General features: G+C 44.3%; 3 protein-coding genes and 1 long non-coding RNA gene across 12 annotated transcripts; 3 read left to right on the forward strand and 1 right to left on the reverse strand.

Annotated features, from left to right (window-relative positions):
* The first annotated feature begins 1,558 nt into the window (after positions 1-1,558).
* Positions 1,559-15,699, forward strand: LOC139388735 (RAC-beta serine/threonine-protein kinase-like). Of its 8 annotated transcripts, none has more exons than XR_011629319.1 (15): positions 1,559-1,742; positions 3,822-3,989; positions 4,184-4,312; positions 4,598-4,709; positions 4,975-5,122; positions 5,528-5,659; positions 6,146-6,211; positions 7,993-8,061; positions 9,002-9,124; positions 9,437-9,565; positions 11,132-11,346; positions 11,973-12,060; positions 12,578-12,680; positions 12,781-13,486; positions 13,793-15,699. XR_011629319.1 is itself a non-coding variant. In XM_071135609.1 (14 exons), exons 2-14 carry the CDS (start codon positions 3,944-3,946, stop codon positions 12,858-12,860), a joined length of 1,440 nt encoding a protein of 479 aa, XP_070991710.1. In that variant the 5' UTR covers positions 1,559-1,833; positions 3,822-3,943; the 3' UTR covers positions 12,861-15,699. The 8 variants fall into 8 exon arrangements, 2 of the variants coding, with proteins under 2 accessions (XP_070991710.1, XP_070991711.1); XR_011629316.1 differs by having other exon boundaries at positions 1,575-1,833; positions 12,781-14,149; positions 14,405-15,699; XR_011629317.1 differs by having other exon boundaries at positions 1,575-1,833; positions 13,742-15,699.
* Positions 15,700-24,951: 9,252 nt separating this feature from the next.
* LOC139388048 (CLOCK-interacting pacemaker-like) lies at positions 24,952-34,550 on the forward strand. Of its 2 annotated transcripts, XM_071134546.1 has the most exons (5): positions 24,952-25,119; positions 25,224-25,297; positions 28,849-29,066; positions 30,662-30,921; positions 31,487-34,550. In XM_071134546.1, the coding sequence occupies exons 3-5, from the start codon at positions 28,856-28,858 to the stop codon at positions 32,786-32,788; spliced, it is 1,773 nt and encodes a 590-aa protein (XP_070990647.1). In that variant the 5' UTR covers positions 24,952-25,119; positions 25,224-25,297; positions 28,849-28,855; the 3' UTR covers positions 32,789-34,550. The 2 variants fall into 2 exon arrangements, with proteins under 2 accessions (XP_070990647.1, XP_070990648.1); XM_071134547.1 differs by lacking the exon at positions 25,224-25,297.
* Positions 34,551-39,197: 4,647 nt separating this feature from the next.
* Positions 39,198-40,448, reverse strand: LOC139388731 (uncharacterized). The gene is made up of 3 exons (XR_011629314.1): positions 40,257-40,448; positions 39,671-39,949; positions 39,198-39,455 (listed from the first exon to the last, which is right to left on the reverse strand). It is a non-coding gene; the product is annotated as an uncharacterized lncRNA (long non-coding RNA).
* Positions 40,449-40,968: 520 nt separating this feature from the next.
* On the forward strand, positions 40,969-50,073 carry LOC139388677 (sulfatase modifying factor 2). Its single transcript, XM_071135501.1, has 9 exons — positions 40,969-41,228; positions 41,323-41,470; positions 44,505-44,619; positions 44,769-44,813; positions 44,903-45,053; positions 45,291-45,346; positions 46,064-46,148; positions 48,795-48,936; positions 49,751-50,073. Exons 1-9 carry the CDS (start codon positions 41,174-41,176, stop codon positions 49,827-49,829), a joined length of 876 nt encoding a protein of 291 aa, XP_070991602.1. The 5' UTR covers positions 40,969-41,173; the 3' UTR covers positions 49,830-50,073.
* The last annotated feature ends 21,406 nt before the right edge of the window (positions 50,074-71,479 follow it).

Genomic DNA, 71,479 nt, shown 5'->3' on the forward strand with positions numbered 1-71,479 from the left:
TGAAGTGCTTTGAGAGACTAGTCAAGGACCATATCACCTCCACCCTACCTAACACCCTAGACCCACTCCAATTTGCTTACCACCCCAATAAGTCCACAGACGACGCAATCGCAATCACACTGCACACTGCCCTAACCCATCTGGACAAGAGGAATACCTATGTAAGAATGCTGTTCATCGACTTCAGCTCAGCATTGAACACCATAGTACCCTCCAAACTCGTCAATTAAGCTCGAGACCCTGGGTCTCGACCCCGCCCTGTGCAACTGGGTCCTGGACTTCCTGACGGGCCGCCCCCAGGTGGTGAGGGTAGGAAACAACATCTCCACCTCGCTGATCCTCACCACTGGGGCCCCACAAGGGTGCGTTCTCAGCCCTCTCCTGTACTCCCTCTTCACCCATGAGTGCGTGGCCATGCACGCCTCCAACTCAATCATCAAGTTTGCAGACAACACTAAAGTGGTAGGCTTGATTACCAACAACGACGAGACGACCTACAGGAAGGAGGTGAAGGCCCTCAGAGTGTGGTGTCAGGAAAATAACCTCACACTCAATGTCAACTAAACAAAGGAGATGATCGTGGACTTCAGGAAACAGTAGAGGGAGCAGCCCCCTATCCACATCGATGGGACAGTGGTGGAGAAGGTGGAAAGTTAAGTCCCTCGGTGTACACATCACGGACAAACTGAAATGGTCCACCCACACAGACGGTGTGGTGAAGAAGGCGCAGCAGCGTCTCTTCAACCTCAGGAGGCTGAAGATATTTGGCTTGTCACCAAAAACACTCACAAACTTTTACAAATGCACAATCGAGAGCATCCTGTCGTGCAGTATCACCGCCTGGTACGGCAACTGCTCCGCCCACAACCGTAAGGCTCTCCAGAGGGTAGTGAGGTCTGCACAACGCATCACCGGGGGCAAACTACCTGCCCTCCATGACACCTACACCACCCGATGTCACAGGAAGGCCAAAAAGATCATCAAGGACAACAACCACCCGAGCCACTTCCTGTTCACCCTGCTATCATCCAGAAGGCGAGGTCAGTACAGGTGCATCAAAGTGGGGAACGAGAGACTGAAAAACAGCTTCTATCTCAAGGCCATCAGACTGTTAAACAGCCATCACTAACATTGAGTGGCTGCTGCCAACACACTGACTCATCTGTAGCCCCATTAATAATGAAAAATGTAATGTAATAAATGTATCACTAGCCACTTTATATAATTTTTACATACCCTACATTACTCATCTCATATGTATATACTGTACTCTATACCATCTACTGCATCTTGCCTATGCCGTTCGACCATCGCTCATTCATATATTTTTATGTACATATTCTTATTCATTCCTTTACACTTGTGTGTATAAGATAGTTGTTAAATTGTTAGATATTACTGCATGGTCGGAACTAGAAGCACAAGCATTTCGCTACACTCGCATTAACATCTACTAAATATGTGTATGTGACAAATAAGATTTGATTTTATAACCATTTTAAATTTAAATTTAAATGGGGGGGGTAGGGACGTCCCAAGGATCCCGTATAGCAAGGCCGTTTCGCCACGGGCCCAGACACAGGGGGACATCTGCTCGGGCTGACGCACAACGTGTCCCAACTACGTATTTTTTTGTTTTGTTGTTGTTGCCTGTTTGGGATTCCTTCTTGGATGGCCTGTAACAAAGATTGTATCTGTACTGGGTTGAGTCTATCAAATAAACAAGAACAACGTGGGGCTAAGTGAGAAAACAGCGTATAAATACGCATGTATATATTTTTTACGGCTCATACTAGTGCACCCACACCACTGCAGCAAGCAGGCGAAACTCAGGTAACGTAACTAGCTAACGTTAGCTACACAGGGATAAAAGGTGCAGGATCGATAACTTGCTGAAAACAACCATCCTGAGACGTCCTTGTTGCACAGAGATAGTTGGTCGGTGGGCCATTCCCATATCGTACTCGAGGAACAGACGAGGTTCATCGGTGTCTACTTATTCTCAAGAGGCCATGGCGGGGAGCAAATGGAACCTAGCGTAGCTAGCTAGCTAACGTCAAAGGTTATAGTAGAGGTTTCTTATGTTTGTTTACAATATAGGCTAACTAGGTCCTTGATAAAGAGTAAATGGGGAAGTGAAGTTTTAAGACGTTACACGTGTACGTTCAAGTTTCAGTTGCTGGTAGAAAAGTGACAGGTGTTGTTGTCGGTCCCTGTTCAGAGTTGAAGCTGGACTTGCCAGCTAACAGATTGCCAACTAGCTAACGTTAGCTAGCTGCTATGATGATGATACTAAAGTTAGTGTCGTGTGAGCTGTTTACCAAAAACGTGATTAGCTGATCTAGCTAGGTCGAGATAGAAGCGGCTATCCAACATTGACCGTTTGTGCCTTGCTATTTTAATTTAACCCTATCTATTTAAGTGAATTTAATTTGCTATTCTTATTATAGCTTGCTACAGTCAGATGCACCATCGTCGATCCATTACACATCGATTGTCAACAAAATAGCAGTTATTGATTAGTCATTGCGCTCCAGATATCTGTATGTGTATATATAACGTCATATATATATAATATCATATCAAGTTTCAGCCTGTCCTGAGTAGCTAGCTAGCTCTCAAGCAAAACAGGTTTTAGTTAGCTATAGTTTTGACAGTTGATTTGCGTGTCTGCCAGGCGCCTACCTAGCTGGCCAAATCGATGTCGTTTGCGCCCCTGGACACCCGTTGCATTGCAACACTTGATCCCGCTGTGCTGGTGTGCTTGCTGGTACCCAGTGGCACGTTTCTCTGATCCATTGGTGCTTTCAAGACAACTGGGAACTCGGAAAAATACGAGGTCAAGTCATGAAGTCATTGATCTTCAGGTCGGAAAGTCAGAGCTATAGAAAGAGGCCCTAGTTCCCGAGTTGGATGACCGTTAGAAAAATATTTTTCCCAGTCGGGGCTTGTTTTTCCGAGTTCCCTGTTGTCTTGAATGCACTGAAGTCGGAGATTAACGAGTTCCCAGTTGTCTTGAACGCACTGAGGTCGGAGATTAACGAGTTCCCAGTTGTTTTTAAAGGAGAATTATGTGTTCTTGCAGCACAAGTCTTGCCCAGTGGTATAGTGCTTAGTGCTTTTTTTAGGTGAGGGAGCGCGTTTAAAACATTTACGTAATATTTTCCTCTATCAAAGTTTGTACGGACAGATGTAAACAATTGAATAGCCTATCATTATAAACAATGCATCCTTCAATTGCAACGTCTGCCTATGCCCACATACATTGTCTCAAAAACATTTCAGTTTTTTAATATCCTCAAACACCAAGTTAGGCATAGGCCTCAAATATGCCATCATCACTGTCAATCTTGAATTATAATTATTCACGTTTTACCGGGAATATGCATTTAGATCTTCTTGAATGACTGTTTCGAGAGAGAATTAGAGCAGATGGTGTTAACAAACTATTAGCCTTTCTTGTATTTTGTTTCAATCAATGCATATATCCTGCCTAGTGGTGGGTTCTGCTTTGGCCCATACATTTTTTTTTGTTAACTATTCAGCTTCAACTAACCATCCTAAAAGCTCGTTATAAATTACAGTAGGTGTTTTTGGTGTAACGGTAACTTTATAGGCCTACTGTGCTATGGTTTTATATTTGGTTCTGTTATGTAAAATGCAAATTAAAAATTGTGATCTTGCAAGACATTGCTTCGGCTTTGATCTAACTTTACTCAACTTTGCTCATCTCTTCATACTCTGTGTAGGCTATGTTTTGCAAACACATCTAGGTTAGCTGTCATTTAATATTCTCTCATGTTGTTTTATTTTTTGTCTAGGTGGTGGGGCAATGTTTACACTGACATCCTCCTGACCAGTCCAACAGTTATCCAGGCCCCCCTCCCTTTACCCCTCCCATTCCCCACCTCTACCCCCTTCCACAACCTTTCCACCCTTCACTATGAATGAGGCCAGCGTAGTCAGGGAAGGATGGCTCCACAAGAGAGGTGAGGACCCTCTGTTTCTTATTATTCACCGCAAATGTAATATAATCACTTTCAAACACAATTTCAATAACATTGTCTGACAAAGCCAGAACTATGTAGCTGCCATAATAATGTGCATTGTGCCTAACCTCAGAGACTAGGCTATGAGGGTTTTCGGGTGCTGTGTACTCAAGCCCACTTGCTTCTCTATGCAGGTGAGTACATCAAGACTTGGAGGCCGCGCTACTTCATCCTGAAGAGTGACGGCTCCTTCATCGGCTACAAAGAGAAGCCTGAGCTGTCTGACCAGAGCTTGCCCCCTCTCAACAACTTCACAGTGGGAGGTGAGGGTCCCTCAAAGTGAAAACTATTGTTGATGATGTCACAGGGGACTCTGTGCAGTGTTGGTTCTGTAGCAGGGTTTACAGAGCAGGACCTGCTGTCCTCTCATCACCTCTGTACAGAACACTTAAATGGAGTGTTTTGGTGTTTGCAGGCCTGGATGTTGCTTTGGGGATCTTCACAGTTCACACTTTGTAAATTAAACAACAGAAGTAAAAACAATGGATTGAGGCATTAAAACATTTGTAACGCTTGATCCCTCTTCTCTGTCTCCTCTTTCGTCCCAGAATGCCAGCTGATGAAAACGGAGCGGCCCAAGCCGAACACGTTCGTTATCCGCTGCCTGCAGTGGACCACTGTCATCGAGAGGACCTTCCACGTAGAAAGCAATGCAGAGAGGTGAGGAGGGGATATGGGTAATTATGAGGTGTGAGAAGGGGCCAATGGAAAGGGTAGGTAGACAGTGGGGAGGAGGAATAACAGTAGTCAACAGAGGTGGAGGGAGGGATATGTTTCTGTCTGTGTCACGGACAAACTCTTCCTGGTTCAAAGGAATCCTACAAGCTCACTATGGTGTAGTAATTGCACTGTGTGTGTGTGTGTGTGTGTGTGTGTGTGTGTGTGTGTGTGTGTGTGTGTGTGTGTGTGTGTGTGTGTGTGTCAGAGAGGGGTGGATGCGTGCCATCCAGGCGGTGGCCAATGGGTTGAAGGTACGAGAGGAGGAGGAGCCCATGGACCTGTTTGGTTCTCCCAGCGACAGCAGCAGCATTGAGGAGATGGAGGTGGCCATGTCCAAGACCAACTCTAAAGTGGTGAGTGTGTGTGTGTAGCCATGTCCAAGACCAACTCTAAAGTTGTGTGTGTGTGTGTGTGTGTAGCCATGTCTAAGACCAACTCTAAAGTGGTGTGTGTGTGTGTAGCCATGTCCAAGACCAACTCTAAAGTGAGTGTGTGTGCAGTAACATATACTGTGCATATGACCGATACAAATGCTTACAAGGTAAAGGTAAGAGTCACACAAATACATGCTAATTGTTCTTCCACAATGGTTGAATCCTGGTTTGTTCCTGCGCAGGTGTGTGATTGATCTGTTTTGTAAAGTATCACACTTCGTCATCACTACCACTGTCCATCCTTCCCATTGTGAATGTGTTTGGCTGGGCTGGGTCACCCAAGATAAGAGAGTTGATTGTCCAACTCTGTCTCTGTGTTGTCAGACGATGAGTGACTTTGACTACCTGAAGCTGCTGGGGAAGGGCACGTTTGGCAAGGTGATCCTGGTCAAGGAGAAAGCCACGGGGATGCACTACGCCATGAAGATCCTGCGCAAGGAGGTCATCATCGCTAAGGTAACGAAATAGGCCTAACCTATACCACTTTACAGTGGTGACTACTGGCCATCGGTTTGTTATTGGGGAATGACGATCCGTATCCATTAGGCCTGATCTGTAGTCTTAATAGTTCTTTATTGTGCATAGTATGTGGTATATTTTGTTTTATAAACTGGGTGGTTGGAGCACTGAATTCTGATTGGCTGACAGCCGTGGTATATTTATGTTATAAGCAAAGGATATTTAAATTGTTTCTATTATGTTGTGTTTCTTAACGTTGTCTTAACACTTGCATCGCCGGGCTTCATCTCATCTCATCTCACAAGAAGCCGCCAATGCGCAAATTTGGAATGTCCTGTGTTCTCTCGTGTTTCCAGTAATACCTTCTGAACATACCCTGGCTTCGGTGACTTGTGAAGGAGGAAATCTATTTGACAATGACTGAGCTGTGATTCTTATGTATGTGTTGCTGTAAAAGGCTGACCCTCTGATCTGTGTGTCCAGGACGAGGTAGCGCACACGGTTACGGAGAGCAGAGTGTTACAGAACACCCGACATCCCTTCCTCACGGTGAGTGCTCTGTGTTCCTCTCACCTCATTACATGTGCTGGTCCAGAACGGAACCCCCACACGTGTTGTATAGTCAGGGGGAGCAGTGGTTCCCAACTCCAGTCCTCCAGTAGCCCCAACGGCACACTTTGTCGTTGTAGCCCCGGACAAACTCCCCTGATGGGGACCGGAGGACTGGAGATGGGCTGTTGGGGGACTGGAGAACTGGAGATGGGTTGTTGGGGGGACCGGAGGACTGGAGATGGGCTGTTGGGGGGACCGGAGGACTGGAGTTGGGCTGTTGGGGGGAATGGAGATGGGCTGTTGGGGGGAATGGAGTTGGGCTGTTGGGGGGACCGGAGGACTGGAGATGGGCTGTTGGGGGGACTGGAGGACTGGAGATGGGCTGTTGGGGGGACTGGAGATGGGCTGTTGGGGGGACCGGAGGACTGGAGATGGGCTGTTGGGGGGACTGGAGATGGGCTGTTGGGAGGACCGGAGGACTGGAGATGGGCTGTTGGGGGGACCGGAGGACTGGAGATGGGTTGTTGGGGGGGACCGGAGGACTGGAGATGGGCTGTTGGGGGGACCGGAGGACTGGAGATGGGCTGTTGGGGGGACCGGAGGACTGGAGATGGGTTGTTGGGGGGACTGGAGGACTGGAGATGGGCTGTTGGGGGGACCGGAGATGGGCTGTTGGGGGGACTGGAGGACTGGAGATGGGCTGTTGGGGGGACCGGAGATGGGTTGTTGAGGGGACCGGAGGACTGGAGATGGGCTGTTGGGGGGACTGGAGATGGGCTGTTGGGGGGACCGGGGGACTGGAGATGGGCTGTTGGGGGGACCGGAGGACTGGAGATGGGCTGTTGGGGGGACCGGAGGACTGGAGATGGGCTGTTGGGGGGACCGGAGGACTGGAGATGGGCTGTTGGGGGGACCGGAGGACTGGAGATGGGCTGTTGGGGGGACCGGAGGACTGGAGATGGGCTGTTGGGAGGACCGGAGGACTGGAGATGGGCTGTTGGGGGGACCGGAGGACTGGAGATGGGCTGTTGGGGGGACCGGAGGACTGGAGATGGGTTGTTGGGGGGACTGGAGGACTGGCGATGGGCTGTTGGGGGGACCGGAGATGGGCTGTTGGGGGGACTGGAGGACTGGAGATGGGCTGTTGGGGGGACCGGAGATGGGTTGTTGAGGGGACCGGAGGACTGGAGATGGGCTGTTGGGGGGACTGGAGATGGGCTGTTGGGGGGACCGGGGGACTGGAGATGGGCTGTTGGGGGGACCGGAGGACTGGAGATGGGCTGTTGAGGGGACCGGAGGACTGGAGATGGGTTGTTGGGGGGACTGGAGGACTGGAGATGGGCTGTTGGGGGGACCGGAGATGGGCTGTTGGTGGGACTGGAGGACTGGAGATGGGCTGTTGGGGGGACCGGAGATGGGTTGTTGAGGGGACCGGAGGACTGGAGATGGGCTGTTGGGGGGACTGGAGTTGGGCTGTTGGGGTGAACGGAGGACTGGAGTTGGGCTGTTGGGGGGACCGGAGGACTGGAGATGGGCTGTTGGGGGGACTGGAGTTGGGCTGTTGATAGTAAAAGCTGTCATTTTTGTCTTGCCTTTTTTCATGAATTTGTATTTGTCATGCCTAGCCTATGACATGTCTCTATATTTTTGTTGTTAATCCTTTCTTATCACAGCGCATTTTCTGGTACTTAAAGCAAATACCTGTGAACATCAGACGATAAAGAAACATCTGATCTAATAGGAGGACATTGATCAATTGTCTTCTTCCACCCTTCCAGACACTGAAATACGCTTTCCAGACTCATGACCGATTATGTTTTGTGATGGAATACGCCAACGGAGGAGAGGTGGGTGTCCCACTGGGATCCACGTGGCCGAAACAATAATTAACAGATTGTAATTTCACATTGTTTTCACACTAAATGCAAATGATAAACACTTTTTTTGCAAAACAGTAGAGACAAATCTCTATTACAAGACACTTTTTGCAAAACAGTGCTATGGCAAAAACCAAAATGTGCATCCCTTTGTGTCACCAGGATTAAGATGAGGGTGAATCTTACTCTGCACTTGTCTTTTCTTACTAGCACTGACTTTGCTGGTAGTTACTATGAATGTGATATGTGGTTGTCTCATCTAGCTATCTTAAAGGGCCAATGCAGATGTTTGTATTTCAATATCAAATCATTTCTGGGTAACAATTTAAGAATCTTACTGTGTTTTCAATTAAAATTGTCAAAAAGAAGCCATTTCTGAACCACTGTCTGGGAGTGGTCGGAGTGGGGAGGGGAAAACTAGTTGTTATTGGCAGAGAAGTTTGGAACTCTCTTTCTAATTGGTCTATTAACTAATTTATTCCCCGGTGACGTCACCATGGAAGGCCAAAACTCCATCCCACCAAAACAGGCTGAAATGTCAGGAGCTTTTTTCAAACCGCTCTCACACATAAAGGGCATTATCTTCTTTTTGATAATGTTACATTATTATTTCAACCTCGGTGTGGAAATGTATATAAAACACAGTAAAATAATGTTTTTTGCTACACTTGGCCTTTTAAGATGAACGCACTAACTGTAAGTCTCTCTGGATAAGAGCGTCTGCTAAATGACTCAAATCTAAATGGTGACATGAACCTTCTCATTCAATTAAATACTATACCGTTTGAATGGATTTGGCTAATTTTGTAAAAGGTATTTTTTAAATTGTGATGGTGTAAGTGTTATATCAAAACATCTCAAATCAATCCCTTTTTTTTTTCACTCTCTTTTGCTCTCTTCTTCCCTCTAGCTCTTCTTCCACCTGTCTCGGGATCGTGTGTTCACGGAAGACCGGGCCCGTTTCTATGGCGCTGAGATCGTATCTGCGTTGGAGTACCTCCACTCTCGTGACGTGGTATACAGGGACCTGAAGGTAGGCACTGTGAAGATTCTGTCCTGCTTTCATAGTCACCCATCCTGCTTTCATATTCATCTAAGGACTTGGGTTTTCCTGAACCGAGTGACAAACACATTCTGTCTTCATACTTCAGTCATGTGATTTTCCTAAATGGTGATAATAATGGTGCCACACGCCCAGCTTAGACACATTCCCCTCCCCACTGGAGACTGGGGTTAAATTCCCCGCTCCAACTATTCAAACTGGCTGTCGTTCTCTTTATAATGTTAGAACTGTCTCCATAATGTTTTGAAACTCTGTTTCATCCATCTCGCTGCATCTTCTCAGCTGGAGAATCTAATGCTGGACAATGATGGACATGTTAAAATCACAGACTTTGGGCTGTGTAAGGAGGGCATCACGGACGGTGCCACCATGAAGACCTTCTGCGGTACCCCGGAGTACCTGGCGCCGGAGGTGAGGGCCCGCTGCTGGGCATGGCTAGTGGCACAAGCACATGCTACACAGTTGTCATACAACCTTAACTGTGTTCATTAACTTCTTGATTCTACTTGAGACGCATATGTCTCAAGTAGGCACCTGGAAATGCAAATGCGCTACGCTAAATGCTAAATGTACTCGTTTAAACTCAAACCTTGATCAAAATTCACAAGCAGGGTATTGAATTAAAGCTACACTCGTTGTGAACCTAGCCAACAAGTCAGATTTTTAAAATGCTTTTCGGCGAAAGCATGAGAAGCTATTATCTGATAGCATGCACCACCTGAAAATGCATGAATGCGACGTAAACAAAGACTCTGCTTATCCGACGCAGCACAAAACGCAGAAATAAAATATAAAACATTCATTACCTTTGACGAGCTTCTTTCTTGGCACTCCTATATGCCCCATAAACATCACTATTGGGTCTTTTTTTCGTTTAAATCGGTCCATATATACCCAAAATAGCTTTCTATGGAAGCTGTGTCATTCAGAAAAAAACAGTTTTTAAACGCTGCGTAATTTTTTAAAATGAAAAAAGTCGACGATAAACTTTCACAAAACACTTCGAAATCCTTTTGTAATCCAACTTTAGGTATTAGTAAACGTTTATAATCTATCAAAATGATTACAGGGCGATGTATATTCAATAGCTCCTCGTTTGCAAATCAATGGCTGCCAATGTCCACATTAACAACATCCGGGTGGAGACTGGAAGAAACGGAAGCCAGATAGATGGATTTTCCAACAATAAATTCAATTGAAAATGACGGCAATGGCGACATCGTGTGGAATTTGTATGAATTGCATGCAGGTCGATATTAAATTTTGTCCTCTTTTAACAACCCATGGAAGTGACTTATGGAAATTATTTTTAGCTTTCAGAGAGCAGTTTTTCTTGCGTTTTTCAATGAAACACACGATCTGTTATAGTCACAGCCGTGATTTAACCAGTTTTAGAAACTTCAGAGTGTTTTCTATCCACACATACTAATCATATGCATATACTATATTCCTGGCATGAGTAGCAGGACGCTGAAAAGTTGCGCGATTTTTAACAGAATGTTCGAAAAAGGAGGGGGTAGAAGTAAGAGGGTATTAATAAGCACCATACGTAAGAAAACACAAACTAATAGGGAATAACTTTTTCAATTTCCCGTTGCAAAATGTCTTCTCTTTTTGTAGCAGTACAAATGCAGGAAGTAAGACAAGGAGAGAGACCATTTTAGACTCAATGTGGTGTTCCTGGAAGAACCACTTGTTTTTATTGGGGACATTTGGCTTGATAATCTGATAATCCATTGTTTTTATGTTTTATGTTAATGCAGTGAGTATTTAGGTAGAAAGATACCTCATACTGTATGATAATTTTATCAATCGATTGCCTCTGGAACATTCCTTTTGAAGACCCCATAAAGTGACTCAAATCCAATCTGGTCAACTGCAAATTGTTGTTTAGACAGACAAAAAAAACGATCTGATTTTGAGCATTAAGGCCTGCACTGTGAACAAAGCTCCTTCCCTCCCTCCCCGCCCGTCCAGGTGCTGGAGGACAATGACTACGGCCGGGCGGTGGACTGGTGGGGCCTGGGCGTGGTCATGTACGAGATGATGTGCGGTCGGCTGCCCTTCTACAACCAAGACCACGAGCGGCTTTTTGAGCTCATCCTCATGGAGGAGATCCGATTCCCCAAGAACCTGGCCCCAGAGGGCAGGGCCCTGCTCAGCGGCCTGCTCAAAAAGGATCCCAAGCAAAGGTACGTGGGTGGTGCTTGGGGGGGGGGGGGGGAGGTGTGACCGTTTGACCGGCCTGCTCCGGGAGGGGGAGGTGTGACCGTTTGACCGGCCTGCTCCGGGGAGGTGTGACCGTTTGACCGGCCTGCTCCGGGAGGGGGGGGGGGGGGGGGGGGGTGTGTGTGACTGTTTGACCGGCCTGCTCCGGGAGGACCCCATTTGTGTTTGGCTGGGTATTTGCTCAAGTCCTCACAAGGAAAAAGGCTATTTCTAGGAAGTTTTTAGAGTTAAGGTTAGGGGTTAAAGGTCAGGGTTTGGTTTTGGGGTTAGTGAAAGGGTTAGGGAATCAATTGTGTGTCCCCACAAGGTTAGTTAAAGGCTAGAAACAAGCCCTAGGTTTATGCTCAGTTTGTTTTCTTTTCCTCGGCACACTGGTGCTTCCAAATAAAAATTCCAGGTCTTACAGCAAAACATTCAGTAGCATATGCAACCAAAATGATCACTATTTGGAGCTCTCTGACAAAAAAAACGTGAGATGCTCTTCTTCAGAAAAGCAGTGCACCAAACATGAGATGCTCTTCTTCAGAAAAGCAGTGCACCAAACATGAGCGCACCATTTGAAGCAACCTCTGATTTTTGTTATTGACAGGTTAGGGGGAGGCCCGGATGATGCCAAAGAAGTGATGTCCCACAAGTTCTTCACCTCCATCGACTGGCAGGACGTGGTAGATAGAAAGGTGAGTGACTGGAGGCTGATAGCTTAGCGCTACTGATAGTCAGTCAATAAATGGTGGCATTCCAGATCTTTGATTTTTTTTTTAAGTATGACCATTATTTAACTAGGCATGTCAGTTAAGAACAAATTCTTATTTACAATGACGGCCTACCGGGGGTTAACTGCCTTGTTCAGGGGCAGAACTTTTACCTTGTCAGCTCGGGGATTCGATCCAGCAACCTTTCGGTTACTGGCCCAACGCTCTAACCACTAGGCTACCTGCCGCCGTTTTTGCAGTCAGATATCACAATGGGTTAGTTCCACGTCGACTGCCATCTGACTGATCCCTGAATGACCTTGCATCATAAATAAGTAAAGTAAGTAGTCTGTTTCTGTAGCGCGAGGCAGCTTGAAATACAAGTACGCCCCCTGGACAGGACACTAGTCTATCGCAGGGCCTTACACCCTAATCCCTCTTGATGCTGAGTGTCAAGCAGACCATTTGCCAATCAATCACTGCTTGCTCTCTCCCTCCTCAGCTGACTCCGCCCTTCAAGCCTCAGGTGACGTCAGAGACTGATACACGTTACTTCGACGACGAGTTCACGGCACAGACCATCACCGTCACGCCTCCAGACAAGTGTGAGTTCATGTGTGTGCCTGTTGGTGTGTGTGTGACACAATATGCCACCAAGCATGCTTTTAGAGGTGATGTTGACTGAGTGTTTTCTTCGTGTTCTAGATACCAACCTGGACTGTGGCATCCCCAACCAGCCAGCACACTTCCCCCAGTTCTCTTACTCTGCCAGCATACGAGAGTGACCCCGTCTTTACCATACACACTGAAGATATGCATAGAGCATCAGTTCACACTCTCATCCACACACACACACACACACACACTTTCTTGTAAAAAAAAGACTGCAAGCTTGAGACTCCACACAGGCCAATGGATCTCTGGTCACAGCGGGGATTTAAGTGCCTAGTCTTGCAGCCATCTTGTCTGCTCAAACCCCGCCTACACTACAGTCACGCACAACAGCAGCCTGTGAACTGCACAGGACCTCAGTCAATACCTCACGTCGTCAACATCGGCAGCAGTAGCATATCATCCAGGACACTACTGCTCCTCACTGGAAGGTCTAGTACAGGGCTGCCCATCCCTCTTCCTGGAGATCTACCGTCCTGTGGGTTTTCAGTTCAACCCTCTTCCTGGAGATCTACCGTCCTGTGGGTTTTCAGGTCAACCCTAATTTAACACACCTGATTCTACTAATTAGCTGCTCAACAAGACCTTAACTAGCTGAATCAGAATGGCTAAATTAGGGTTGGACTGAACCTGCAGGACAGTAGATCTCCAGGAAGAGGGTTGGGCAGCCCTGGTCTAGTACCTATAGGTGATCCTATAGGACACTACTGCTCCTCACATGGGGGACTAGTACCTATAGGTGGTCCTATAGGACACTACTGCTCCTGACAGGGAGGACTAGGACCTATAGGTGGTCCTATAGGACACTACTGCTCCTCACAGGGAGGACTAGGACCTATAGGTGGTCCTATAGGACACTACTGCTCCTCACAGGGAGGACTAGGACCTATAGGTGGTCCTATAGGACACTACTGCTCCTCACATGGGGGACTAGTACCTATAGGTGGTCCTATAGGACACTACTGCTCCTCACAGGGAGGACTAGGACCTATAGGTGGTCCTATAGGACACTACTGCTCCTCACAGGGAGGACTAGGACCTATAGGTTGTCCTATAGGACACTACTGCTCCTCACAGGGAGGACTAGGACCTATAGGTGGTCCTATAGGACACTACTGCTCCTCACAGGGAGGACTAGGACCTATAGGTGGTCCTATAGTACACTACTGCTCCTCACAGGGAGGACTAGGACCTATAGGTGGTCCTATAGGACACTACTGCTCCTCACAGGGAGGACTAGGACCTATAGGTGGTCCTATAGGACACTACTGCTCCTCACATGGGGGACTAGTACCTATAGGTGGTCCTATAGGACACTACTGCTCCTCACAGGGAGGACTAGGACCTATAGGTGGTCCTATAGGACACTACTGCTCCTCACAGGGAGGACTAGGACCTATAGGTTGTCCTATAGGACACTACTGCTCCTCACAGGGAGGACTAGGACCTATAGGTGGTCCTATAGGACACTACTGCTCCTCACAGGGAGGACTAGGACCTATAGGTGGTCCTATAGTACACTACTGCTCCTCACAGGGAGGACTAGGACCTATAGGTGGTCCTATAGGACACTACTGCTCCTCACATGGGGGACTAGTACCTATAGGTGGACCTATAGGACACTACTGCTCCTCACAGGGAGGACTAGTACCTATAGGTGGTCCTATAGGACACTACTGCTCCTCTGATTTATATGGAATTGAGACACTGATCTCTTACACTCAGTTTTCTTTCTTTCTTGTTCTCGCTCTCTCATTTTCGTTCTGTGTCTGTCGCTCCCTCTTTTCCCCTCCCCCTCGTCCTTCTCACGCTAACCCACTCACTCACACTGCTGGGTAGAAGAAAAAAAACACTGAAGTGATTCTTGTTTTCACAAATGAGAAAGAAAGGTTTTCTCTCTCTCTCATTGTTACAGTTTATAAGGAGTCATATTTCTGTGATTTATCCAAGTGCTCTTTTCTGTAACTAGCTGTTACCAATAGTGTTGAAGTGGTCCTACTGGAGGGGGGGTTGTGGTAAACTATGAAGCTGTTTCTCTGTCAATGTGTTTGTGTGCTTGGAGAAAAGGTGGGACAACCAAAACTGAATGTCTGCATTTTGTGTTTGTATGTGTGCGTATGTCAGTGAAGTCGTGTGAGCGCTCAAATGTAAGCGAGCTTGACGTGCATTGGTATCAGTAGAATAATTGGCGACATCACACAACAGAGTTTTTCCGACTCTGGATTTCCAAAAAGCGATGCAGGAGGGAGTACTACTTTAACTGTAATTCAGTGAAATGAACTAGTATTTACGCTTTCTTTTGACTGGGATCGTTGTGAACAGAACACAAAGTTGCTACAGAGAAAATGTATGAATGAATTACTGTACAATGTGTGTAGGTACGGCTTTTTAAACCCTGTTTTTAATTCAGGACCTGTCTCAACACATCTGGTCTTTGATCGAGACGCACCAGGCATGTGTTTTACAACGGTCGACTAGCACTTAGTTACTTAAGCAGACCTCTTTTTACTCGAATTATGAGATTTGGATGTTTTATTCTTGTTATTTTGTTGCTTCGTTTCCTCTTTCAAATGTCATAAACGTCTGCTGTACTATCAAAAATGTCCGCACAGGTGGTGTTGAGTGGATCAGTGACGGAGCTCCGTTCTGGCCACAACATCAGGTGTGTGTTGAATGTAGTGATCACGCCTGCTCCTCTTCGTATGCTGTCTGACTGCTGACAGTCACTGGTCAACGAGATCCAGGTTTTTCTCTGTCCTGATAGTCATGTGAGCCTTGTGTCCATTGTGCGCCGTTTGGAAATAGTTTCTAAACCTAACTATTATTGTTTTTTTGTTTTTGTCTAGTTCTGTTGTTTTCCACCTCACTGTTTCCCTGACCTCTTTTGAAGACATTACTACTCACTTAACATTCATAAATGTTTAATTCAATGAAATATTATTTCAATTTAAATTGTGTGTATTTCTGTTTTGTGAGACAGCTGTGTGCTTGTATGTCTGCGCATGCTTGCATTTGTACTGTATTGCCTATATACACATTCATGCTATAATGTAATCATGAAGTGCTTTAATAGGCTAGTCAAAGATTTTATCACCTCCCATCTTAACTGACACCCTAATCCCACTACAATTTGCATACCACCCCAACAGATCCACGGACGACAGAATCGCCATTGCGATGCATGTAGCCCTATCCCACCTGGACAAGAGAAATACCTACAGTACCAGTCAAATGTTTGGACACAACTACTCATTCAAGGGTTTTTATTTATTTCACTACTTTTAGAAAAATTGTGAAGTCATCAAAACCTATGAAATAACACAAATGAAAAAGTGTTACATCGAAATATATTTGAGATTCTTCAAAGTAGCCACCCTTTGCCTTGATGACAGCTTTGCACGCTTGGCATTCTCTCAACCAGCTTCACCTGGAATGCTTTTCCAACAGTCTTGAAGGAGTTCCCACATATGCTGAGCACTTGTTGGCTGCTTTTCCTACACTCGGCAGTCCAACTCATCCCAAACCATCTCAATTGGGTTGGGGTTGGGTGATTGTGGAAGCCAGGTCATCTGATGCAGCCCTCCATCACTCTTCTTCTAGGTCAAATAGCCCTTACACAACCTGGAGTTGTGTTGGGTCATTGTCCTCTTGAAAAACAAATGATAGGATGGCGTATCGCTGCAGAATGCTGTGATAGCCATGCTGGTTAAGTGTGCCTTGAATTCTAAATAAATCACTGACAGTGTCACCAGCAAAGCACCCCCACAACATCACACCTCCTCCATGCTTCACGGTGGGAACCACACATGCAGAGATCATCTGTTCACCTACTCTGTGGCTCACAAAGACATGGCGTTGGAACCAAAAATCTAAAATTTGGACTCATCAGACCATCATCTTATATCATCAGATGTAATCGTCTAATGTCCATTGCTCGTGTTTCTTAGCCAAAGCAAGTCTTTTCTTCTTATTGGTGTCCTTTAGTCATGTTTTCGTTGTAGCAAATCGACCATGAAGGTCTGATTTCCCGCAGTCTCCTCTGAACAGTTGATGTTGAGATATTTCTGTTACTTGAACTCTGTGGAGCATTTATTTGTGCTGCAATTTCTGAGGCTGGTAACTCTCTAATGAACTTATTCTCTGCAGCAGAGGTAGCTCTGGGTCTTCCTTTCCTGTGGCGGTCCTCATGAGAGCCAGTTTCATCATAGCGCTTGATGGTTTCTGCACTTGAAGAAACTTTCAAAGTTCTTGATATTTTCCGGGTTGACTGACCTTTGTGTCTTAAAGTAATGATGTACTGTTGTTTCTCTTTGCTTATTTAAGCTGTTCTTGCCATAATATGAGCTTGGTCTTTTACCAAATAGGGCTATTTTCTGTATACCCCCTACCTTGTCACAACACAACTGATTGGCTCATATGTATCAAGGAAAGAAATTCCACAAATTAACTTTTAACAAGGCACACCTGTTATTTCAAATGTATTCCAGGTGACTAACTCATGAAGCTGGTTGAGAGAATGCCAAGTGTGTGCAAAGCTGTAGTCGAGGCAAAGGGTGGCTACTTTGAAGAATCTCGTATGAAATATATTTTGATTTGTTTAGCACTTTTCTGGTTACTACATAATTCCATGTGTGTTATTTCATAGTTTTGATGTCTTCACTACTATTCTACAATGTAGAACCCTTGATGCCCTCCAAGCTCATCACTAAGCTCTGGGTCCTGGGTCTGAATCCCTCCCTGTGCAACTGGGACCAGGGGCCTCGTTTTGTCAGTCATGCGTAGGCACAAATCTGTGCGTAAATCATGAGTAGTTTCATTTCCACACAAAGTGTAAGATTAATCAATATGAATGTTTTCTTGAGAGTGTGCCATGTGGTGGAATAAGGCAACTGCTTGTCAAGCGTAGTCTAGTGAATGGGAAAAATACAGTGCATTTGGAAAGTATTCAGACCCCTTGACTTTTTTCACATTTTGTTACATTACAGACGTATTCTAAAATAGATTAAATATCCCCCCCCCCCCTCATTAATCTACACATAATACCCCATAATCACAAAGCAAAAACAGGTTTTTGATTTATTCAACATAAAAAATTAAAAAATACCTTATGTAAATAAGTATTCAGACCCTTTGCTATGAGACTCAAAATTGAATTCAAGTATATCTTATTTCCATGTATCATCCTTGAGATGTTTCTACAACTTGATTGGAGTCTACCTGTGGCAAATGATGATTTGGAAAGGCACACACCTGTCTATATAAGGTCTCACAGTTGACAGTGCATGTTAGAGCAAAAACCAAGCAATGATGTCAAGTCATTGAAGGTCCCCAAGAACACAGTGGCCTCCATCATTGTTAAATGAAAGAAGTTTGGAACCACCAAGACTCTTCCTAGAGCTGGCCACCCGGCCAAACTGAGCAATCGGGGGAGAAGTGCCTTGGTCAGGGAGGTGATCACCAACCCGATTGTCATTCTGACAGAGCTCCAGAGTTCCTCTGTGGAGATGGGAGAAACTTCCAGAAGGACAACTATCTCTGCAGCACTCCACCAATCAGGCTTTTATGGTAGAGTGGCCAGACAGAAGCCACTCCTTGGTAAAAGGCAGATGACCACCTGCTTGGAGTTTGCCAAAAGGCAACTAAAGACTCTCAGACCATGAGAAACAACATTCTCTGGTCTGATGAAATCAAGATTGAACTCTTTGGACTGAATGCCAAGCGTCACGTCTGGAGGAAACCTGGCACCATCCCTACAGTGATGTGTGGTGGAAGCATCATGCTGTGGGCATGTTTTTATGTGGCAGGGACTGAGACTAGTCAGGATTGGGGGAAGATGAACATGGAAAAGTACAGCGAGATCCTTGATGAAAACCTGCTCCAGAGCACTCAGGACCTCAGACTGGGGCGAAGGTTCACCTTCCAACACAACAATGACCCCAAGCACACAGCCAAGACAACGCAGATGTAACTTTAGGACAAGTCTCTGAATGTCCTTGAGTGGCCAAGCCAGAGCCCCGACTTGAACCCAATCGAATATCTCTAGAGAGACCTGAAAATAGCTCCAGTTGCAGAGAAGATTGAGAGAAACTCCCCACATACAGGTGTGCCAAGCTTGTAGCGTCATACCCAAGAAGACTGGAGGCTGTAATTCAACAAAGTACTGACTAAAGGGTCTGAATACTTATGTAAATGTGATATTTCAGTTTTTATATTTAATGCATTTGCAAAAAAAAATCTAAAATCCTGTTTTTTCTTTGTTATTATAGGATATTGTGTGTAGATTGATGAGAGGAAAACACAATTGAATTCATTTTAGAGTAAGGATGTAACAACAAAATGTGAAATAAATAATTCAATCATTTTTCGATTTCAGTGTATTTCCATTGTGAATTCAAGCAACCTATCTTGACAGACGATATCATATAATTTGACCACATTGGTGCATTTGTTAGAATAATAATCCACATAAAGTACAGTAATCTGTTAAATTAGAGACCTGTAGGAAAGTGAAACCATTGTAGACATACTATAAAAAACTGAGATGATGGGAAATTGAATGAGAGATGGTTGATCTTGGTCTATTGGAAGATTTGGCATGCTTCATTTAGCAGAGAGTGCGGTTTTAGAGACAGGTTTGGTTTTTATAGGTGGGACTTTTTTTGCAGAAAGTACAGATTGGCTCATCAGATATTGTTTCTCAAAACCAATCTCATAATATTTGCGAGGACTTAAAACCTACTTTAAGAAGGCAAACACATGCCATTTAGGTGCACATCCAAGTGCTATCCACCCTGGGGTTTTTGGTAATGGGCACTTTTGGTATTTGGTATATTATTAGGACCCCATTAGCTGTTGCGAAAGAGGCAGCTTCTCTTCCTGGAGAAAACATGACATAATACAGAACAGTAATAGACAATAACAGCTCAAGGACAGAATTACATACATTTTAAAATGACCCACACAGCCTACATATCAACACATACTGTACACCCAAAATATCTAGGTCAAATAGGGGAGAGGCGTTGTGCCATGAGCTGTTGCTTTATCTGTTTTTTAAAACCAGATTTGCTGTTCATTTGAGCAATATGAGATGGGAAAGGAAATCCATGCAATAATGGTTCTATATAGTACTGTACTCTTTCTTGAATTTGTTCTGGATTTGGGGACTGTGAAAAGATTCCTGGTGGCATGTCTGCTGGGGTAAGTGTGTGTGTCAGAGCTGTGTGTAAGTTGACTATGGAAACAATTTGGAATTTTCAACACAATGTTTCTTATAAAATGAAGAAGTGATGCAGTCAGTCTCTCCTCAACTCTTAGCCAAAAGAGACTGGCATGGATAGAATTTATATTAGGCTTCTGATTACAATGAAGAGCAAGACGTGCTGCTCTGATCTGGAACAGCTGCAGCTTAACTAGGTCTTTCTTTGCAGCACTGGACCACATGACCACAGGACAATAATCAAGATAAGACCAAACTAGAGTCTGCAGCACTTCCTTTTTGAAGTGTTGTATATTCCCCATGGGCTGTAAAGGGATGAATTTGACCCTATATGGTTTCAAATTAAAATAGCTAAGGTCATGCACGAGCACTAAGGCTGAGAACAATTAGTATGTATCAATGGTGATCTCCTACCAGTGTCTGTATACTGATGGTAGGATTGTTTGATAAATAACACTTTTTCTATGCATAAGAACATTCTAAATTCCGTTCGTAAGTTATAGTTTTTACACAATATTGATAAATGAGGCCCCCAGACTTCCTGGCAGGCCGACCCCAGCTGCTGAAGGTAGGCAACAACACCTCTACCACACTGATCCTCAACATGGGGGCCCAACAGGGATACGTGCTTAGCCCCCTCCTGTACTCCCTGTTCACCCATGACTGTATGGTCACACACGTCTCCAACTCAATCACCAAGTTTACTGAAGACACTACAGTGTTAGGCCTGATTACCAACAATGACGAGACAGCCTACAGGGAGGAGGTGAGTGCCTTGGGAAAGTGGTGCCAGGAAAACAACCTCTCCCTCAACATCAATAAAACGAAGGAGCTGATCATGGACTACAGGAGACAGCAGAGAGAGCACACCCCCATCCACATCGACGGGGCCTTAGTGGACAGGGTCAAAAGCTTCAAGTTCCTCATCGGGCACATCACTGAGGACCTCAAATCAAAAATTATTGGTCACATACATGTGATTAGCAGATGTTACTGTGGGTGTAGCGAAATGCTTGTGCTTCTAGCTCCGACAGTGCAGTAATATCTAACAAGAAATATCTAACAAATTACACAACATATACCCAATACACACAAATCTAAGCAGGAATGAATTGAGACTATAAACATATGGACGAGCGATGTCAGAGTAGAACAGACTAAGGTACAGTAGAATAGTATAGAATACAGTATATACATATGAGATGAGTAATGCCAGATATGTAAACATTATTAAGTGACTAAGATACAGTAGAATAGTATAGAATACAGTATATACAGTTGAAGTCGGAAGTTTACATACACTTAGGTTGGGGTCATTAAAACTCGTTTTTCCACCACTCCACACATTTCTTGTTAACAAACTATAGTTTTGGCAAGTCGGTTAGGACATCTACTTTGTGCATGACACAAGTCAAATCAAAAGAAATCAGCCAAGACCGCAGAATTTTTTTTTAGACCTCCACAAGTCTGGTTCATCCTTGGGGCCATTTTCAAAACGCCTGAAGGTAACACGTTCATCTGTACAAACAACTGTACGCAAGTATAAACACCATGGGCCCACACAGCCGTCATACCGCTCAGGAAGGACACGCGTTCTGTCTCCTAGAGAAGAACATACTTTGGTGCGAAAAGTGCAAATCAATCCCAGAACAACAGCAAAGGACCTTGGAAGATGCTGGAGGAAACAGGTACAAAAGTATCTATATCTACAGTAAAACGAGTACTATATCGACATTACCTGAAAGGCCGCTCAGCAAGGAAGAAGCCATTGCTCCAAAACCGCCATAAAAAAGCCAGACTGCGGTTTGCAACTGCACATGGGGGCAAAGATCATACTTTCTGGAGAAATGTCCTCTGGTCTGATGATACAAAAATAGAACTGTTTGGCCATAATGACCATCATTATGTTTGGAAGAAAAAGTGGGAGGCTTGCAAGCTGAAGAACACCATCCCAACTGTGAAGCACGGGGGTGGCAGCATCAAGTTGTGGGGGTGCTTTGCTGCAGGACAGACTGGTGCACTTCACAAAATAGATGGCATCATGAGGAGGGGAAATTATGTGGATATATTGAAGCAGCATCTCAAGACATCAGTCGGTTAAAGTTTGGTCGCAAATGGGTCTTCCAAATGGGCAATGACCCCAAGCATACTTCCAAAGTTGTGGCAAAATGGCTTAAGGACAACAAAGTCAAGGTATGGGAGTGGCCATCACAAAGCCCTGACCTCAATCCCATAGAAAATTTGTGGGCAGAACTGAAAAAGCGTGTGCCTACAACCCTGACTCGGTTACACCAGCTCTGTCAGGAAGAATGGGCCAAAATTCACCCAACTTATTGTGGGAAGCTTGTGGAAAGCTTCCCAAAACGTTTGACCCAAGTTAAACAATTTAAAGGCCATGCTACCAAATACTAATTGAGTGTATGTAAACTTCTGACCCACTGGGAATGTGGTGAAAGAAATAAAAGCTGAAATAAATCATTCTCTCTACTTTCAATTCCAATCAAGGGGCTCTATTGGCATGGAAAACATGTGTTAACATTGCCAAAGCAAGTCAGGTAGATAATATACAAAAGTGATTTTATCATTCTGACATTTCACATTCTTAACATAAAGTGGTGATCCTAACTAATTCCTAAAACAGGGAATTTCTGATTGGATTAAATGTCAGGTATTGTGAAAAACTGAGTTTAAATGTATTTGGCTAAGGTGTATGTTGTTAGTGTTCAAATACTGGAGAGTTGAGACCAAATCACGGACGCTGGACAGAGTGGATTTCAGTTGTAACGAAAGACAGTTTTAATGAGTCAGAGATATCTTGTCCCGCAGTTTTACGTGCACGGACCTAGTTCACATAACTCGGCAAGGAGCCAGGTGAAAAAGAGGCCTATACAATGGTTACATACATTTTTATACATAGAATAAAGTAGGTGGAGTCTTGTCGTTTCGGTCTTCTTGACTGGTCGGAGGGTTGGAGGCGGGCCTTGCTCTAGCCAGAGCGGGCCCCATTGGTGCACAGCAAAAGTTCTTTGCTCTTGGGACCGGCCAGTTAGAGGGAGATGAGATGTGTGTTTATATAAGGAAGAGGGGGTCAGTCTTATGGCTGGGTGTATGTGTTCTTACGACGGAATGTCTTTGTTTATATGAGCTATGTGTATGAATATTTATATAACAATGTAAACTTCTGACTTCAACCGTACATGTGAGATGAGTCCCTTCACACCGACAGTGTGGTGAAGGAGGGGCAACAGCAGCTTTTCAACCTCTGAGGCTGAAGAAATTTGGATTGGCCACCCGAGCCATGGTCTGTTCACCCCACTACCATCTAGAAGACGGAGACAGTACAGGTGCATCAAAGCTGGGACAGACGGACTGATAAACAGCTTCTATCACCAGACCATCAGACTGTTCAACAGCCACCACTAGACTGCCTCTGCCTAGTGCCCTGCCAACTGCCCAGTACCCTACTCTGCCGCTGTCACTGTCACCAGCCGGCTACCACCGGGTACTCTACCCTGCAACATAGGGTCTGCAGCTCTATGCCCATAGTAATTGAACACGGGTCACTTTAATAATCTTTCCATGCTATTTATATATCCACTGCTGTCCTAAATGTTTTCTTTTTTATTGTCTTTTTTATTAGTGTGTTAATTGACATTTACTGCATTGGTTGATATGAACTAGGAACATAAGCATTTTGCTGCTCTGTTTGTTACTGCGAGAGGACACGTTAGAGAGAAATGTCCCTGATCTGTCTTGTTAGAGAGAAATGTCCTTAATGAGGACACGGGGAGGATTGCTACACTGCCTCCTCCAAACAGGAAACGTCGGGGCAGGGAAGCGAACGGCACCAATGGAGATGTTTAAACGGTTAAGTGCCTTGCTATAGGGCACAACGGTAGTAGACGGCAACAAGGATACTGATACATTCCTGACCTACCAAGATTGTGTGAACAAAATTCAACAAAATTATTTACTGTATCACTACTGTCAACATATTCTTCAATCTTCTAACACACACACACACACACACACACACACACACACACACACACACACATATTTATTCACACAGAGCAAGAATCAGAATTAATGACAATAATTAATTAATCAGAATGAATGATATCAACTTGGCTATAATTGCTCATAATATATGTGGTCTTTATTGTGTAAACATAACTACCATGTCCTTGCATATGTTGTTCATTAACGAATAATGTAACAGAGTAATGAAATTGTACTCAGTCTCTGGAGTGGTTTTCAGCGAATGTGTATGACCACATCCCCGAGACACACGAGCCACCCTGGTGCTTTTACGCACTCACCGCGTCGAACATGTGCGCTCGAGGAGGGTGGCCACGCCTCTGAAATGCTTTCACATGTTGCCGCACACGTTCATACCGTTCGCACCCTAGCAAAACTCAAATCTGTGGTCTCTCGTCCACGTGGGTCTCGCTGTAGCTGCTTCACAGCACACCTGAGAAAATACCCGACAGGATTATGACGATGTCTCATTCATAAACTCTTAGTTCAGTTGAATCGTCAAATGCAACATGGTGCCATCCCTACATGAATGGTATTGAGCCTAGTGTGAGCTACATGAATACGTAAAAAATATATGCCTTGCTCATTGTCATTTGGTAATGTATTTATGAATAGCCTACTGCCCATGTGTGTGTGTGTGTGTGTGTGTGTGTGTGTGACTACGTGTCTTTTTTTTTACACTGTGTTATAGCGTTGTGTGTGTGTGTGTGCGCGCGCGCGTCTGTGGCAGACACATGCGCTCCCCTATACTTCGCTCTGATTTTAGCCTAAATCCCGCCTACTGTCCTCACGTGGATTAAACCATGTTGCCGCCCGCACACGTGTTTACGCACGGGATTGGCCACAGCACTGCTGTCTATGATGGGTACGTCACTGCTGACCGGGGCATCACCACTAGGCTATTACTATTCAGATAAGGAGGAGGGTCTATGCGTAATGCACATCATCATGGACGCTTTTTGTACAGCTCGGACGGAATATTGAACAGACAGGGCGTATAGGTGCATTGCCAGTTACAATGTATCGACTCGAGAACTCAGCGACAACATTAACGGGTGTTTGAAATACTTTTACATTGTTATTCTGGATGAGGATGCCCTACCGAGCAGGAGGTAAAACATTTTTCTACAGGATGGTACCCTAGCTAGGACTTGAAACTTGAGGAATTCAGTTATCTACATGATTCAAAGATGCTTTGGTTGGTATCTGCCTATAGACTGAACGCTTGTAAGGTCCTAGGGCGGTGAGGTTGACAAGGCAGACGGTTTAAGGACAAGGACAGAATAAATGGTAAGACAAATTATAACATTGGCTTCATAATGATTATACTTCATACTTTAGCATGCATATCTCCAAATATCAACAGTTTAATAATTGAAGGAGTTTGTTCCAATATCCCCAACTCTATAGCCTACTGTTTAAACAGGTCACGCTACCAATTTGGTGCCTTTTGTGAAGTGTAACTTGGTCCCCAAAAATAACTTTGTTCAACTTCATAAAAAAACACGTTTTCCAATTTTATGAGTTTAAAAAAAAAAATTCTACTACAGTAAGTACCTGTTAAGTACCAACTAAAATAATAGGTTTGACCTCACAGTCTTGATTTCATCTAAAATCAAACATAAATCCCCTTGTGACAGGGGTTTGGAAGCTTGTTGTGTGCAACAGGGAGTGGCAATTGAATGCAAGCTTCTCACAGAACATTTGATTGTTAAAACATTCTAGCATGTCTATCTATGGGTAACTGGGTTGACGTGTTATACCCGACCCCAGGGCCATGCACAGACCTTTTGGGGGGCAGGTGCTGAAACTGTAAAAAGGGCACCAAAAAATATATATATTTGACAACTGTGGTCACAGACTTGTTGAGCAATTATGACTTTTATTATTTAGTTACATAAAAACAATAGATGGCATCTTAATGGTTAATTAAATAAAACATATTTAATGTAGATTTAATGAGGACTTGGGGGCAATGGATTCAGAACAACAATGACAAAAAACGGTACATTTTATTTTACCCAAAACAAAAGGGCACTTTAGAGACTGGAAGGGAAAAGGGGCATGTGCTCTGTACAGGTAGAGCTCTATCTGCGCACGTGCCTGCTCAACCCGCTCAGTTTTACACCACAAAACACCAGAAAATGGCACAAAAAAAGAGTAGAATCAGCTCACCTGCTTTAACACTATGGTTTGACTATTATTTCATTGTTTCTTTAAAAAGGAATAGTTTCACCATATTAATGAGAGCTCAGTTCACGTTCACGTAACACGGTTGACCTTAAAATAAGGGACAAATGTAAACTAATCACCAATTACATGAAATAAATAATCATCTTCAGAAATGACTTTTTCAAAGCAGGAGCATAACTTGGGTTTTTACAATGATGGTACAAACTTGGAGAAATGTTGGGGTTAAGTGGGTCACAGAGGGTGCACAGAGGGACATGTCAAAATGCTGCATTTCAGGAATTTAACAAGTCTGATATATTGATTTATCCATGTGGTCTATATTAATAGGGCACTTCATTTAATATAACAGGCTTTTAAAATTCATTATTGGTGCACAACTTCTACTTAAAATATCAAAGGGATGCAAAAGGGACTATTTTGGTGGAACGACCCAAATACTACTTTCTGAAAACTTAGTGAGGGCTTTTAGTCTTTTGCTTATGCCTAGCTGACTAAACCCAACTCCACGATTTACGATGGAGTTGAACGGCGACCTCCGACATCACACAAAGTTAAGTTTCTATCAAAAACGACTGATTTCAGCACCCTGATTTCAGCACCCTGATTTCTGTGTATTCTCTGACGTCAGAGGTCAAGTTCGCCCATAATAGCCGCTGCTCAACTCCATCGTTATTTAACTCGGCAAGTCAGTTAAAACTTCTTAAGGATCGGACCCTTTTTATCAATTTTCCCCTAAAATGACTCACCCTAATCTAACTGCCTGTAGCTCAGGACCTAAAATGACACACCCTAATCTAACTGCCTGTAGTTCAGGACCCGAAGCAAGGACATTCATATTCTTGATACCATTTGAAAGGAAACACTGAAGTTTGTGGAAATGTGAAATGAATGTAGGAGAATATAATGCAATAGATCTGGTAAAAGATAATACAAAGAAAAAAAATATATATATATATATATTTTTTTTCTCCATCATCTTTGAAATGCAAGAGAAAGACCATTATCTGACTAATGACTCTAGGCACAATTAAAATGTTGGCCACTAGATGGCAGCAGTGTACGTGCAAAGTTTTGGACTGATCCAAGGAACCATTGCATTTCTGTTTAAAATGTTGTATCAAGTCTGCCCAAATGTGCCTAATTGGTCAATATTTACATTTTCAAGTACATAACTGTGCACTCTCAAACAATAGCATGGTATGTTTTCACTGTAATAGCTACTGTAAATTGGACAGTGCAGTCAGATTAACAATCATTTAAGCTTTCTGCCCATATAAGATATGTCTATGTCTTGGGACATTTTCTTGTTACTTACAACATTATGCTAATAACATTAGCGCAACCATCCCAAGGGTGGGACACCGATCTGTAGAGATGTTTATTAAGTACAAATTCTTATTTACAATGACAGCCTACCCTGCCCAAACCCAGACGACGCTGGGCCAGTTGTGCGCCGCCCTATGGGACTCCCAATCACGGGCCGGTTGTGATACAGCCTGGAGTCGAACCAGGGTCTGTAGTGACGCCTCTAGCACTGAGATGCAGTGCCTTAGACCCGCTGCGCCCACTCGGGAGTTTAATCGTCTAGATTATGATTAGGAAACAATGAGTGATCCATGGTCTTCAGACCTGACAACCAAACTAAATTGTTATGTGTACTTGGCAATGCTTTCATATTATGATGATGCTAAATATTCTGTGCATAGTGCACACGTGTCAATGGGGGTTGTTATTCCTATGTAGCAGCTATAGTGCCACTGCCAGCCAGCAATTACATAACACGGTTGGAGGAGGTACTTTGCACAGAGGCTGTCTAGCCACAGATGATCTTATCAAGTTACTCCTCCCTCATCCGCATGCAGGTCCTAGGGTGTTTACTCATAGGCTACGCCACGTTACAGCGGCTTATAGCAAACATGTGAGCCCTTACTCAGCGCTGCTTACTCCAATTACTCGCTATTCAAGTCATGCTGGATGGGCATTGTGGTGATGTAGATTTGTATATCCTTTAAAAAAAATGTGGCAACAGCAAATAGCTTAGACCATTAGGAAGTGAGAAAATGGTGTCCCATGTTTCTCCCCACATTCGTGATCCATAAACTGATGGAACTGAAAGATGTAGGCTAATGAAAAAGTTATATTTGATGTCCTTAATCAATCAACCTCTTGGGGACATTACTCTATCGTGTTGGTACACCAGCATAAATATCTATTCTGATAACCTCAGGTTAAGCTTTAATAGTGATAAGCTGGGGATCATTTAGTTCACAGGTCTGTTATATAAAGTGGAGCTGGAGTCATGTATATGCTGGGGAAGGCTGTAATGTCAAAATGCATAGTTTTTTTTTTTAGCAATTAAGAAGCTTTTTTTTGTCCTCTCTGGGAGTGTCTGAATATCTCTTGCGCATCCAGTTAGTTCCTCAGTTCATATGCCTATTTTGGACTATGAGGTAACAAGCATATACTTTTCTCCTTTGTACACACTAGCCATCCATGCCCAAATCACAGTAGGGATATATGAAAGCATCTTTACTCTACTGAGTTATAGCTGAACCAGCCACGTAGCCCAGCATTAGTCATCATATTGATCAGGAGGACACCTGGTGCCATTGCGGTGTACATGTTTCTCACTGCTCTCCTCCCTGAAGGTCCGTGATGCCAAAAGAGCAGGCACATTTTGGGGAGCGGCCCGAGCGCGTACCCCAGGGCACCTCTAAGAATGCCAAGGATAAGAGTAACAGTGCCACTCTGCGTGCATCCCAGTGTGGCACTCACAGAGACCAGGAGGGTAGGAGAATGGGCATGAACGGGAGGATGTCACTGTCTGACTCGGAGAAGGACTCAGAGAAAGACTCCGGATACTCTGGTGAGGAATTCTCTACTTTTGGCCACAAGATATATTCTCTTTTTGTCCCCCAGCAAACATTGGCACCATGTGGCCCAGGGTTGGGGTCAATTTGAGTTGGCCCATAGAGATGTATAGAGATCATTACATGGAAATAACTCATATTGCATGGACACTGCCATTTTAAAGTAGTAATTTGTGTGGGGATTCCTATGAGTTGGCAGCCATTAGCCAATGATCAGAGTATTGTCTTCTTTAAATTGGGTTGCGTATGGTTTGTAAATGGCTTTAAGCTATATGACCGCCATCTAGTGGCCACAAAAAAGTTATGACACAAGATTTACTGCAGGTGGCGGTAAGTCGCCAATATTAGTTTTACACTTTTTCAAACATCAAAAGAATACAAATATTGACTGCTTTAAAATGGAGATAGCCTCAATGGCTATCTCCATTTACAGACAACATAATGGCTCAGATATAACGTTGTGTTCTCTACACATCTCTATGAATTGGCCATAACCCACAGGAAGCTAAATTTGAATTGAAGGAAGTAGAATTTAATTCAAAACAAACCAATTCAACTGAGACGTAAAACATGAAAGTCTCATTAATTTGACAAATCTTTCATTAAAATGATATGCCACCAATTCATGCAAAGAGTACACATACCATTTAAAATATTAGTTTGATTATAACTCAGATGTCAAACAGTATTTTCTTTGTAATGAGATGTTATATCGTTCCCTCCCATACTGCAGTGTTTGATTATTGCATTATGGGAATGTTTTTTATTTATTTATTTATTTACATTAAGGGATTTTTTTATATACAACCCACAACATGATCTTTACATATTTATAGACCACTGTAATTGTTTAAAGGGTGTGGCCAATTCAAATTCATGAATTTAATCGGAATCAAAGAGCAGCTAACTCCAATCCCGATGTGTGTCCAATGCAGGCTCAAATATTGATCCCATGTAGCATGGCCATATTGGGCCGACGCGACTTTGTTCATCAGCGTTACATTGGCCCTAATGCCTTCACTTTGTGGTGAGGGTAGCCCTCACTTTGCCTGCAATAAGCGCACCCTTACGATCAACTGCCATTATTGGGCTCATTTATGTACCAATATGAGTTCATGGTAGCCCTATTGTTTACTTAGCCCTACAAAAAAACAGTTTACAACCAGGAAATGGAATCATTAAAACGTTGGGACCAGCTGGGTTTGCGTACAGCACATACTGGAGGAAAGGGAAAGAGGATACCTAGTGAGTTGCACAACTGAATGCAGTCAACTGAAACGTCTTCCACATTTAACCTACCGCTCTGAATCAGAGGAGTCATACTGGTATCGTAAATTCACCTAGCTACTTTAAGATGAATTGCACCAACTAAGTTGCTCTGGATAGGAGCGTCTGTTAAATGACTCATGTATATAGTGGCTGTCTCAACAGGATGAATCTCCTCCCTCTTTCGTTTCTCTCCCTTTATCTCTTACTCTTTCTCTATTTATTTATTTTCTCTCTCTCTCTCTCTCTCTCTCTCTATTTGTTTCATCTCTCTCTCTATTTATTTCTTCTCTCTCTCTCACCTCCTTCCAACCCTCTTCCCCAGAGACTGGTTCGGACTCGGTGCAGAATGATCTGGATGACCAGCGTATCAGCGTAAGTGAGGCCCACCGAGCCCACAGCAGTAGCAGCTCCCTGAACCACCGGGCCCACAGCAGTAGCAGCTCCCTGAACCACCGGGCCCACAGCAGTAGCAGCTCCCTGAACCACCGGGCCCACAGCAGTAGCAGCTCCCTGGGCCACAACATGCCCCCGTTTGAGGAGCAAAACCCCATCTACGTTATCAAGAACCTGGTGGTTAAACCGGTGAGACACTTTGGTTAGCATTGTAGATTACCATAATGTTTGGTTAGCGTTGTAGATTACCATAATGTTTGGTTAGCGTTGTAGATTACCATAATGTTTGGTTAACGTTGTAGATTACCATAATGTTTGGTTAGCGTTGTAGATTACCGTAATGTTTGGTTAGCGTTGTAGATTACCATAATGTTTGGTTAGTGTTGTAGATTACCATAATGTTTGGTTAGTGTTGTAGATTACCATAATGTTTGGTTAGCGTTGTAGATTACCATAATGTTTGGTTAGCGTTGTAGATTACCATAATGTTTGGTTAGTGTTGTAGATTACCATAATGTTTGGTTAGCGTTGTAGATTACCATAATGTTTGGTTAGCGTTGTAGATTAGAATTAGTGGTTAGTGGTTAGTGGTTGCATTGTCTTGAGGTTACCCTCGGGACAATAATTTGTTCATAGCATCCTTTCCTCATCCTCTTCCTGCTCCTGTTTGTTTAATCTGATCTGTGAAAGTAACCACCTCCCCATGTCTTCTCTGTCACAATACACCCCTGGTTATAACCTCCTGATGGTATAGTCTGGACCAGAGCAACTACTGCACAGAACCCTGGCATGGGGGGGAGGATGGGACAGTCTGTCTGGTTCCAAGGCCCCCACCCAGCTCCTACTCATCCAAAAACCAGGGGTACCCTCCCCCGTCCCTGCCCACTACAATCCACAGGGCCAGTCCAAGAAAGGGGGCAGTAGAAGCAACAAGAACCATAACAGCAAGAACTCGTACCTCCCCATCCTCAACTCCTACCCCCGCATTGCCCCCCACCCGAGGAAGGAAGGCTCAGAGCAGAGCAGAGAGGGTGCAGGGGATGTGAAGGAGAGAAGCATAGAGGGCCAGAGCCGGAGCAAGAGGGTGTGTACGGAGGACAAGAGAGAAGCAGTGTCCACCACCACTCATCTTCGACCACAGCAGCACCAACACCACCAGCGAGAGAGCAGAACCCAATCCTATTACAAAGTCAACAGCAGCCGAAGCTCCTCCTCCCACCTTCCTCACCATTCCATGGGTGGCCCTGCCTCCTCCACCCAGCAGGGATCTCACTACTGCCACCAACATGCCAAACCCTGCCCCTCTCCCGTCCACTCCAACGTTATTGGCTCCCCATCCGTCATCAGCTCCCAAAAATCGTCCTCCACCTCGTCCTCCTCGTCCTCCGCCGACAGCTGGGCCCCAGAGGCCACAGTAGACCTGTCCAACTGCTTGTCTGACTGCTCGTTGGTGCGTCAGCGGCGCTTTCTCAACACGGCAGAGATCCTGAGCCAGTCGGGCCTGCTGGCCATCACGCTGCGCACCAAGGAGCTGCTGCGCCAGAATGCCGCCACCGAGAAAGAGCTGGCCCAGCTCCGCCAGCACGCCCAGCTACTCTGCTTGGCGGCCCAGACCGGCCAAGAAGCCACCCAGCAAGGACCTAACGAAGGTCCCAGCCCCATGGACAAGCTGCTCCAAGCCATGTCCCAATCGGGACGCTACCCGAGCCTCGACTGGACCTACTTTAATGCCAACAGCAACAACCGTCCCGAGAAAGGAGACGAGGCTGAGAAAGACATCAGGGACAGTAATAACAACGACAAGCATAGCCCGTCTCAGAATTCGTTGGTGGCGGCGCCCCTTGGTAACCATGACGATGGCACATCACCTCCGTCGCCACTTTTCGCCCTGTCTCCTCACCCAGAGGACTGTCCCGATGTTCTCGGCAGCTTGCTCTCCACCTCTCCATCTCCCCCTCCCCAAAGGTGGGGCCGGAGACATGGGGGCAGCGCTAAGCCCCTGTGTGACCCCACCATGCCCCCGGATAGCTCCACCCACCGGGCCTATTTACTCTAGCGCTTATGGGGAGGGGCCTCCATGGGGGACATTTTGATGGAGGAGCATGTGCCACTGTAGGGGGAGAAGCTAAGGAGAGAGGGGAATGCACTGAACTGTGCAAAACTGTGAATACCCGATCTTAACTGTATTACATCTGATGGACTCTTTTTTTTTTTTGCTGTTGACTCTACTACCACACTTAAATAATTATCACAATATTGTTTATTTTATTGATCTAATTAGCCAGGGTATTTCAATAATGAGAACATACAAATATGCTTCTTAGGGGACGTTGTAAACTTAGGGGACGTTGTAAACATGAGGGTCCATGAATGGATTACCCAATTCAGTACATTACATTCCAGCACATCTATCATTAATAAATGTATGGAATAGAATTATTCTGCTAGGGCCCTTTTTAAACATAGAAAGGTTCTCTCGGTTGTAGTTTTCTTAAAACCCTTGGTAAAACGATAACAGCACACAAGGATACTAGGGGCTTTTCAACATAATGGGAAAATGAACACAGACCATTCCATTATCCGTTTGCTCAGGCTTTCCGACGCTCCTTGACTGCTTCAGTGGCGCTGACAGTGTGAAAGGGGACTTTGACCTCAACCGACCGTCGGGGTAGTCTCCAATGAACTCCCTCATGCCATGGTCAGTGCTACTGTGCTCTCTGGCCATTTTGAGCGTTTAAGCCATTCTCAGAATAAAGAATGGCCTGCGTGTAGCCTAGTATATTGCAGCTCTGAAGTGCTTTATATATTGTGGGCCATGTTCTCTCTTTGTTCACAGTCATATTACCAGCCAGATTCTCTGGTGTAACATGAGACTATAGTCAGATATCATGGAGACAGACACTGTACCAGAGGCACATTGGTCATAATACCTGATTGAATTGTAGTTAGGCTATACAGTAGTCAGACTATTTTGATGTGCATGGCACTGGGATATCACTGGCTATTTCTGTATAATTTGGTATGCTCCTTTGATCCTATTTGTAAGTGTGTTACCTAAAATGCAGTATGATTGGATTATGGTATTGTGGGTATGGGCACGGACATGTAATATATGTTTGTCTGCAGCTTTATGGTGGATTAAAGGAGCAATCCGCATTTCAAACAAAAGTTTTTGCCCTGTCTCTGATTTGGTAAAACGCTGAGGGACGGGGCTAAAGAAATGTAAACACTCTCAAAAGAAGAGATATAGCTATGGATGCAAGGACCGAACATCGTTGAGATCAACATTATAGTCTTAACCATGTTTAGAGGCTATAAGTGTTTTTTAAAACAATTATATTGTTTACAAACAACAGATTATAAAAAGGTTATATTTTCAGTTCAGATGGGAATCTACAGTTGAAGTTCATGAGGCATTTATACTGTGTACAAAACATTAAGAACGACTACCTTATATTGAGTTGCACTTTCATCTGAATTCACCTGGTCAGTCAGTCATGGACAGAGCAGGTGTGTATAATGTTTTGTACACTCAGTGTATAAGTTAGATTTGTCAAGAATCAATAGCATCATTCATTGGAAAGTCAAATGTATGTAGCAATCTCAGCTTGTACAGTTGTGAAATTTGACTGGTTCTATGAAAACACAAAACTGTAGGACTTCAGTTATTGTAGATAGAATTAGAAGTGAATTTGAAGATTATATAACATGTATGCAACTGTGTCAAACTGAGTGTTGTTCCCGTCTGCTTCAGGCGCCTGAACACGTAGGCATTAATTAACATGATGTAATAAAGAGCTCCAATTCATTCAAAAAAATACAAATGACTTCAAGTTCATTTATTTGGAGGTTTGTGGTTTAATGTGGGTGAGATGGTGAGGTTTCCACCATCGTTGCTTAACTATTTACATAATCAGAATTACGTAAGTGACATGGAAAAGCCACTGAGTACCTCTGACAGACACAAACACAGACATGAATAAAATACAGGGACTATAACAAATGTAGTAATCACAGCCATGAATAAAAGTTAGTCACCAAAACAGTAATCAATAAGCTGAAACATGTGGATCCCTCTTTGGCCCTCTGGCCCAGGGACTATTATCTACAGAACTTTAGCATGCCAGATGTGTCAACAACAAAGTGTTCCAGAACGGAACCCACAGTGACAGCATGAAGGTGACAGCATCTCGTTTTGTGTCTGTAGTTTGTTTCTCAGGAGGACCACCCTGGATAAACTTCACATACTGTAGATAGTGAACCTGGGACTGCCCAGAGATAATGCAGAGATAATAAAGAAACAGTCTGACTGACACCTGATCTTTAACTGGAGGGACACGTTGCAAGGACCAAACAGCCGTCTTGTTCTTAGATGTCTGAGGCATTGACCTGCTCACTGTCTTAGTCTACCTGGTTTCTCCACTGAGGCTTCTCAAGCCAGCATGAGTGTCTGGAGTACTTTCTGAGGTCATGAACTCTTCTACGTCTGGAGTACTTTCTGAGGTCATGGACTCCTCTACGTCTGGAGTATGCCTGAGGTCATGGACTCCTCTACGTCTGGAGTGTGCCTGAGGTCATGGACTCCTCTACGTCTGGAGTATGCCTGAGGTCATGGACTCCTCTACGTCTGGAGTATGGCTGAGGTCATGGACTCCTCTACGTCTGGAGTATGCCTGAGGTCATGGACTCCTCTACGTCTGGAGTATGCCTGAGGTCATGGACTCCTCTACGTCTGGAGTATGGCTGAGGTCATGGACTCCTCTATGTCTGGAGTATGGCTGAGGTCATGGACTCCTCTACGTCTGGAGTGTGCCTGAGGTCATGGACTCCTCTACGTCTGGAGTATGCCTGAGGTCATGGACTCCTCTACGTCTGGAGTATGCCTGAGGTCATGAACTCTTCTACGTCTGGAGTATGCCTGAGGTCATGGACTCCTCTACGTCTGGAGTATGGCTGAGGTCATGGACTCCTCTACGTCTGGAGTATGCCTGAGGTCATGGACTCCTCTACGTCTGGAGTGTGCCTGAGGTCATGGACTCCTCTACGTCTGGAGTGTGCCTGAGGTCATGGACTCCTCTACGTCTGGAGTGTGCCTGAGGTCATGGACTCCTCTACGTCTGGAGTATGCCTGAGGTCATGGACTCCTCTACGTCTGGAGTATGCCTGAGGTCATGAACTCTTCTACGTCTGGAGTATGGCTGAGGTCATGGACTCCTCTACGTCTGGAGTGTGCCTGAGGTCATGGACTCCTCTACGTCTGGAGTATGCCTGAGGTCATGGACTCCTCTACGTCTGGAGTATGGCTGAGGTCATGGACTCTTCTACGTCTGGAGTATGCCTGAGGTCATGGACTCCTCTACGTCTGGAGTATGCCTGAGGTCATGGACTCCTCTACGTCTGGAGTATGCCTGAGGTCATGGACTCTTCTACGTCTGGAGTATGGCTGAGGTCATGGACTCCTCTACGTCTGGAGTATGGCTGAGGTCATGGACTCCTCTACGTCTGGAGTATGCCTGAGGTCATGGACTCCTCTACGTCTGGAGTATGCCTGAGGTCATGGACTCCTCTACGTCTGGAGTATGCCTGAGGTCATGGACTCCTCTACGTCTGGAGTATGCCTGAGGTCATGGACTCCTCTACGTCTGGAGTATGCCTGAGGTCATGGACTCCTCTACGTCTGGAGTATGCCTGAGGTCATGAACTCTTCTACGTCTGGAGTATGGCTGAGGTCATGGACTCCTCTACGTCTGGAGTATGGCTGAGGTCATGGACTCCTCTACGTCTGGAGTATGCCTGAGGTCATGGACTCCTCTACGTCTGGAGTATGCCTGAGGTCATGGACTCCTCTACGTCTGGAGTATGGCTGAGGTCATGGACTCCTCTACGTCTGGAGTATGGCTGAGGTCATGGACTCCTCTATGTCTGGAGTATGCCTGAGGTCATGGACTCCTCTACGTCTGGAGTATGCCTGAGGTCATGGACTCCTCTACGTCTGGAGTATGCCTGAGGTCATGGACTCCTCTACATCTGGAGTATGGCTGAGGTCATGGACTCCTCTATGTCTGGAGTATGCCTGAGGTCATGGACTCCTCTACGTCTGGAGTATGCCTGAGGTCATGGACTCTTCTACGTCTGGAGTATGGCTGAGGTCATGGACTCCTCTACGTCTGGAGTATGGCTGAGGTCATGGACTCCTCTATGTCTGGAGTGTGTGTGTGTGTGTGTGTGTGTGTCCTCGAGTGTGTGGGAACTCCATAGTGGGCTGTGTGGGGAAGCTCAGTGTGTGTCCCCCGGCCAGACACAAACACCAGAAGCACAAACAAAGACAATATGACCTAGGATGAATCTTGAGAGGCTGACGTACTTCTCCTAAACATAATGCATTACTATTCATATATAAAAACATTCTCTCCTTGATCTCCTCTATTAGGCCTGTTTCCAGGACCCAGATTCAGCCTTGTCCTGGACTAATAAACATCCCTGAAACATGATGATGAATCAGTTGCATTGAAGATTGATGACATTTTCCTTACACTCCACCCCAATAAGCCAGTCCCTCCAGTAGCCATACGTTATGTTCTCAGCTATTCTCTCATCACTACCGGGGGCTGAGAAGTTCACGTGGAAGAGCGTGAGGTCTACTGCAGAGAGAGGTCTGGCTAGTAACATCTGCTTGAATACAGCAGGATGCCTCTAGCAAGCCCAGAGTAGCCAGTCCTCCTTTCATTTGGTTTAAACAACAAAAATGACAACACAGAGTGAGGGACGTGCACAAGAGACTGAGCTTATAAAAGTAATTACTGTAAAGGGTTTTATCTCACTGCTGTGCCAAAAGTGACTAAGCCCAACTCAGCAGTTATTGTACAAAACATACTTACTGGTCCACATGACAACCAAACATCCAAATAGCCCCTCACAGCAAACTGCACAATGTCTTCCCTATCCTCCCATGTCTGGACAGGGCTGAGGACCCCCAGCAGATGCAGAATTGAAGACTCTTCCTCCATGACCTCACTAGCAGCCTCCAGGGTTGTGGCCGCCTTAAGCTGTGGGTTGAATGACACGATATCACAATGCAAATCACAACCCCAGGCCTGTATTCACAAAGCATCTCAGAGTAGGAGTGCTGATCTAGGATCAGTTTCCCATTTTAGATCATAATGAATAAGAGTATACAGGTCACTGCCAAAATAAAGGAAACACTTACTTACTGACTTTGTCAGTCGATAGGAACATTAGCCCAAGCTATTTAGGAGGGATATCACACCTGGCACAAATGGTTGTCTAGTTCTGTTTTTCCTGCTGAGGGTTGCTCTATACCTGCGCCCAGAGGGGAGTAGTTCACAGTCCGGGTACAGGACTTGGGTGGCTTGGGTCTAAAATGATTTTGTGAGCCTTGTGGAGGGCCCTGACCTTAAAGATCTCATCCAGACCTGTCTGTTTGACTCCTAGTACCCTGTGGAGGGCCCTGACCTTAAAGATCTCATCCAGACCTGTCTGTTTGACTCCAAGTACCCTGTGGAGGGCCCTGACCTTAAAGATCTCATCCAGACCTGTCTGTTTGACTCCTAGTACCTTGGGGAGGGCCCTGACCTTAAAGACCTCATCCAGGCCTGTCTGTTTGACTCCAAGTACCCTGTGGAGGGCCCTGACCTTAAAGATCTCATCCAGACCTGTCTGTTTGACTCCAAGTACCCTGTGGAGGGCCCTGACCTTAAAGATCTCATCCAGACCTGTCTGTTTGACTCCTAGTACCCTGTGGAGGGCCCTGACCTTAAAGATCTCATCCAGGCCTGTCTGTTTGACTCCTAGTACCTTGCTTGCTGTGGTGGTAATCCTTCTCAGCATATTTCTCAGGCTGACAGTGGCATTGCCAAACCAAAAAACAATACAAAACATTTAAATACTCTAAATACTGTCACTTGAGTAAATGAGGGATAAAAAGTAGATTGAGAGCAGGTTCTTCCAGAGTTAATTAAGCAATTAACATCCCATTATGCTTAGGGTCATGTATAACAATACTGGACAGGCCATTATGTTTGCTGCAATGGCTTTGCCCCCCATAGGATGACAATGCCCCATCCATGCCCCATCCATTCAGTGTGGTCACTGAATGGTTTGATGAGCATGAAAACAATGTAAGCCATATGATGTGTCCGTCTCAGTCACCAAATCTCAACCCAATTGAACACGTATGGAAGATTCTGGAGCAGAGCCTGAGACAGCATTTCCCACCACAATCAACAAAACACCAAATTATGGAATTTCTCTTTGAAGAATGGTGTTGTATCCCTCCAACAGAGTTCCATACACTTGTAGAATCTATGCCAAGGTACACTGAAGCTGTTCTGGCTCGTGGTGGCCTAACGCCCTAATAAGACACTAATTATTGGCATTTCCTTTATTTTTGCAGTTACCTGTATGTACAGGAAGGACCTGGTCCAAGATCAGCACTCCTAGTCTGAGAAGCTATGTGAATACAAGCCCAGGGCTCAGGCTACAAACACAAACCAATATATACGGCAAAGGACACATGAACATGTCACGTGCCTTCTCCAGCCTGGCTCGTATTTCCTCATGTGTGATCTCGTCCAGGGCCACAGGAGCAGACGGAAGACCACAGATCATGTCAAACGTTCTCCTGGACAGGAAGTGGGGCCATATCTCACCACTCAGACACTGATCATGCTCTCCACCAGCCTGTACATTATCCCAGGCTGAAACTAAAACATGGTACAAGTTAATACCACCTTATTAAATTAAGGGGGGGGTTTTACTATGGAAAGCGCATAAGAGGCCACCTATCTATGTAGTAATATACCATATAGGACCTTATAGTTCACTCTGCTTGGAGTACACTGAAAGTGATACAACAGGACAGAGTTCTAGGACTAGATAGAAAGTGTCATATTTGAACATATAAACAGTGCGATCTTACAATACTAGTCCAATACTAGGCTTTTGCAGTGGTCTGGCCCCTGGAACAAACAACAGTCTTGGATGGCTGCCATCAACAGCTGAAGGAACTCCTGTGTTTGATCATGTTGGTCGACTGACCCCTCACATTGAACCTCTGAGGTTGAATAGTTTCCAGCTGAATGCCTTGGTGGCAGAGCGGAGTACGTCCTTTCGTAAAATAATCAGGGTGTTCTCTTCCATGTTCTCCAGATGGGACACCTGGGAGGCCACGGCAGACAGCAGTAGCTGTAGGTGAACCCTACGATAAAAACAGAAAAAAACGATGACATGATACAGAGACATCGTTTGGAGGAGAGAGGATATAGGCTGGGAAAATGTAACAGCCCCCTGGGCAAAGACTAGCGTTGCCTAATACATCAGACTGATACCATCGTTACCCCATGGATATTCCACTCTCTAGCGATGATTCCATAACTTTCCATTGCATTCTTGTCTTTGGTATTATGAAATCATAGATAAGCAAAGGCCTGACATCTAATGGAAATAAATAACAAACATGTAGGCCTGATCTCGTGTATGATGATGCCAACTTCAGATATACTTACTCTTCTGTCGTCAGGATGGTCTTCTCCTCTTGGCTTCGACAGTAGGAAACGGGGCATGTTGGCTGTTGTACAGTTGTTGGGCGCAGGTGAGGAGAAGAGCACTTCATGGGTGACAGAGAGAAAGACTCCTGAAATTCATAAAGAAAAAGTTAGGCTCACAAAAGTCCAACTGTCAACCTTCAAGTATTCATTTCGATCATAAAAACGTGTAGACTTGGCTTATTGTCACTTAGTTTAACTTGAACGTGCAGCTTCAACCTCCGACCAACAGGTGGCAGAAATGATGCCCAGACCAGAGCTGGTTTTCCCAAAAGAATCGTTGCACTACAATCATCTTTCGTTCATTTAATTTCAATGGAATTAAGATTATTTTAGTACTATGATGCTTTTGGGAAATCCAGCCGAGGACAGGAGGATGTTAGCGTGAGATCAGAAATTGCAACAGATTACGCCAATTCTGTTGCAAAACACAAATGGAACAAAGTCGAGAGGGATCTATCTGAATTTGTCCCAATTACATCCGTGATTCCATACCAAACGTTGACTAAAGTTATGGAACTTTGTTCTCCAAGCGTGACGAGAAAGGCAAGTCAGGTTTACACAAAATTCCTGATTAATTTAACGCTAACACGCTTTAACTATATATGGAAATGATGCACAAGCGAGTCAACGTTTCGTTGTTTCCAAGGGGAACTGTTTTTTCAGTCGGACCACAGTTTTCGGTCCGTCAGTGAAAATAGTCCGACTGTAATTGTTTCAGGGTTCAGTGTAAAGCTGAAGAAGTATATATATACAGAAAACAATGGCTACTTAGAGAGCGTGGATCTATGGTGCTCGAAGTACATGAACGTACTTACCCAGGACCTGCACATTACACTGGTTTATGAAAACACGATCGCCTTATCAATTTATAAACCATGAACCTCAGAATAGTACTTATTTTGTGCCTCTCCGCTCTGTCTTGCATCGCAGGTAAGGAACATTCACTGATGCTAATCAACTTTTTCGGCACAATTAAATAATACAACAGATACAGCTTCACAACTGTAAATCTTTGACTCTGCAGACGATGAAGGAATGGTGAAAATTCCAGGAGGAAAGATGACGATGGGGACGAACTCAGCCGACGGCAGGGATGGAGAATCACCCACGAAAGAAGTGACAGTCGATCCATTCAGCATCGATAAATATCCCGTCACTAATTCTGACTTCAGGTAACTTACTTTGATACAGCGATGATGATACTTCCCAGTAAGCAACATTACGTTGAAAGGATGTATAAAATACTTATTTTCCAGACGTTGAAGTTGGGTTAATTTTAAGTATTGAAAAAAATGAAAATGTGTATTTTCTGGACGTTGAAATCAGGTTCATTTTTGGTTCTGTCTTTTTTTTGGTAATTTATATTGGCCATACTTGGCCATACTTCAACTGCACATACATTCTCAAGGAAGTAAGGATTATATCACAATGACAATGTTTTTATCCATTTAATATATTAAGGAGGAACCAATGGAAGATTGCAACATAGAATATATATTATTGCTCCCATCTGTCACATGGACTTATATTAGCTTTTTTTTTAACGGGCAGTGATGATGTTCAAAGTAGTCCAACCTACAGAATAAACCGACTGACTACTTCAACTACAATAACATTCTCAGTAATGTTCTTTATTTTCTTGTTAGGACTGTGATACTGTACGTTGCTGTTGAATGCTCTGGATAAGAGTGTGCTGGATGAACAAAATGTAAATGTAAACATTCACAAGGCTGCGGGGCCTGACGGATTACCAGGGTACTAAGAGCATGCGCAGACCAACTGGCAAGTGTCTTCACTGACATTTTCAACCTCTCCCTGACTGAGTCTGTAATACCTACTTGTTTCAAGCAGACCACCATTGTCCCTGTGCCCAAGTAACCTGCCTAAATGATTACCGCCCCGTAGCACTCACGTCGTTAGCCATGAAGTGCTTTGAAAGGCTGGTCATGGCTCACATCAACACCATAATCCCAGAAACCCTAGACCCACTCCAATTCGCATACATCCACAGATGGCGCAATCTCACTGGACTTCCTGATGGGCCGCCCCCAGGTGGTAAGGGTAGGCAACAACACATCTGCCACGCTGATCCTCAACACCTGGGCCCCTTAGAGGTGCGTGTTTAGTCCCCCCCTGTTCTCTCTGTTCACCCACTGCGTGGCCAAGCACGATTCCAGCACCATCATTAAGTTTGCTGACGACACAACAGTGGTAGGCCTGATCACCGACAACAATGAGACAGCCTATAGGGAGGAGGTCAGAGACCTGTCAGTGTGGTGTCAGGACAACAACGTCTCTCTCAATGTGAGCAAGACAAAGGAGCTGATCGTGGACTACAGGAAAAGGAGGGCCGAACAGGCTCCCATTCACATCGACGGGGCTGTAGTTGAGTGGTTTGAGAGTTTCAAGTTCCTTGGTGTCCACATCACCCTCAAACTACCATGGTCTAAGACAGGCTTGAAGAGGGCACGACAAAACCTTTTCTCCCTCAGGACACTAAAAAGATTTGGTATGGGTGAGCATCCTGACCGGTTGCACTGTTATGGCAACTGCTCGGCCTCCAACCGTAAGGCGCTACAGAGGGTAGTGCGTACGGCCCAGTACTTCACTGGGGGCAAGCTTCCTACTATCCAGTGTCACATCTGCTCCTGCAACACCCTCTAGTGCTCATCCTGTGTCTCCTTGACCTGCTGCCACTCCCCCAGTGCTCTCTCCCTGTGTTTGTGATTGTGTGGGCGGAGACAGGTGATCCCCACCAGCTGCAACTTGTTCCATAATCAAGACCTCTACAAATACTCAGTCCTGCCACTTCCACACTGCCAGATCGTAATCTCTGCTCAGTCAGTCCATGTTACTAGCCGTTTGTGCCTGTTGTGCCTGTTTTCCCTTGCCTGACGCTGTTTTCCTCTCCGCTACAGTTCTACCCGCTCTGACTATGGTCCCTGTCTCCAGTCCAACTTCTTGTCAGTACTGCTACTCTGTCCTGGATTCCCCACTCTACGCTCCCTTGGATTCCCCTTTGGACCTGATTACCCTGTTCAAACAGCTCTCACTCCAGCCTCAGCCTCCGCACCTGGTTTCCGGAAACCTGCCCGAGCTTCCCCTGGCCTGTGCACAATCTTCCCCCTGTGTTTCAATAAATACCTTGGTTACCTCATCCCAGTTTTCTCGTCTGAGTCTGCTCTTGGGTTCACCTGTTCCGCTCCACGTACCTTTATACTAGGCTTTGTCAGAGGAAGGCCCAAAAAATTGTCAAAGACTCCAGTCACCCATGTCATAGACTGTTCTCTCTGCTACCGCACGGCAAGCGGTACTGGAGAGCTAAGTCTAGGACCAAAAGGCTCCTTAACAGCTTCTACCCCAAGCCATAAGACTGCTGAACAATTAATCAATTGGCCACCGGACTATTTACATTGACCCCCCCCTCTCTTTGTTTTTACACTGCTGCTACTTGCTGTTTATTATCTATGCACAGTCACTTTACACCTACCTACATGTACAAATTACATAACCTGTACCGCCTGCCGCACATTGACTTGATACATGTACCCCCTGTATATAGGCTCATTTATTTTATTGTGTTACTTTTTTTATTTTTTTATTACTTTAGTTTATTTAGTAAATATTTTCTTAACTATATGTCTTGAACTGCATTGTTGGTTAATGGCTTGTAAGTAGTATTTCACAGTAAGGTCTACCTACACCTGTCGTATTCGGCGCATGTGACAAACTTTGATTTGATGTGTTGCACAAGTTTGAACAGCACAGTGAAGTATGGCACAGAGTACACTATGGTACAGTTTAATTTAGTAAAGTACAGTACGGTTTAGTTCAGTAGAGAACAGAGTAAACTTTTCTTTACTGTTCTGTACTTTACTTTTCTTGACTGTACTGTATTGTACTACACTCTTCTGTGTTCTACAGTACTATGCTGTCCAAACTTGTGAGAAATAATGTACGTCAATGTTTGGGCCAAATCGAGGCCGGTCCGAACCGGGCCAAATCTGAACCAAACACAGACGTCTATGAATGGTTCAGATCTGTTCTGGTCCGGACAAAAAAATCTATGTCCGTGGACGTTGAAATTGAGGCATGTCCGCACCAAGATGGCCAAAAGACATTCTATGCTTGGTCGGTTTGTATGTGGGTACACTAGTTGACACTGCAAACTGAGAATATTGAAGTGGTTTATTGTCTTCATCACAGGGAGTTTGTCAGGGCACAGAAATACAAGACTGAAGCGGAGACCTTTGGCTGGAGTTTTGTGTTCCAGGACTTTGTGTCTGAAGAGCTGAAGAGCAAAGTCACAGAGAAAATAGAGGTGTGTTGAAAGTCACTTCTGCATTTCATATCAAACATCTCTCACACTGATAGGTGAAAGGTAAGTTGTTTTTTTCAAGGGGAGGGGGGGGGGGGGGGGGGGTTCCTTCTGAATTGTGATAATGATTAACTCTCCTTTCACCCCTGAAGTCAGCACCTTGGTGGATGCCAGTCGAGCGGGTGTTTTGGAGGCAGGTAATGAAGTCATTTTTTTGTTTTTCCCATCCCCATCCCCCCTGTACCTATATCTGGACTACCTGACTCCTCTCCATGTGTTTGTCCAGCCTGCAGGTCCTGGTTCTGGGATCCGGGAGCGTCTGGACTCCCCAGTGGTCCAGGTGAGCTGGAACGATGCCCAGGCCTTCTGCAGCTGGAGGGGGAGGAGGCTGCCCAGCGAGGAGGAGTGGGAGTGGGCTGCGCGTGGGGGTCTGCAGGGTGAGTGGGGCTCGCTTAAAAAAAAAAAAAAATTGAAGTGGGATTGTCTTTATTACAATGCCGGCTGGGGTGGATCTCCACAAAGAATAAGACATATCTCACCATATAATAAGAACCCATGGAATTAGAATTCTAAATCTTGTTATGTGTTTTTATTAAGCTTCAAATTAATAGCCATTCATGTATAACAGCCCTCCTCCATTCCATGATGATAACAGAACCCCTTCTTCGCTCCAGGTAGAACGTATCCCTGGGGAAACAAATTCCAGGCCAACCGCTCCAACCTGTGGCAGGTCAGACGAATGACATCACATTCACCATCCTGAAATGAACATTCTAACGTTGTTCTCAACCCTCTCAGTAATTCTTTAAAAATATATATTTGGTTTGTGTGTTCTAAAGCCAAAGTTAAAACTTACATAACCTACATCCTACACAAGTTTCCATGTTAGGATTTGCTCAAAAATATTTTATTCATGATTTATAAAGTGTTTACAATTAGTATCCCTAACTTGTGTTTAGCAAAGTGGTCAAAGTTGCTGATTTGTTGCATTTACAGTGAATGGAAGTTGGAAGTGATGATGTCACAATGGCGAGCTTTTTTCAAAAGTAAAATTAAATTGAATGATGATGGACAAAAAGAATGACGAAAAAATGTCGTTTAAAAGGTATAAATAATAGCAAAAAGTGGTATGCAACCACACTATTCCAGTCTGCACATTTTTAAGTTTGAATGGTGTAAGAGGAGGAGCGTGCAGAATAATAATAAGAGGAAGTATGATGAAGATTTAAAGTTGGGACTTTTGCTTCACAATTCCCACCTAAATAGTTAGCCTATAACATGTATTTAACAATCCCTTGAAAACGGCACGTAGTTGGTTTTAGAGGAGCTGGAGGGTCTCCTTGCTCCTCAGCAGCCAAATCGAACACTATTGTGACATTATATTGATTACGACCTGTTATAAATTAGACATATTATTATCCTGTTGTGTTTTGTATGTGTGTTTCAGGGCCTTTTCCCTGATGGAGACACAGCAGAGGACGGTTACCATGGTATCGCCCCTGTCACTGCTTTCCCTCCTCAGAACAGTTTTGGTAAATATCCCTTTATACAGCCTTCCACCCAGCTTAGTAACGGGAGAATCAGAGCATCACCATTTTGGGGCGGCAGGGTAGCCTAGTGGTTAGAGTGTTGGACTAGTAACCGGAAGGTTGCAAGTTCAAACCCCCGAGCTGACAAGGTACAAATCTGTCGTTCTGCCCCTGAACAGGCAGTTAACCCACTGTTCCTAGGCCGTCATTGAAAATAAGAATTGGTTCTTAACTGACTTGCCTAGTTAAATAAAGGTAAAATAAATAAATAAATACATTTTCTTGATCCATATCCAATTAATTCAGATTTACATAGTAGTGGCCAGGGGTAATAGCCAGGAGTAGTATATAGGATTAGTGGCCAGGAGTAGTGTATAAATCAAATCAAATCAAATTTATTTATATAGCCCTTCGTACATCAGCTGATATCTCAAAGTGCTGTACAGAAACCCAGCCTAAAACCCCAAACAGAAAGCAATGCAGGTGTAGAAGCACAGTGGCTAGGAAAAACTCCCTAGAAAGGCCAAAACCTAGGAAGAAACCTAGAGAGGAACCAGGCTATGTGGGGTGGCCAGTCCTCTTCTGGCTGTGCCGGGTGGAGATTATAACAGAACATGGCCAAGATGTTCAAATGTTCATAAATGACCAGCATGGTCGAATAAAAATAAGGCAGAACAGTTGAAACTGGAGCAGCAGCACGGCCAGGTGGACTGGGGACAGCAAGGAGTCATCATGTCAGGTAGTCCTGGGGCATGGTCCTAGGGCTCAGGTCCTCCGAGAGAGAGAAAGAAAAAGAGAAGGAGAGAATTAGAGAATGCACACTTAGATTCACACAGGACACCGAATAGGACAGGAGAAGTACTCCAGATATAACAAACTGACCCTAGCCCCCCGACACATAAACTACTGCAGCATAAATACTGGAGGCTGAGACAGGAGGGGTCAGGAGACACTGTGGCCCCATCCGAGGACACCCCCGGACAGGGCCAAACAGGAAGGATATAACCCCACCCACTTTGCCAAAGCACAGCCTGGGGGGGGGCAACCCAGACAGGATGACCACATCAGTGAATCAACCCACTCAGGTGACGCACCCCCTCCAGTGACGGCATGAGAGAGCCCCAGTAAGCCAGTGACCCAGCCCCTGTAATAGGGTTAGAGGCAGAGAATCCCAGTGGAAAGAGGGGAACTGGCCAGGCAGAGACAGCAAGGGCGGTTCGTTGCTCCAGAGCCTTTCCGTGCACCTTCCCACTCCTGGGCCAGACTACACTCAATCATATGACCCACTGAAGAGATTAGTCTTCAGTAGAGACTTAAAGGTTGAGACCGAGTTTGCGTCTCTGACATGGGTAGGCAGACCGTTCCATAAAAATGGAGCTCTATAGGAGAAAGCCCTGCCTCCAGATGTTTGCTTAGAAATTATAGGGACAATTAGGAGGCCTGCGTCTTGTGACCGTAGCGTACGTGTAGGTATGTACGGCAGGACCAAATCAGAGAGATAGGTAGGAGCAAGCCCATGTAATGCTTTGTAGGTTAGCAGTAAAACCTTGAAATCAGCCCTTGCTTTGACAGGAAGCCAGTGTAGAGAGGCTAGCACTGGAGTAATATGGTCAAATTTTTTGGTTCTAGTCAGGATTCTAGCAGCCGTATTTAGCACTAACTGAAGTTTATTTAGTGCTTTATCCGGGTAGCCGGAAAGTAGAGCATTGCAGTAGTCTAACCTAGAAGTGACAAAAGCATGGATACATTTTTCTGCATCATTTTTGGACAGAACGTTTCTGATTTTTGCAATGTTACGTAGATGGAAAAAAGCTGTCCTTGAAATGGTCTTGATATGTTCTTCAAAAGAGAGATCAGGGTCCAGAGTAACGCTGAGGTCCTTCACAGTTTTATTTGAGACGACTGTACAACCATTAAGATTAATTGTCAGATTCAACAGAAGATCTCTTTATAGGGAGTAGTGGATAGGAGTAGTGTCCAGGAGTAGTGTATAGGATTAGTGGCCAGGAGTAGTGTATAGGAGTAGTGTATAGGATTAGTGGCCAGGAGTAGTGTATAGGAGTAGTGTATAGGGAGTAGTGGCCAGAAGTAGTGTATAGGGAGTAGTGTATAGGAGTAGTGGATAGGGAGTAGTGGCCAGGGGTAGTGTATAGGGAGTAGTGTATAGGATTAGTGGCCAGGATTAGTGTATAGGGAGAAGTGGCCAGGAGTAGTGTATAGGAGTAGTGTATAGGGAGGAGTGGCAAGGGGTAGTGTATAAGAGTAGTAGCCAGGAGTAGTGTATAGGGAGTAGTGGCCAGGGGTAGTGTATAGGGAGTAGTGGCCAGGGTTAGTGTATAGGAGTAGTGGCCAGGAGTAGTGTATAGGAGAAGTGACCAGGGGTAGTGTATAGGAGTAGTGGCCAGGAGTAGTGGCCAGGAGTAATGCATGGGGTAGTGTATTGGAGTAGTTGCCAGGAGTAATGCATGGGGTAGTGTATAGGAGTAGTTGCCAGGAGTAGTGTATAGGTAAGTGACAGCGCAATGATTCTGCCTGGACTGCCGGTTGAAGAACAAAAGTCACGTAGGAGTGACTCCACAGACATTGGACAATGGGCCAGGGGTCCATTTATAATTGGTCATCAGTTTGTCTCTCTGTCCCCTCCCTCAGGACTATATGACATGATAGGAAATGCATGGGAGTGGACATCTACACCCTTCCCTGGAGGACGACCAATGTTCGTGCTGCGTGGTGGTTCCTGGATCGACACGGAAGATGGATCAGCCAATCACAAGGCTCGAATCACGACCAGGCAAGTGAACGTTTAGGATGCAAAGCTTACCCAGTAGGCATACGACGTGATAAAGACGTATTTTACTTGTTGAAATCTGGTCGGGACGTCTTATGCCCCCATTGCATGTAATATACTAGAAACATTCCAATTATTAAAAAATGTGAGTAATTCTCTGTTCCAGCAGGGTTTGCATGATTCAGCTTGTCAAACAACAGCTGGCAGAGCGCACCAAAGCGGGTTAGGGTCTTGTGGCATACTGTGTCCAGTCAACACGCTGGGCTCAAGCCTAATCCGAGACTCGGCATGGACTCGGACTCAAGGGGGTTCATGCAGGCCGAGCTCTTCCCGAGTCCGTCAGAGTCATATTACCCCGAGCTCCAGCTAATGGTACCCGGGTCGAGTCCACTTCAGTTTATCCGGCCCAATTAACTTTTTCAGGAGTAGGGCCATTTGATGTTTCTATTCGGCAGGTGTTAAAATACCAGTTTTAAAAAATTAAGAAATGTTAAATATTTCACCCCCAAGTCATGGAAAGGGAAAGGGTGATGCCTAGTCAGTTGTCCAACTGAATGTATTCAACTTAAATGTGTCTTCCGCATTTAACCCAACCCCTCTGAATCAGAGAGGTGCAGAGGGCTGCCTCCACATCATCGGTTAACTGCCTTGCTCAGGGGCAAAACGACAGATTTTTACCTTGTCGGCTTGGGTTTCGATCCAGTAACCTTTCGATTTTCAATGTATAGAATGAGGGTTTGAGGATCAGTTGCTGTTACTTTACTTGGAAAGTGTGGGTGTTGAAATGGGACTGTGTTTTGTTTCTGTGTTTCTACAGGATGGGGAACACTCCAGACTCGGCTTCTGATAACCTGGGCTTCAGGTGTGCTGCCAGGAAGGACAAAACGGAGCTGTAGGGACCAATAAACGAAGATGATAAAAATGATGCCACAAGGGAGAGCAAGATAGCAACCAGTTATAGGTACTATGCAGTGACTATAGCATTTAGTGTAGTCAAGACTCAGACAGTGGTGATGATGTTGATAATGTGCAGGAACATTTTTCTCCTGTGGAGACCTGGGCTCAAATCAATCTGCTTAACCTATGTGTCTTTTTCTACAAACTACTGTAATACAAGCAATAAACAAGATTTTACATCAAGATGTTGTAAAATGTACTTACTTACAACCATTTTTCACACTTTGTCATTGTGCACTAAGAATATGCGACCAAATACTAAACTTTTTACAACTTAAATACAAGTAAGTTAATTTTATTCCAATACTTTTGTTCCCCTAAAATGGGGGGACTGTGTACAAAAAGTGCTGTAATTTCTAAACGGTTCACCCGATATGGATGAAAATACCCTCAAGTTAAAGCTGACAGTCTGCACTTTAACCTCCATAGTCAAATGTATCGTTTCAAATCTAAGGTGCTGGAGTACAGAGCCAAAACAACAACAAAAATGTATCACTGTCCCAATACTTTTGGTGCTCACTGTAAGTGATAACACAGAATGTAGGACTGAACCGAGCTGTAGGGCAATTCCATGGTAACGGAGTGATGCAGACACTAAGATTATTCATTTTAAAACATTTGAAACATACCATACAACTCTATGCACAAGGACTACTTTTAACCATTTGTGATCAAAGGGTTCTTAGAGCACTTATCTGTGCGTGGTCTTCTGAGTTGGGCCTCTGGGAGATTTAATGCTGACAGTAGATTTACGATGCCTTTGGTGATAACCTAAAAAAACGCATTCCATAGCATGAGTTGGTGTTTGTGTGCCGGGAGGTACCAGGGTGGAGATGGCTCGGGAATGGATAATGATGAGAGGAACCTTGTTTTGGGGGCCAGACCCTGGTTTCCACACAATGAGAACAGTCTTTACAGCAGATACGGTCTTCTGTGAATTATTCATTTCCTTCATACAAATCCTAACCTTTTGACCCAATCCACACATCTGTTGTTTGTCATGTAGACTAAGTATCTTTGCTATAAAATATTTTTGTATCCTTTGTGTCGGGGCTCTCAACGAATCATCTAAGGATGGTTCGTAGACCAGCCATCGTTATTGCAGAGCACTCACATCATCCACTTATGTATGTGGTGTGACATGTTTTTCCTTATTAATAAGTGAATAAAGTATAACTGTGATAAGTAGGCAAGTCAGTTAACTAGGCAAGTCAATTAAGAACAAATTCTTATTTACAATGACAGCCAAGGAACAAGTGGGGTTAACTGCCTTGTTCAGGGGCAGAACGACAGATTTTTACCTTGTCAGCTCGGGGATTCAATCTAGCAACCTTTAGGGTTACTGACCCAAAGCTCTAACCACTAGGCTACCTGCCGCCCCACTTGTCTGTTAGCATGGCTCAGTATTGTAAAGCTTGCTGTCATTTCATGCCCAACCAACCTCGCGGAGAGCTATCCTATAGGTTTTCACTTCATCCCTTACCTACCTACACTACTTAGCTACACTGCGCAGTAGCTAGGTTTCCAATCCGATTGGCAACAGATTTTCATGTGAATATTCTAAAATCCGCATTAAGAAAATATGCACATTTTCCCACCAGTGGTGTGTTTCCACCAAACCGACTTAGTGCACACAAAATGTACTTCTTCACTTATGTTTTCATGTACTGAGATAAAAATGTCATTTTCAATGTGTTTCCATCGCATTTTCAACTCTACCGATAGTTTTGTCACAAACTGTTTTGTTAAATAGAAATTGTGCCTCCTCCAGTCTTGGCACATGCACACTAGCCAACAGCTCACAGACACAGTGTGGGTAGGCTGTGCGGGTAGGTTAGTCTACAGCAGTGGTTCCCAAACTTTTTATTGTCCCGTACCCCTTCAAACATTCAACCTCTAGCTGCGTACCCCCTCTGGCACCAGGGTCAGCACACTCTCAAATGTATTTTTTTTTTGCCATCATTGTATGAAATGTATCAAATGTATCGTTTCAAATCTAAGGTGCTGGAGTACAGAGCCAAAACAACAACAAAAATGTATCACTGTCCCAATACTTTTGGTGCTCACTGTAAGTGATAACACAGAATGTAGGACTGAACCGAGCTGTAGGGCAATTCCATGGTAACGGAGTGATGCAGACACTAAGATTATTCATTTTAAAACATTTGAAACATACCATACAACTCTATGCACAAGGACTACTTTTAACCATTTGTGATCAAAGGGTTCTTAGAGCACTTATCTGTGCGTGGTCTTCTGAGTTGGGCCTCTGGGAGATTTAATGCTGACAGTAGATTTACGATGCCTTTGGTGATAACCTAAAAAAACGCATTCCATAGCATGAGTTGGTGTTTGTGTGCCGGGAGGTACCAGGGTGGAGATGGCTCGGGAATGGATAATGATGAGAGGAACCTTGTTTTGGGGGCCAGACCCTGGTTTCCACACAATGAGAACAGTCTTTACAGCAGATACGGTCTTCTGTGAATTATTCATTTCCTTCATACAAATCCTAACCTTTTGACCCAATCCACACATCTGTTGTTTGTCATGTAGACTAAGTATCTTTGCTATAAAATATTTTTGTATCCTTTGTGTCGGGGCTCTCAACGAATCATCTAAGGATGGTTCGTAGACCAGCCATCGTTATTGCAGAGCACTCACATCATCCACTTATGTATGTGGTGTGACATGTTTTTCCTTATTAATAAGTGAATAAAGTATAACTGTGATAAGTAGGCAAGTCAGTTAACTAGGCAAGTCAATTAAGAACAAATTCTTATTTACAATGACAGCCAAGGAACAAGTGGGGTTAACTGCCTTGTTCAGGGGCAGAACGACAGATTTTTACCTTGTCAGCTCGGGGATTCAATCTAGCAACCTTTAGGGTTACTGACCCAAAGCTCTAACCACTAGGCTACCTGCCGCCCCACTTGTCTGTTAGCATGGCTCAGTATTGTAAAGCTTGCTGTCATTTCATGCCCAACCAACCTCGCGGAGAGCTATCCTATAGGTTTTCACTTCATCCCTTACCTACCTACACTACTTAGCTACACTGCGCAGTAGCTAGGTTTCCAATCCGATTGGCAACAGATTTTCATGTGAATATTCTAAAATCCGCATTAAGAAAATATGCACATTTTCCCACCAGTGGTGTGTTTCCACCAAACCGACTTAGTGCACACAAAATGTACTTCTTCACTTATGTTTTCATGTACTGAGATAAAAATGTCATTTTCAATGTGTTTCCATCGCATTTTCAACTCTACCGATAGTTTTGTCACAAACTGTTTTGTTAAATAGAAATTGTGCCTCCTCCAGTCTTGGCACATGCACACTAGCCAACAGCTCACAGACACAGTGTGGGTAGGCTGTGCGGGTAGGTTAGTCTACAGCAGTGGTTCCCAAACTTTTTATTGTCCCGTACCCCTTCAAACATTCAACCTCTAGCTGCGTACCCCCTCTGGCACCAGGGTCAGCACACTCTCAAATGTATTTTTTTTTTGCCATCATTGTAAGTCTGCCACACACACACACTATTTTTTGTAATTTTTTTATATTTTTTTATTTCACCTTTAGGTGGGCTAGTTGAGGTCAAATTCTCATTTACAACTGCTACCTGGCCAAGATAAAGCAAAGCAGTGCGACAGAAACAACAACACAGAGTTACATGGAATAAACAAGTGTACAGTCAATAACACAATAGAAAAAAAAGAAAGTCTATATACAGTGTGTGCAAATGGGGTGAGGAGCTATGGCAATAAATAGGCCAAGTAATTACAATTTAGCAGATTAACACTGGAGTGATAGATGAGCAGATGATGAGCGATGGTGTGTAAGTAGTGATACTGGTGTGCAAAAGAGCAGAAAAGTAAATAAAAACAATATGGGGATGAGGTAGGTAGATTGGGTGGGCTGTTTACAGATGGACTATGAACAGCTGCAGCGATCGGTTAGCTGCTCAGATAGCTGATGTTTAAAGTTAGTGAGGGAAATGTAAGTTTCCAACTTCAGCGATTTTTGCAATTCGTTCCAGTCACTGGCAGCAGAGGACTGGAAGGAAGGGTGGCCAAAGGAGGTGTTGGCTTTGGGGATGACCAGTGAGATATATCTACTGGAGCGCGTGCTACGGGTGGGTGTTGTTATCATGACCAGTGAGCTGAGATAAGGCGGAGCCTTAGCTAGCATAGACTTGTAGATGACTTGGAGCCAGTGGGTCTAGCGACGAATATGTAGCCAGGGCCAGCCGACTAGAGCATACAGGTCGTTGTGGTGGGTAGTATAAGGCGCTTTGGTACAGAACGGATGGCACTGTGATAGACTGCATCCAATTTGCTGAGTAGAGTATTGGAAGCTATTTTGTAGATGACATCGCCGAAGTCGAGGATCGGTAGGATAGTCAGTTTTACTAGGGTAAGTTTGGCGGCGTGAGTGAAGGAGGCTTAGTTGCGACATAGAAAGCCGATTCTAGATTTGATTTTGGATTGGATATGTTTGATATGAGTCTGGAAGGATAGTTTACAGTCTAGCCAGACACCTAGGTATTTGTAGTTGTCCACTTATTCTAGGTCAGAACCGTCCAGAGTAATGATGCTAGTCGGGCGGGCGGGTGCGGGTAGCGAACGATTGAAAAGCATGCATTTGGTTTTGCTAGCGTTTAAGAGCAGTTGGAGGCCACGGAAGGAGTGTTGTATGGCATTGAAGCTCGTTTGGAGGTTAGTTAACACAGTGTCCAAAGAAGGGCCAGATGTATACAGAATGGTGTATGTGTCTGCGTAGAGGTGGATCAGGGAATCACCCGCAGCAAGAGCGACATCGTTGATATATACAGAGAAAAGACTCGGCCTGAGAATTGAACCCTGTGGTAGCCCCATAGAGACTGCCAGAGGTCCGGACAACAGGCCCTCCAATTTTACACACTGAACTCTATCTGCAAAGTAGTTGGTGGACCAGGCGAGGCAGTCATTTGAGAAACCAATAAGAATACGGTTATGATATCGTTTAGGACCTTGAGCGTGGCTGAGGTGCACCCGTGGCCAGCTCGGAAACCGGATTGCACAGCGGAGAAAGTACGGTGGGATTCGAAATGGTCGGTGATCTGTTTATTAACTTGGCTTTCAAAAATTGGATTTGGGTGAAGGAGAAGATGGGGAGGCTCGGGCAAGTAGCTGCAAGGGGTGCGGAGCTGTTGGCCGGGATTGGGGTAGCCAGGAGGAAAGCATGGCCAGCCGTAGAGAAATGCTTCTTGAAATTTTAGATTATCATGGATTTATCGGTGGTGGCCGTGTCACCTAGCCTCAGTGCAGTGGGCAGCTGGGAGGAGGTGCTCTTGTTCCCCATGGACTTTACAGTGTCCCAAAACTTTTTGGAGTTAGAGCTACAGGATGCAAATTTCTGTTTGAAAAAGCTAGCCTTTGCTTTCCTGACTGACTGTGTGTATTGGTTCCTGACTTCCCTGAACAGTTGCATATCGCGGGGACTATTCAATGCTATTGCAGTCCGCCACAGGATGTTTTTGTGCTGGTCAAGGGCAGTCAGGTCTGGAATGAACCAAGGGCTATATCTGTTCTTAGTTCTACATTTTTAAAAGGGGCATGCCTATTTAAGATGGTGAGGAAATTACTTTTAAAGAACGACCAGGCATCCTCTACTGAGGGGATGAGGTCAATATCCTTCCAGGATACTTGGGCCAGGTCGATTAGAAAGGCCTGCTTGCAGAAGTGTTTAAGGGAGCATTTGAAGGTGATGAGGGATGGTAGTTTGACCACGGACCCATAGCGGATGCATGCAATGAGGCAGTGATCGCTGAGATCCTGATTGAAAACAGTAGAGGTGTATTTGGAGGGCAAGTTGATCAGGATAATATCTATAAGGGTGCCCATGTTTACGGATTTAGGGTTGTACCTGGTGGGTTCCTTGATAATTTGTGTGAGATTGAGGGCATCTAGCTTAGATTGTAGGACTGCTGGGGTGTTAAGCATATCCCAGTTTAGGTCACCTAACAGAACTAACTCTGAAGATAGATGGGGGTCAATCAATTCACATATGGTGTCCAGGGCACAGCTGGGAGCTGAGGGGGGTCTATAACAGGCGGCAACAGTGAGAGACTTATTTCTGGAGAGATTAATTTAAAAAATTAGAAGCTTGAACTGCAAAAATCCCAGAACCACACGGGGGACCTAGTGAATGACCTGCAGAGAGCTGGGACCAAAGTTAACAAAGCCTACCATCAGTAACACACTACGCCACCAGGGACTCAAATCCTGCAGGTCTTTCAGGAGTGGAGTGGCTTCGTAAGAAGCATTTCAAGGTCCTGGAGTGGCCTAGCCAGTCTCCAGATCTCAACCCCATAGAAAATCTTTGGAGGGAGTTGAAAGTCTGTGTTGCCCAGCAACAGCCCCAAAACATCATTGCTCTAGAGGAGATCTGCATGGAGGAATGGGCCAAAATACCAGCAACAGTGTGTGAAAACCTTGTGAAGACTTAAAGAAAATGTTTGACCTCTGCCATTGCCAACAAAGGGTATATAACAAATTATTGAGATAAACTTTTGTTATTGACCAAATACTTATTTTCCACCATAATTTGTAAATACATAAATTAAAAATCCTACAATGTGATTTTCTGGATTTTTTTCTTCTCATTTTGTCTGTCATAGTTGAAGTGTACCTATGATAAAAATGACAGGCCTCTCTCATCTTTTTAAGTGGGAGAACTTGCACAATTGGTGGCTGAATATATACTTTTTTGCCCCACTGTATGTAGCCAAGTGATCATAGGGTCCAGTGTACAGCAATCGATGAAACAGGGAAGCAGCTAGGTAGTCGTTACTACGCTAGCACGCAGGAGACACAGCGTTTAAATTTAGCAGTCCGGGGTAAGGAGAAGCGTCTGCTCCGTCGTCCGGCAAAGGCCGGTTGAAGGCACAGCTGATGGAATTATGTCTGCGGACCAGTCGTGGTGGTACGGCGGGGCGCGTTGTCGACGAAGGGACCGGGCCAGATGGCGAAAGAGGTATTGTACTTGTGGGAATTTCGTTTGTTAGCCGGGAGATGCGCCTGGCTCAGGGCTAGCTTCGAGGCTGGGTCACTCAGTTGAACATAGCTAGCTGTGATGATCAATGGTCGGCAGGAATCTGCTGTTATAGTGGCGAAAAACAGTCCGATGCTGGCAGGTATTATTCAGGCTAAAAAAACGGCTGGTGCTTGACCTGAGCCGCTAGCAGTGGCTAACAATGATTAAATGGCTAGTAACTTAGCTAATTAGCTGGCTACCTTCTGATTAAAGTTTTGGCTATAGGATCTAAAAAAATTGCGGGTCCGTGTCACTTTGAGTGAGGCGTGTGACCGGAAGGTTTATTTAATTTAAAAATGGAAAAATAGATAATAATTTGGAATATATACAAAAAAGACGAATAATACAAAAAGTAAACGAGAGGAAAACAAACCACGTCTGCACTGCTACGCCATCTTGGATTTTTTATACAATACGATACATTTATTAAACATAAGAATGAGTGTTTTTTTTTGTCACAACCCGGCTCGTGGGAAGTGACAAAGAGCTCTTATAGCACTTGGGCACAAATAATAATATAATAATCATCAATCATTTTGCTCTTTTTTTTAATAACAATGTTACATATAAAACCTTATTTGTTCATGGAAAATTGTGAATAACTCACCACAGGTTATTGAAAAAAAGTGTGCTTGAAAGGATGCACATAACTCTGCAATGTTGGGTTGTATTGGAGAGTCTCAGTCTTAAATCATTTTCCACACACTGTCTGTGCCTGTATTTGGTTTTCATGCTACTGAGGGCCGAAAATCCAATCTCACATAGGTACGTGGTTGCAAAGGGAATCAGTGTCTTAACAGTACGACCCATATTCTGAGCGCAGCCCAATCCAGATATCTGGCAGTGGCTTCTCATGAAATTCAGTTTTCACAGAACCGCTTGTTGCAATTTCGATGAGAATCTCTTGTTCAGATATAGGTAAGAGGACTGGAGGCAGGGCATGACAGGGATAACGAATCCAGTTGCTTGTGTCCACTCCGGGAAAGTATCTGTGTAATTTCCCAACCAACTCACTCAGGTGCTTTGCTAAATCACATTTAACATTGTCCGTAAGCTTGCTAGGTTTTTCAATGTTCCATAATCAACAGGGGTTTGGGGACCAACAGAACCTCTTCCAGCAAGAGTGTTGAAGCCAGACGATGTGGATGTCTCAGGATGTGGATTTCCCATTGACAAAGACGCTGAAGATATTTTGATTGTGAAGCATCTGCCATCAGCATGTTGGATTCAATACCATTTCGCCAACATAAATCTGCACTCTGAAGCTAGCTGTCACAAGCTGCCATCTGCTACACTTGACTCTTGGAATTGAAAGTGCTTGATAAACTCACTGGAGTACATGGGCTGCAGCCTGGGAAGCCTTCAAGGGAGACCACATCTTACTTGCCGAGATGTAATTGTCGTTGATCTAACTTTGATTAGTCAATAAAATAATTATGTATCAAGAAGCTCTTGTTTGTCTCTTTTTGATACAGCTTTTGCAAAACCCTAGTTAGGTGATGGGAGGTCAAAGTTACACATAGTGTCACCAGGAGAGGGGAGGCCAGTAGCAGAGGAAGCAGTGGATAGCAGTAGGTCAGTTTGGACACAATAGCTACAGCAGTCAGGAGTGAGAGTAAACGTGAAGCAGAACAAGGTGATCATCTCAGTAGTACAGTCAGTGAGAGAGAAGTACCCTACGGCTTCTGTCAAACTTTTGATTGATGACTCTGCATTTAGTCCCACCCCCTGACATATACTGACTCATTTTGCCCTCCCCTGTACTTGGTACGTTCCACTATTACATCATTTAATACCCAGAATCCTCCACATTTTCTGATTGATTTACCTGTGTATAAATATGAGTATTAATTCAAGGGATCTCACACTTCTGCTCAGATATCTTAAGACGACGTACCTTGAAACATGTCTCAGGGAAAGCCTTCAACAATCATCCCAGGGACTATGAAGTGCAAGAGGATTCAGTGTTTCCTCAGTGGAGTGCACGGTCTTCAGCTGAAAGCGCGAGTGGCATCTCTCCAGGTCAATTGGACGGCAACTATTCATTGGACAACAGCCATCCATTGGAAGACAACAGCCATCCTTTGGAATGGAAAGCGTTCAACCGTCATCCCATGGACTATGAAGCACAAGAAGATCCAATGTTTCCTCAGTGGAGTGCTGGGCCTTCAGTTGAAATTGCAAGTAGCTCCTTACAGGATCAATTGGATGGCAACCATTTATTGGACAACAGCCATCCATTGGAAGACAAACATCTATGTGTTTGCCAGGAGACGCTAGGATTTCCACCGGGTTGCAGCCTGGGAAGCCTTCAAGGGATGAAAAACACCCTACTTGCCGAGATGTACTTGTTGTTTGTCAAATTTTCATTCATCAATAAAATAATGATTTATCAAAAAGCTCTTGTTTGTCTCTTTTTTATACAGCTTTTGTTATACTCTAGTTATGTGATGGGAGGTCAAAGTTACACATAGTGTCACCAGGAGAGGGGAGGCCAGTAGCAGAGGAAGCAGTGGATAGCAGTAGGTCAGTTAGGACAGAATAGCTACAGCAGTTAGGTGTGAGAGTAAACGTGAAGCAGGACAAGGTGATCATCTCAATAGTACAGTCAGTGAGAGAGAAGTATCCTACGGCTTCTGTCAAACTTTTGATTGATGACTCTGCATTTAGTCCCACCCCCTGACATACACTGACTCATTTTGCCCTCCCCTGTACTTGGTACGTTCCACTATTACATCATTTCATACCCAGAATCCTCCACATTTTCTGATTTACCTGTGTATAAATATGAGTATTAATTCAAGGGATCTCACACTTCTGCTCAGATATCTTAAGACGACGTACCTTGAAACATGTCTCAGGGAAAGCCTTCAACAATCATCCCAGGGACTATGAAGTGCAAGAGGATCCAGTGTTTCCTCAGTGGAGTGCACGGTCTTCAGCTGAAAGCGCGAGTGGCATCTCTCCAGGTCAATTGGACGGCAACTATTCATTGGACAACAGCCATCCATTGGAAGACAACAGCCATCCTTTGGAATGGAAAGCGTTCAACCGTCATCCCATGGACTATGAAGCACAAGAAGATCCAATGTTTCCTCAGTGGAGCGCTGGTCCTTCAGTTGAAATTGCAAGTAGCTCCTTACAGGATCAATTGGATGGCAACCATTTATTGGACAACAGCCATCCATTGGAAGACAAACATCTATGTGTTTGCCAGGAGGCGCTAGGATTTCCACCGGGTTGCAGCCTGGGAAGCCTTCAAGGGATAAAAAACACCCTACTTGCCGAGATGTAATTGTTGTTTGTCAAATTTCCATTCATCAATAAAATAATGATTTATCAAAAAGCTCTTGTTTGTCTCTTTTTTTATACAGCTTTTGTTATACTCTAGTTATGTGATGGGAGGTCAAAGTTACACATAGTGTCACCAGGAGAGAGGAGGCCAGTAGCAGAGGAAGCAGTGGATAGCAGTAGGTCAGTTAGGACAGAATAGCTACAGCAGTTAGGTGTGAGAGTAAACGTGAAGCAGGACAAGGTGATCATCTCAATAGTTCAGTCAGTGAGAGAGAAGTATCCTACGGCTTCTGTCAAACTTTTGATTGATGACTCTGCATTTAGTCCCACCCCCTGACATATACTGACTCATTTTGCCCTCCCCTGTACTTGGTACGTCCCACTATTACATCATTTCATACCCAGAATCCTCCACATTTTCTGATTTACATTTGTATAAATATGGGTATTAATTCAAGGGATCTCACACTTCTGCTCAGATATCTTAAGACGACGTACCTTGAAACATGTCTCAGGGAAAGCCTTCAACAATCATCCCAGGGACTATGAAGTGCAAGAGGATCCAGTGTTTCCTCAGTGGAGTGCACGGTCTTCAGCTGAAAGCGCGAGTGGCATCTCTCCAGGTCAATTGGACGGCAACTATTAATTGGACAACAGCCATCCATTGGAAGACAACAGCCATCCTTTGGAATGGAAAGCGTTCAACCGTCATCCCATGGACTAAGAAGCACAAGAAGATCCAATGTTTCCTCAGTGGAGCGCTGGGCCTTCAGTTGAAATTGCAAGTAGCTCCTTACAGGATCAATTGGATGGCAACCATTTATTGGACAACAGCCATCCATTGGAAGACAAACATCTATGTGTTTGCCAGGAGGCGCTAGGATTTCCACCGGGTTGCAGCCTGGGAAGCCTTCAAGGGATAAAAAACACCCTACTTGCCGAGATGTAATTGTTGTTTGTCAAATTTTCATTCATCAATAAAATAATGATTTATCAAAAAGCTCTTGTTTGTCTCTTTTTTTATACAGCTTTTGTCATACTCTAGTTATGTGATGGGAGGTCAAAGTTACACATAGTGTCACCAGGAGAGGGGAGGCCAGTAGCAGAGGAAGCTGTGGATAGCAGTAGGTCAGTTAGGACAGAATAGCTACAGCAGTTAGGTGTGAGAGTAAACGTGAAGCAGGACAAGGTGATCATCTCAATAGTACAGTCAGTGAGAGAGAAGTATCATATGGCTTCTGTCAAACTTTTGATTGATGACTCTGCATTTAGTCCCACCCCCTGACATATACTGACTCATTTTGCCCTCCCCTGTACTTGGTACGTTCCACTATTACATCATTTCATACCCAGAATCCTCCATATTTTCTGATTTACATGTGTATAAATATGGGTATTAATTCAAGGGATCTCACACTTCTGCTCAGATATCTTAAGACGACGTACCTTGAAACATGTCTCAGGGAAAGCCTTCAACAATCATCCCAGGGACTATGAAGTGCAAGAGGATCCAGTGTTTCCTCAGTGGAGTGCACGGTCTTCAGCTGAAAGCGCGAGTGGCATCTCTCCAGGTCAATTGGACGGCAACTATTCATTGGACAACAGCCATCCATTGGAAGACAACAGCCATCCTTTGGAATGGAAAGCGTTCAACCGTCATCCCATGGACTATGAAGCACAAGAAGATCCAATGTTTCCTCAGTGGAGCGCTGGTCCTTCAGTTGAAATTGCAAGTAGCTCCTTACAGGATCAATTGGATGGCAACCATTTATTGGACAACAGCCATCCATTGGAAGACAAACATCTATGTGTTTGCCAGGAGGCGCTAGGATTTCCACCGGGTTGCAGCCTGGGAAGCCTTCAAGGGATAAAAAACACCCTACTTGCCGAGATGTAATTGTTGTTTGTCAAATTTCCATTCATCAATAAAATAATGATTTATCAAAAAGCTCTTGTTTGTCTCTTTTTTTATACAGCTTTTGTTATACTCTAGTTATGTGATGGGAGATCAAAGTTACACATAGTGTCACCAGGAGAGGGGAGGCCAGTAGCAGAGGAAGCAGTGGATAGCAGTAGGTCAGTTAGGACAGAATAGCTACAGCAGTTAGGTGTGAGAGTAAACGTGAAGCAGGACAAGGTGATCATCTCAATAGTACAGTCAGTGAGAGAGAAGTATCCTACGGCTTCTGTCAAACTTTTGATTGATGACTCTGCATTTAGTCCCACCCCCTGACATATACTGACTCATTTTGCCCTCCCCTGTACTTGGTACGTCCCACTATTACATCATTTCATACCCAGAATCCTCCACATTTTCTGATTTACATTTGTATAAATATGGGTATTAATTCAAGGGATCTCACACTTCTGCTCAGATATCTTAAGACGACGTACCTTGAAACATGTCTCAGGGAAAGCCTTCAACAATCATCCCAGGGACTATGAAGTGCAAGAGGATCCAGTGTTTCCTCAGTGGAGTGCACGGTCTTCAGCTGAAAGCGCGAGTGGCATCTCTCCAGGTCAATTGGACGGCAACTATTAATTGGACAACAGCCATCCATTGGAAGACAACAGCCATCCTTTGGAATTGAAAGCGTTCAACCGTCATCCCATGGACTAAGAAGCACAAGAAGATCCAATGTTTCCTCAGTGGAGCGCTGGGCCTTCAGTTGAAATTGCAAGTAGCTCCTTACAGGATCAATTGGATGGCAACCATTTATTGGACAACAGCCATCCATTGGAAGACAAACATCTATGTGTTTGCCAGGAGGCGCTAGGATTTCCACCGGGTTGCAGCCTGGGAAGCCTTCAAGGGATAAAAAACACCCTACTTGCCGAGATGTAATTGTTGTTTGTCAAATTTTCATTCATCAATAAAATAATGATTTATCAAAAAGCTCTTGTTTGTCTCTTTTTTTATACAGCTTTTGTCATACTCTAGTTATGTGATGGGAGGTCAAAGTTACACATAGTGTCACCAGGAGAGGGGAGGCCAGTAGCAGAGGAAGCTGTGGATAGCAGTAGGTCAGTTAGGACAGAATAGCTACAGCAGTTAGGTGTGAGAGTAAACGTGAAGCAGGACAAGGTGATCATCTCAATAGTACAGTCAGTGAGAGAGAAGTATCATATGGCTTCTGTCAAACTTTTGATTGATGACTCTGCATTTAGTCCCACCCCCTGACATATACTGACTCATTTTGCCCTCCCCTGTACTTGGTACGTTCCACTATTACATCATTTCATACCCAGAATCCTCCATATTTTCTGATTTACATGTGTATAAATATGGGTATTAATTCAAGGGATCTCACACTTCTGCTCAGATATCTTAAGACGACGTACCTTGAAACATGTCTCAGGGAAAGCCTTCAACAATCATCCCAGGGACTATGAAGTGCAAGAGGATCCAGTGTTTCCTCAGTGGAGTGCACGGTCTTCAGCTGAAAGCGCGAGTGGCATCTCTCCAGGTCAATTGGACGGCAACTATTCATTGGACAACAGCCATCCATTGGAAGACAACAGCCATCCTTTGGAATGGAAAGCGTTCAACCGTCATCCCATGGACTATGAAGCACAAGAAGATCCAATGTTTCCTCAGTGGAGCGCTGGTCCTTCAGTTGAAATTGCAAGTAGCTCCTTACAGGATCAATTGGATGGCAACCATTTATTGGACAACAGCCATCCATTGGAAGACAAACATCTATGTGTTTGCCAGGAGGCGCTAGGATTTCCACCGGGTTGCAGCCTGGGAAGCCTTCAAGGGATAAAAAACACCCTACTTGCCGAGATGTAATTGTTGTTTGTCAAATTTCCATTCATCAATAAAATAATGATTTATCAAAAAGCTCTTGTTTGTCTCTTTTTTTATACAGCTTTTGTTATACTCTAGTTATGTGATGGGAGATCAAAGTTACACATAGTGTCACCAGGAGAGGGGAGGCCAGTAGCAGAGAAAGCAGTGGATAGCAGTAGGTCAGTTAGGACAGAATAGCTACAGCAGTTAGGTGTGAGAGTAAACGTGAAGCAGGACAAGGTGATCATCTCAATAGTACAGTCAGTGAGAGAGAAGTATCCTACGGCTTCTGTCAAACTTTTGATTGATGACTCTGCATTTAGTCCCACCCCCTGACATATACTGACTCATTTTGCCCTCCCCTGTACTTGGTACGTCCCACTATTACATCATTTCATACCCAGAATCCTCCACATTTTCTGATTTACATTTGTATAAATATGGGTATTAATTCAAGGGATCTCACACTTCTGCTCAGATATCTTAAGACGACGTACCTTGAAACATGTCTCAGGGAAAGCCTTCAACAATCATCCCAGGGACTATGAAGTGCAAGAGGATCCAGTGTTTCCTCAGTGGAGTGCACGGTCTTCAGCTGAAAGCGCGAGTGGCATCTCTCCAGGTCAATTGGACGGCAACTATTCATTGGACAACAGCCATCCATTGGAAGACAACAGCCATCCTTTGGAATTGAAAGCGTTCAACCGTCATCCCATGGACTAAGAAGCACAAGAAGATCCAATGTTTCCTCAGTGGAGCGCTGGGCCTTCAGTTGAAATTGCAAGTAGCTCCTTACAGGATCAATTGGATGGCAACCATTTATTGGACAACAGCCATCCATTGGAAGACAAACATCTATGTGTTTGCCAGGAGGCGCTAGGATTTCCACCGGGTTGCAGCCTGGGAAGCCTTCAAGGGATAAAAAACACCCTACTTGCCGAGATGTAATTGTTGTTTGTCAAATTTTCATTCATCAATAAAATAATGATTTATCAAAAAGCTCTTGTTTGTCTCTTTTTTTATACAGCTTTTGTCATACTCTAGTTATGTGATGGGAGGTCAAAGTTACACATAGTGTCACCAGGAGAGGGGAGGCCAGTAGCAAAGGAAGCAGTGGATAGCAGTAGGTCAGTTAGGACAGAATAGCTACAGCAGTTAGGTGTGAGAGTAAACGTGAAGCAGGACAAGGTGATCATCTCAATAGTACAGTCAGTGAGAGAGAAGTATCATATGGCTTCTGTCAAACTTTTGATTGATGACTCTGCATTTAGTCCCACCCCCTGACATATACTGACTCATTTTGCCCTCCCCTGTACTTGGTACGTTCCACTATTACATCATTTCATACCCAGAATCCTCCACATTTTCTGATTTACCTGGGTATAAATATGAGTATTAATTCAAGGGATCTCACACTTCTGCTCAGATATCTTAAGACGACGTACCTTGAAACATGTCTCAGGGAAAGCCTTCAACAATCATCCCAGGGACTATGAAGTGCAAGAGGATCCAGTGTTTCCTCAGTGGAGTGCACGGTCTTCAGCTGAAAGCGCGAGTGGCATCTCTCCAGGTCAATTGGACGGCAACTATTCATTGGACAACAGCCATCCATTGGAAGACAACAGCCATCCTTTGGAATGGAAAGCGTTCAACCGTCATCCCATGGACTATGAAGCACAAGAAGATCCAATGTTTCCTCAGTGGAGTGCTGGGCCTTCAGTTGAAATTGCAAGTAGCTCCTTACAGGATCAATTGGATGGCAACCATTTATTGGACAACAGCCATCCATTGGAAGACAAACATCTATGTGTTTGCCAGGAGACGCTAGGATTTCCACCGGGTTGCAGCCTGGGAAGCCTTCAAGGGATGAAAAACACCCTACTTGCCGAGATGTAATTGTTGTTTGTCAAATTTTCATTCATCAATAAAATAATGATTTATCAAAAAGCTCTTGTTTGTCTCTGTTTTATACAGCTTTTGTCATACTCTAGTTATGTGATGGGAGGTCAAAGTTACACATAGTGTCACCAGGAGAGGGGAGGCCAGTAGCAGAGGAAGCAGTGGATAGCAGTAGGTCAGTTTGGACACAATAGCTACAGCAGTCAGGAATGAGAGTAAAGGTGAAGCAGGACAAGGTGATCATCTCAATAGTACAGTCAGTGAGAGAGAAGTGTCCTAAGGCTTCTGTCAAACTTTTGATTGATGACTCTGCATTTAGTCCCACCCCCTGACATATAATGACTCATTTTGCCCTCCCCTGTACTTGGTACGTCCCACTATTACATCATTTCATACCCAGAATCCTCCACATTTTCTGATTTACATGTGTATAAATATGGGTATTAATTCAAGGGATCTCACACTTCTGCTCAGATATCTTAAGACGACGTACCTTGAAACATGTCTCAGGGAAAGCCTTCAACAATCATCCCAGGGACTATGAAGTGCAAGAGGATCCAGTGTTTCTTCAGTGGAGTGCACGGTCTTCAGCTGAAAGCGCGAGTGGCATCTCTCCAGGTCAATTGGACGGCAACTATTCATTGGACAACAGCCATCCATTGGAAGACAACAGCCATCCTTTGGAATGGAAGGCGTTCAACCGTCATCCCATGGACTATGAAGCACAAGAAGATCCAATGTTTCCTCAGTGGAGTGCTGGGCCTTCAGTTGAAATTGCAAGTAGCTCCTTACAGGATCAATTGGATGGCAACCATTTATTGGACAACAGCCATCCATTGGAAGACAAACATCTATGTGTTTGCCAGGAGGCGCTAGGATTTCCACCGGGTTGCAGCCTGGGAAGCCTTCAAGGGATAAAAAACACCCTACTTGCCGAGATGTAATTGTTGTTTGTCAAATTTTCATTCATCAATAAAATAATGATTTATCAAAAAGCTCTTGTTTGTCTCTTTTTTTATACAGCTTTTGTCATACTCTAGTTATGTGATGGGAGGTCAAAGTTACACATAGTGTCACCAGGAGAGGGGAGGCCAGTAGCAAAGGAAGCAGTGGATAGCAGTAGGTCAGTTAGGACAGAATAGCTACAGCAGTTAGGTGTGAGAGTAAACGTGAAGCAGGACAAGGTGATCATCTCAATAGTACAGTCAGTGAGAGAGAAGTATCATATGGCTTCTGTCAAACTTTTGATTGATGACTCTGCATTTAGTCCCACCCCCTGACATATACTGACTCATTTTGCCCTCCCCTGTACTTGGTACGTTCCACTATTACATCATTTCATACCCAGAATCCTCCACATTTTCTGATTTACCTGGGTATAAATATGAGTATTAATTCAAGGGATCTCACACTTCTGCTCAGATATCTTAAGACGACGTACCTTGAAACATGTCTCAGGGAAAGCCTTCAACAATCATCCCAGGGACTATGAAGTGCAAGAGGATCCAGTGTTTCCTCAGTGGAGTGCACGGTCTCCAGCTGAAAGCGCGAGTGGCATCTCTCCAGGTCAATTGGACGGCAACTATTCATTGGACAACAGCCATCCATTGGAAGACAACAGCCATCCTTTGGAATGGAAAGCGTTCAACCGTCATCCCATGGACTAAGAAGCACAAGAAGATGCAATGTTCCCTCAGTGGAGCGCTGGGCCTTCAGTTGAAATTGCAAGTAGCTCCTTACAGGATCAATTGGATGGCAACCATTTATTGGACAACAGCCATCCATTGGAAGACAAACATCTATGTGTTTGCCAGGAGGCGCTAGGATTTCCACCGGGTTGCAGCCTGGGAAGCCTTCAAGGGATAAAAAACACCCTACTTGCCGAGATGTAATTGTTGTTTGTCAAATTTTCATTCATCAATAAAATAATGATTTATCAAAAAGCTCTTGTTTGTCTCTTTTTTTATACAGCTTTTGTCATACTCTAGTTATGTGATGGGAGGTCAAAGTTACACATAGTGTCACCAGGAGAGGGGAGGCCAGTAGCAGAGAAAGCAGTGGATAGCAGTAGGTCAGTTTGGACACAATAGCTACAGCAGTCAGGAATGAGAGTAAAGGTGAAGCAGGACAAGGAGATCATCTCAATAGTACAGTCAGTGAGAGAGAAGTATCCTACGGCTTCTGTCAAACTTTTGATTGATGACTCTGCATTTAGTCCCACCCCCTGACATATACTGACTCATTTTGCCCTCCCCTGTACTTGGTACGTTCCACTATTACATCATTTCATACCCAGAATCCTCCACATTTTCTGATTTACATGTGTATAAATATGGGTATTAATTCAAGGGATCTCACACTTCTGCTCAGATATCTTAAGACAACGTACCTTGAAACATGTCTCAGGGAAAGCCTTCAACAATCATTCCATGGACTATGAAGCGCAAGAGGATCCAGTGTTTCCTCAGTGGAGTGCAGGGTCTTCAGCTGAAAGCGCGAGTGGCTTCTCTCCAGGTCAATTGGACGGCAACCATTTATTGGACAACAGCCATCCATTGGACGACAACAGCCATCCTTTGGAATGGAAAGCGTTCAACCATCATCCCATGGACTATGAAGCACAAGAAGATCCAATGTTTCCTCAGTGGAGTGCTGGGCCTTCAGTTGAAATTGCAAGTAGCTCCTTACAGAATCAATTGGATGGCAACCATTTATTGGACAACAGCCATCCATTGGAAGACAAACATCTATGTGTTTGCCAGGAGACGCTAGGATTTCCACCGGGTTGCAGCCTGGGAAGCCTTCAAGGGATAAAAAACACCCTACTTGCCGAGATGTAATTGTTGTTTGTCAAATTTTCATTCATCAATAAAATAATGATTTATCAAAAAGCTCTTGTTTGTCTCTTTTTTATACAGCTTTTGTCATACTCTAGTTATGTGATGGGAGGTCAAAGTTACACATAGTGTCACCAGGAGAGGGGAGGCCAGTAGCAGAGGAAGCAGTGGATAGCAGTAGGTCAGTTAGGACAGAATAGCTACAGCAGTCAGGAGTGAGAGTAAAGGTGAAGCAGGACAAGGTGACAATGTCTATAGTGAAGTTGGTACGGCCATAGCAAGAAGTCACCGTCAAATGTATATTTCACTCTACACTGTGTATTTTTTTTTTGTCTCAGGTCCTAACCACACATACACGTGCTGTAATTTAGTCTGTTTTTGTCAATTCATTTGTTGATGTATACATTTGTCACACCCTGACCATAGTTTGCTTTGTATGTTTCTTTGTTTTGTTTGGTCAGGGTGTGATCTGAGTGGGCATTCTATGTTGTGTGTCTAGTTTGTCTGTTTCTGTTTTTGGCCTGATATGGTTCTCAATCAGAGGCAGGTGTTAGTCATTGTCTCTGATTGGGAACCATATTTAGGTAGCCTGTTTTGGTGTTGGGTTTTGTGGGTGATTGTTCCTGTCTCTGTGTTTGCAGCAGATAGGGCTGTTTTGGTTTTGCACATTTCTTGTTTTGTTAGCCTATTCATGAATAGTTTCTTTATTAAAGAACCATGAATAATCACCACGCTGCGTTTTGGTCCGCCTCTCCTTCGACTCAAGAAAACCGTTACAACATTCACCTGGGAAAAACAATGTTTTTCTTTGGGCCTGTCGAAAACTGACTATAAGCTGGCATACTGGAAAGTGTGCACTCATGTTTTCGTATTTTTTATACTTTTTGAAAAATACATTTCCAAGATAAGAAGAAACCTAGATAAATAGAATGATATACATAGATGTGACTTCTCTTCTTCTTGTATATTGTCAAAAAGCTCATCAATAACAAGCCTATATCTATATCTGGCTTTCAAAATGTAGGCCTACTCACCACAAGACGAATGATTCTGTCATTCTGCCAAAACTAAAGTCATTCATCCTTTTGTTTTGGCAGAATGACAGAATGACTCATAGTGGGGCGGGACTAATGACAGGGTCATCAATCATACGGACGTTGACAGAAGCCACAGGATACTTCTCTCTCTCTCTCTCTCTCTCTCTCTCTCTCTCTCTCTCTCTCTCTCTCTCTCTCTCTCTCTCTCTCTCTCACACTGCCATTTTTATGTTCTTGAGCCTTGTTATGAAATTATATAATGGTGGGACGGAAACCAAAACTAGAACACAATGATACATTTAATGTATTGAGTTCTCTTCCGTCAATATCTCACCTTGACACTGTTAACCACTTATATGGAAAACATGTTAAATTAACACTTTTTCATAACATGGAGAAATTAGGATTTGACCTAATTCCAAATAAACAATATATAAAATACTGTCCAACAGTTTACTGTCCATCAGTTTAAAACTGGATTAATATGTTTTCTGTTGTGCTTTATTGAATTAAATAATTGTATTGTGAAAATTAGCACAACGTCCAAATACACCACTTTTTCTTAATTTGAAAATCAATGAAATTATTATTTACATATATTTAATAAGGGGCATATTTTAGTTGTCACGCCCTGACCTTAGTATTCTTTGTTTTCTTTATTATTTTGGTTAGGTCAGGGTGTGACATGGGTGATATGTGTATTTTTGTCTCATTCTAGGGTGTTTGCACTGTCTAGGGGTTTTTGTAGATTTATGGAGTTGTTTTCATCTAGGTGTTTATGTTGGTCTATGGTTGCCTAGATTGGTTCTCAATTAGAGGCAGGTGAACCATATTTAGGCAGCCATCTGCTTTGGGTATTTTGTGGGTTATTGTCTATGTTATGTTGCACGTTTGCACATTGTTTATACAGCGGTCTCGTTCGTCTTAATCGTTTTGTTGTTTTTTGTTTAAGTGTTCTTCTTGTTCTTCATTCAATAAAGAATAATGTATTCACATCACACGCTTTGGTCCCCACCATACGATAATCGTGACAGAATAACCCACCAACTATGGACCAACCAGCGTGGTAACGGACAGCAGCAGCAATCGGTCCTGAGGCGCTAGAGTCTCCCGTCGGTCCTGAGCCGCTAGAGTCGTCCGTCTGTCCTGAGCCGCTAGAGTCTCCCGTCAGTCCTGAGCCGCTAGAGTCTCCCGTCGGTCCTGAGCCGCTAGAGTCTCGCGTCTGTCCTGAGCCGCTAGAGTCTTCCGTCGGTCCTGAGCCGCTAGATTCTCAAATCTGTCCTGAGCCGCTAGAGTCTCCCGTCTGTCCTGAGCCGCTAGAGTCTCCCGTCTGTCAAATCAAATGTATTTATATAGCCCTTTGTACATCAGCTGATATCTCAAAGTGCTGTACAGAAACCCAGCCTAAAACCCCAAACAGCAAGCAATGCAGGTGTAGAAGCACGGTGGCAAGGAAAAACTCCCTAGTAAGGCCAAAACCTAGGAAGAAACCTAGAGAGGAAAAAGGCTATGTGGGGTGGCCAGTCCTCTTCTGGCTGTGCCGGGTGTAGATTATAACAGAACATGGCCAAGATGTTCAAATGTTCATAAATGACCAGCATGGTCCAATAATAATAAGGCAGAACAGTTGAAACTGGAGCAGCAGCACGGCCAGGTGG

Source organism: Oncorhynchus clarkii, chromosome 29 (genome assembly GCF_045791955.1).
Source record: "Oncorhynchus clarkii lewisi isolate Uvic-CL-2024 chromosome 29, UVic_Ocla_1.0, whole genome shotgun sequence".
Taxonomy (NCBI): Eukaryota; Metazoa; Chordata; class Actinopteri; order Salmoniformes; family Salmonidae; genus Oncorhynchus; species Oncorhynchus clarkii.

Coding starts and splice junctions, on each gene's coding strand:
- LOC139388735 (XM_071135609.1), top strand. CDS start 3,944: ATGAATGAGGCCAGCGTAGTCAGGGAAGGATGGCTCCACAAGAGAG. Junction 5,123..5,527: donor CCAAGACCAACTCTAAAGTG/GTGAGTGTGTGT, acceptor CTGTGTTGTCAG/ACGATGAGTGACTTTGACTA. Junction 9,125..9,436: donor TGGTATACAGGGACCTGAAG/GTAGGCACTGTG, acceptor GCATCTTCTCAG/CTGGAGAATCTAATGCTGGA.
- LOC139388048 (XM_071134546.1), top strand. CDS start 28,856: ATGCCAAAAGAGCAGGCACATTTTGGGGAGCGGCCCGAGCGCGTACCC. Junction 29,067..30,661: donor GAAAGACTCCGGATACTCTG/GTGAGGAATTCT, acceptor CCTCTTCCCCAG/AGACTGGTTCGGACTCGGTG. Junction 30,922..31,486: donor AGAACCTGGTGGTTAAACCG/GTGAGACACTTT, acceptor CTGATGGTATAG/TCTGGACCAGAGCAACTACT.
- LOC139388677 (XM_071135501.1), top strand. CDS start 41,174: ATGAACCTCAGAATAGTACTTATTTTGTGCCTCTCCGCTCTGTCTTGC. Junction 45,347..46,063: donor ACCGCTCCAACCTGTGGCAG/GTCAGACGAATG, acceptor TGTGTGTTTCAG/GGCCTTTTCCCTGATGGAGA. Junction 48,937..49,750: donor AAGGCTCGAATCACGACCAG/GCAAGTGAACGT, acceptor GTGTTTCTACAG/GATGGGGAACACTCCAGACT.